Consider the following 72089-nt stretch of genomic DNA (forward strand, 5'->3'; position numbering starts at 1 on the left):
ATTTTAGGTCCTTTTCTTTTTTTAGTGTACATAAATGATTTACCTTATGTAGTACAGAACCAAGCTGACATTGTGCTGTTCGCGGATGACACTTCTCTTATATTTAAAATCGACAGAAAGTTAGAGGAATTTGACGAAGCAAACAGCGCTGTGTCGCAGGTTCTAAGTTGGTTTACAGTAAATAACCTAGTTCTAAATGCTAAGAAAACGAAGTGTATTAAATTTGTTCTACCAAACGTAAAGAAAGTAATTAATAACATTAAAATTAACGACGAGAAACTAGATTTTGTTGAACACACAGTTTTCTTAGGAATTACTGTAGATTCAAAACTTCAATGGGGCCCACATATTGTATCACTAGCGGGCAAGCTAAGTTCAGCAGCATATGCCGTCAGAAGGATCCGACAACTCACAGATGTACCCACTGCTAGACTTGTCTACTTCAGCTACTTCCACAGCATAATGTCTTACGGTATTTTGCTGTGGGGTCGAGCCGCTGATGTAGAAACTATTTTCATCATTCAAAAAAGAGCAGTTCGCGCTATTTATAAGCTGCGTTGTCGGGACTCTTTGAGGGAGCTGTTTAAAGAAATAAATATACTGACGGTCGCAAGTCAATATATATATGAAAACATTATGTATGTACGTAAAAACTTATCTCTCCTTCCGAGAAACTGTGAAAGGCATACTTACAATACAAGAAATAAACATAAAATTGCTATTCAAAATTCTAGATTAAGTAAATTAAATTCATCTTTTTTGGGGTTATGTATACGTTTTTACAATAAAATACCAGATAATATTTTAAATTTGTCAGAAAATAAATTTAAAGCTCACGTGAAGCTTACTTTATGTAAAAAAGCTTATTATAAGATTAATGACTACCTAAATGATAAAAATGTCTGGTATTGAATGTGTTCCTCTAGTTATTAAATAACTTGTAATGTATATCCTCATTGGTTTTTAAAAGATGTGTTGCTGTTGCAGTTTCTTGTCATTTCTTCTCCTCAGCCATAACACCTTGCGAAATGACGTAAATTCAAAAATGTTACATTGACCTTCAACAAGTTTATCCATGATAATTACGTTGAATAAATGATTCTGATTTCTGATTTCTGATTTCATCACTATTCGGAAGAATATCACAGAAGTATTTTCTTGTATCAAACCTTTGAGAGCGTGATTTTCCCATCTTGTCTTCTTATCGTGTGGGTTGTGAGGTGGAATACCAGCCTCATCAACCCCGGTGTCAGGGTTACTATTGAACCGCCAAAGGCCCCTGACATGGTTCATGTAACGACTACTTACTTAAGTACATCAATAAGTAGTAACCGGGACCAACGGCTTAACGTGCCTTCCGAAGCACGGATCGTCTTACTTTTCGGACTATCAGGTGATCAGCCTGTAATGTCCTAACCAAACTAGGGATCACATAGTGATTTTTGTGATATGTACCCACCGGGATTCGAACCCGAGGCCTCCGGATCGTGAGTCCAACTCTCAACCACTGGACCACAGAGGCCGTTATTTTCCCATAGTCGGGTATGTTTGTGCTCAGCGGTACACATGCTTACGTTTTGTATGACTGTGTCTAAAATAATGGACCATACTTAACACCACAGCGACAAATTCGCAATTTCCCACCTGCGGACAATCGAAGGATATTATCCCAATGACATCCAAAGCTTCGTAGCCTCTAAGAGTTTTCGAAGTAAGTGACCTAACCTGTATTGGGCTGGTTTTCCCTTCGCGGGTTAAAAAGTCAGACAGGCAGTGGCTTCTGTAAAAAAACCGGACCTGTCAAATTTTCAAGCTAGGTAAGCGAACCCTGTGAACATAGGATGATGCTAAGGATGTATGATATCCAAGTGCTTAACCCGTCAACTGCTTCGCTGAAACCGTAACGATCTCTGTCTCCAACATCGTTAAATGTTGCACCGGGTGAGAGCCTTCAGCGCTCCCCATTTGTCCGGCCAAGTAGTTAATGCCATCTGCGGCAAATCTACAATAAGTCACGTCAAAAATAATGTCTCCAACATCGCGGATCACTGTCCACTTGAGAAACATCTACTTATTCATCTTAGGGCTAACAGGTTGGCTTACATAGTCAACAACAATACGCAGAATGGACGATTTTACAGCGGCAAACTGTGCCCACTAATATAACATAAGCGTCTAACACAAAACAAAATCATCATCTGCTCAGGTGCAGCAGTCTGCAACCCATAAACCACAAATTTCAACAACTCTGACCGACTGCCTGAAGCATCTTGTGAAAGTATCAATACAAATACATGAAGACAGTATATCAGCTACAAATATTTTACTAAAGCCGGACTAAAGAAGGAAAGAAGAAGGTCTCTTTGTTTAGAGATAAGCTTGCCTGTACTATCTGTTTTCTTTGTATGTTTCTTGTGTCTGTTTCATTGTGTACAAATAAATAAATAAATAAAGAAGTTTGCCATCATGCTTATGACTTTCTCATTGCCTCTCCACAAGTGACTAAGTAATTAATGTTTTTTCTGAATATTTTTTTATTATTATTATTATGTTTCTCATTTCCATATCTCGGGACTATGGAGTCCCGGACTTTTGGAAGGCGTGCGTGGGGCCGAAGCCAACACGTAGAGGTCCCTTAAGACAATTTAATCTAAATGTTGTGGGACACCAACCGGCGATTATCCCTGTATGCACTATGGGAGTGCATCCAAAGACAATCCCCAGTTCGTGTAGGACTATTGCAGATTATGGGAACAAAGGGAACTGGGCTATTGAGTTGGGGGTTAGTGGACCGGAGCTATGGGGGACTATGGCGCCTGCTCTGTCAATGTTAACAACAAAGATACAATAAGCAGGCGGTGACTCGCCACTCACTGGATGGGCCACCTATCTAGCCGACGCGACTGGACGGCAAGGCAGCAACATGGTTGTGAGCAGCTCAGGGTGTCGAGAGGTGTACACCGCTTTCTGCGAGGCGGTTTACCCGCCTCACCAACTCGCGACTTATGCATCTTTCACTTCCACCCTGCGAGCTTATAGCTCTAACGCCCCACTCTGGCCGGCCAATGAAGGCAACCTGGAGACGGAGGGCCTGACCGACTCTCGGGGGATCTCTCGAGCTCCGTGGTGTCGTCACTCACCAACAGCTCGCCACAAGCTGGCTTGCGGAGACTAACTGCACTGTTGAATTCACCAGGTTCGCTGATGAATTCACCAGGGGGCGATGGGGTCGTCACATCCCTACGCCTGTATTATTATTATTATTTGTCGTTTAATGATATACTGGGTGTTAGTTACATCGTAACGAATACTAAGGGGAATGATTCAGACCATGAATCACGGAAAATTCCAACTGATATTAACTCAGAATCATGGCCTGAATTATCCCTCAAAGTTCTCGTTACGATGTCACTAAGACCCTGTATTTAATACAGAAACAGGTATTTTTGGTCACAAAAAATCTTACAGAGTTTCTTAAAAGTCTTTTAGGCTACCATATTGTATATTTATATTTCATATATATTGTGCATATTTCTTTAGTCCATTAACCCACTGCCAGCCAACAGACGTATAATCATTGTCCATATCGCTCAGAAGAAATGATAGGCTAAAAGTGAACTTGAACTTAATACATACAATTTGTTCCATGCATGGACTTAGCTTGAATATTCCACGTCGCTGAACATCCGATATTGTTAAAGAACATTTATTTTAAGTTTGTATGTAGTTCTAATACAAGTATAGAATGATAGACTAGCTAAGAACAGGCTGACAAACTTTGTAGCCTTATAGAGAATAATGGTAGAAATAAGCGAAAGACTCGTCAGCCTCTCGCTTATTGTTGAAATTGTAGTGTTGTCGTTTTTAATATTTCCATAAAAAGCCATTCATTTCTTTACGAATAGTAACATAATAACAATTATGAACTTATAGATGAATCCGATTGAACTTAAAAATGTCCATTAATATTCCAAACTAATTTATTTCAGAAAGTTCCTCAAAAAGGTATAATATTTGAAGCAAGAACAAGCTTTGATTATTCGCTGAGATCCGACGCTGCACCGACAATGGGAGCGGAAAGTAGCCGGGGCAGAGGTGCGCAACAATTATTGTGTGGAGCAAGGCTTAAGAAGTTAGCGATTGAAACTTTAACAGAAAATCAGGAAGTAATGAACAAAATAGAATTGTTATGAGTGAGTATTTACTCATGTCTTGAAACACAGTGTTGTGAAACACTTGTTGATTTAGATCAAACTAGGTCCAATATAAATGACACAAAATTGGTAGATAAATAACCAAAGACACTCACCGATCATAGGCGCTGATTCCAGCAGACATCATATGAATTAAAATAATTAAAGCACATAATAGTGCTTCAGTCATTCAATCAACAAAATTTACAGCTGTCAATCATCCGAACCTTTCCTTTTCGGCGAATAAGATAATGACAGGTCCTTGAACTTAACATAAAAATCAGGAAGTGTCTGCTGAAATCGGCACAGAAGATGCTGTTCAATTCCATTCATTCATTAATTTAAGAATTATTTCCCACTGCTCTAATGTCATTTAGGGCTAAATATTGTAATTAATAATTACATTTATAATCTAAGTATATATTTTTAGTATAGGAAGAGCGGGGTTTCTACTACAAGTACTTTGGTTACTTAAAAGAAACCCCAACACTGGACATTGTAAACTTCTAAAAATAAACGTTGTTTTTTTTTAGGAATAAACTGTTTATTATATGAGTAATATTGGAAAACAAAACTAGGTTATACTTGGTACATAATTTAAGTTCGTTACTTCTTACGGCTCGCACCACAGCCCCAAGTAGCCCCGGAGCCCAAGATAACCATTTAGCAGTTGCAACAAACCTGCCTATTACCGCTGTAGATGCGCCATTGTTCCCGCTAAAATAATAACCAAGTAAAAATGTTGCGCGCGTCTGGCTAGCCCGAAGGCACAAAGGGAAATAAACGCAGAAATTATGAATGCGTTTATACTTGAAAGTAAGGATGTGTTCTTAATTTATTTTATTTCACAGTATAATTTTCTTATTCACCAGCCTTTTGCGTAGTATGATTTTATTACACATTATTTATAATATTAAGATGTTTTCTGTTTTGGAAATGGTATACAAAGAACTTTAAATAATATAATTTATTTTAATTGTTATCACGGTATGATTTCAATATTTTTGTTATTGTTTATTAAACAGCATTTATTCAGTTTAGGTAATTTGCGAATTTAAAATAAATATTTCAAAAGTTTTACCTAGATATACTTGATAAAATTATATACCTAGATAAAATTAATTGAGGAAAGATCGATTATATATAAACTATTATGGCAGAACTACTACGTGGTTCATATATTCTGTCATAAAACACGGGTAATAAAAATTAATGAATACGGATAGTGAAAGTATGTATCCCTCTTTGGTTTTGTTATGGTTCTCGGTATAACCCCATGTTGTGTTATCATTTCCTTTCCTTAGTAGGTCTAGAACTTAATTGGACTAACTTGGGCTGATGAAAATGTTCCTAACTAGGAGCTAAGTTCAGCCCATGCGCTCGACAAAACCGACAACCAAACTACCCCCAAGTTTAAATAACTAAATACATCCCAGTGTAAACTCAGACGCTTTCAAAAGCAGTCAGATCTACTTAGGTCCTGAACTATATCTAAACTTATTTCTACACTAGCTTTGGTCAAAACAGCAACCAAGAACATCAGTCGATGGTGTATTTAGGGTTTAAGGCTGCAGTCTCCGCAAAATTGAGTTGTTGCGAGTTTTTGCAGACAATTATTTTCAATTCCATAAAAGTACCTAAGTACTAATTGTACCTTAGGTAGGTACATTCAATTTCAAACCCTATTCCGTGAGGGTTAAGTTTACTTTTTCTTCTTTCAATTTAGAGTGCTTGGATAAAGTAGAGCAACTTTAGGTATCGTGACGTCAGAGGAGGTGCTCCCCGAAAATATTCAAATTTTGAATTCTGTATTCGGAGACTGGCCTTATAATATGTCATTTTACACTTTACTAAAGATGTTAGATGTAATTTTGTTCGAACCCCGGTACCGAACTTGCGCCAATGAGTTACTAATTTACTTGAAGTGTAGTTTTCACCTGATTGTCCAAAAAGTAAGATGATCCGTGCTTCGGAAGGCACGTTAAACCGTTGGTCCCGGTTACTACTTACTGATGTAAGTGAGTAGTCGTTACATGAGTCATGTCAGGGGCCTTTGGCGGCTGAATAGTAACTCTGACACCAGGGTTAATGAGGTTGGTAATTCACCTCACAACCCACACGATAGAAGAAGGAGTGTAGTTTTCCTGAACACAGTTGACTCGAGCATTATAGACGGCGATACGGTCTTAGGTGGTAAACCACGTTGGTCGAACAGAAAGCTCGGTGAAGTGTGGGTACTTAGTTCCTTATTTTAGATTTACCTCTGTATGCTTACCCCAATAGAGATAATATATACGTAGTCGTGAACTTATGTTGTTCTGTTCTATCTATGAAAGTGAGTATAGTTTATGACCGTTTTGTGGCAAAACTGCTTAACATGGAATATACTTATAATGGCCCCGATTCCTGCAAACACCGCCTAATTTTATTTTAAGTTATATCCGTCATTTTCATATCCGTCGAAAAGGAAAGGGACGGATGATTCACAGCTCTTAATTTTAGGAAGAATGAGTAAATGAATGTGTCGGGTTATTGACTGATGTAAAATTTTTAGACGGTTGGTTTAGATTTGTGCTTAAAATTGTCGTGTGTTCCATAAATTTTATGCTTGTCAATTACCCGTCCCTTTCCTTTTCGGCGGATAAGAAAATGACAGATATAACTTAAAATAAAATTAGATGGTATTTACAGGAATTAGCACCATTGTGCATTTAGACATTTTGGTTTGTCATTCAAAAATCTTTACATTCACTCTAGAGGTAATTTTGATATCATGTTATGGATTGAGACATATACCTAACAATTTATAATAAGATAAAAATAACACACACACACACATAAAAAGTAACAGGTTAAGGTATATATCGTGGCCAGTACTTAAATAATTTTGAACCTTAGAAATTAAACCACCAAAGACCTAATTTCTACGGCATTAATCCTACTTTCATACCCAACATACCGCCCCGGTGGGAAATAGGCGTAAGTTTATGTATGTATGTACAAATTAATCGGTTATAGAGCAACACTATTCGCGGGCACTGCTTATATGATATGGCCAAACGTGGATGGAAATATTATTGAACGTTGATGTTTAAACGATATGAATACCTTAATTTGGCTATTTCAAGAAATAATCGAGCACATCATGAAATGATCAATTCTAAGATCTGGCTACCACACAGGTAGTTAATGACAACGGAAAATTCCACTTGATATCAACTTAAAATCATGGCCTCAATCATCACTCAAACTTTTTGTTACATACATACATAAACTCACGCCCGTAATCCCAAATGGGGTGGGCAGAGCCACAAGTAATCAAAGACAACTTGCAGCCACTGTTGATACGAAGTCCTAAGATGGATATGATGAACCTTATGGTGATAAGGGATCAGCCTATCGCCCATAACATTAGTCCATCATGTTAGAGGATGCAATCCCTCTGTCGGTTTTTACGACATGCCCGGGAAGACAAGCAGCTGAACGTGTTCTATGTTTTTTATTTGCTCCCAGAACAGCATAGAAGCACTTTTTGTTACGATGTCACTAATACCATGTATATAGCATCGGACCCTTAGTTGCCCAGATTAAATAAATTAAAATAAAATCCGGGATTCAACAGGTCCGAGATATGGAAACGACATAAAAATAAAATAATGCCTATTTTGTCTTAAAAACCTGTTTTTATTCTTACAGCACTTGTATTTTTCCTACTCCTGTAACTTAGGGGCGTGTGTTCACATACTTAAGATATAATTATTATGTTATTAGGTGTGGAGATTTTTACTAGACTTAACTTGTTGGTAACTAAGTTAAATGCTTGGCACCACCCCTGTGATTTCAACTTTGCGTTGCTTGAACAATAATTGCGGGTGAAAGGATGTGTGCGATTACTTTAATTAGATATATCAGCTAATTACCTACGTATGTTGGAGTTCTTTGAAATAGATGAAAATAAAGGAAAGAATTGAGCCACTTTGGCTGAGCTGTATGCGCCTTGCCTTTTTTCTTGCCTGCAAACAAATCGCGATTCAGTCACGCTTTGTATGGATCTATCAAACAGCGTGACAGCAGCGCTGCAACAACGCGACGTTTCGCCCATTCTGCTGGATTTGTTTTTAGATATATGTAATGGTATCTATGGTTAGAGCGTTAGGCTCAAGATCTGGAGGTCCGGGTTCGATTCCCGATGGGGACATTGATGAAATCACTTTGTGAGTCCTTTGTTTGGTAAGGACTTTTCAGGCTTGAATCACCTGATTGTCCGAAAAAGTAAGATGATTCCGTGCTTCGGAGGGCACGTTAAACCGTTGGTCCCGGCTATTAGCCGTAAAAACACCTCCACCAACCCGCAGTGGAGCAGCGTGGTGGAGTATGCTCCATACACCCTTCGGTTAATTGAGGGGAGGCCTGTGCCCAGCAGTGGGACGTATATAGGCTGTTTATGTATGTAATGGTATCTATGGGATATAATTGATAAACTCACTTTTTCTTCTCCTTATCGTGTGGGTTGTGAGGAATACCAACCTCATCAATCCTGGTGTCAGGGTTATTACTGAGCCGCCAAAGGCCCCTGACATGGCTCATATAATGACTACTTACTTACATCAGTAAGTAGTAACCGGGACCAACGGCTTACGTGCCTTCCCAAGCACGGATCATCTTATTTTTTGGACAATCATGTGATCAGCCTGTAATGTCCTAACTAAACTAGGGATCACAAAGTTATTTTTGTGATATGCCGCCACCGGGATTCGAACCCGGGACCTCCAGATCGTGACCAACGCTCAACCACTGGACCACAGAGGCCGCTAAACCTCGGCACTAAGACCATGGGTAAGCAATCACGACAATCTGGTCAACCTTGGCTGAGCCGGCGCTCACACTATCATCGCTAATAAATTGTTGTGGAAGTTTCCAGAGCGGCACTTGTAACTGCTGCATTCGATTCCGGACATTGCTGGCTTTGTAAGCAACTTCGGATAGTTCCTAGTCGGGAGTTATCGAGCTGAATTGTTCAGAGCAACGTTTGCGATGCTCCGCCTCTGGAATTACGAGCAACTTTGTCTGTAAATTTGTGGCTTTTAATTGTGGACTTTGTTGAACGACTGGTTGAGACGTATCGGAAGATGGAGAAGGGCGGATATGCTTACGCTATGTTTCGAAATTAGTTCTGTGATGGGGTAATTTGAAAAATAGGCAACTTAGTCTAAGTATGTATCGTATTCCGACTAAACCCCACTTATTCTGAGAAAGTCGCGATAGAATTAAAATAAGACGCTTCGAATGACATATGTCTGAAATCTTTTGGTAGAGGGCGATAATTATTAAAAACTAGCGAGTCGCCCCGGCTTCGCTCGGGTGCAATGCTGAGGAATAAATGAATTTTTTTACGACATCACATTAAAAACCTCAAAAATAGCAGTATTTCTCCACTATTTAATGGATGTTATTATACATGAACCATCCTCTTGAATCACTCTATCTATTAAAAAAACCGCATCAAAATCCGTTGCGTAGTTTTACAAATTTAAGCGTAAGTACATAGGGATATAGGGACAGTTGTTTTATATTATACTATGTAGTGATAACAGAAAAGTCATATTCCATAAATAACACTGCTAAGATTCCATGAACGAATAAAATATAAAAACAATTTACACCTACAGCATACCTATTTTCCCACTCTACACGTGTTACACGGCTGAGTTCCGAAACAGGCGTTAAGATGAGAGATTACCGGGTGCGGTGTCATATTTCATTTGGTCGATTTATCGCTCCTGTTGTCGGCATATCGGATGACGTATCCAGGAGGCGTACAAGATTAGCTATGTCGTAAGATTACGAAAATTTGTGCAAATATTCGTACAAAAATGGTCTCTACAACCACTTGAACAACATCGGAAAGTTTTGCGATAAGTCAAATGGAACTTTTGTGGTTACGATGCACATACATACATAAACTCATACATATTATTCACCGAGGTAAGCAGAGATTAATAGGGAATTCCATATGCTTCGATCCTGACCTGACCTCTCTTGCTTCCTCCACATTCATCATTCGACTCATACACGCACGCCGGTTCTGTTTAGATTAGACAAAACCTTTTTTAAACACATCCCAATACAAAGGAAAACCAATACAAAATAAAATAAGGAACAAAGTGTAATCTAGGAATAAAGCTGAATATTTAAGTTGAACTAAGGAAAACATCCAACTGTCGACGAAGACAAAATTATTTTGTTCAAATAAACTCCTCGAGGGGAAGTTCTATTGGGAGGGCAAACCGAAATTAGCGAGCACAGAACACTGGACTGTTGATTTCGATCAAAATTTGATTTGTTCCCTTCATCGTTGAATAGAGACGATTATTTTTAAAGATAATTTTGTGAAGGTTTTTTTTCTGCACTAAAATGAAGTACTTATGTTATATTAATTTATACCTATCGATTCCCTTTTCCTTCTCCGCGGATATGGAAATGACAAATATAAAATAAAATTAGGAATCGGGGCCATTATGTACTAAGACCTAAATGAACTAAATTGACAGTAAGTACTTATTATTGTTAATTCTACGATTCAATTTGTAAGTACCTACTTAAATGGTTTGGTAATAACTTGTTTTAGTAGGTACCTATATGAATTCTTACAACATTTTAGCCCCAGATACCGCTCATGCCGCGGTGGTCGACGAACATTCAGCCCTTACCGCTGTCGGCTCACTAGGATCCATTAATTCTTTCCAATATTAGCCCCTGAGATGACGCACTGAGCCGAGGATCGCTCAGGCCTGTTGTCTTAAATTTTATACCGGGTGAGAGCCCACAGCACCCAGTAGTAAATGCCATAGGCGGCAAATCTACAATAAGTCACAATAAGCATTTTAAATGCAGATCACTTTTTGTAGGATTTTTAATTTTTTTCAATCTTATTGCGATCGGAAATTCCACTTGATAATATTAACTCAGAATAATAAGCTGAATCATGCCTTTCAGTATTCGTTGCGATGTCATTTACACCCTGTACAAGTACATACTCGTACAAGTAGGTAGGCTGTTAGTGACGTTGTAACAAATACAGAGGGGGATGATTCAGACTATGATTCTGAGTTGATATCAAGTGGATTTTCTTGTCGGAAAATTAATGAAAATTTGTTTTTTAATTATGTTTTTTGAAATTATTTTTCAGTTGCATACTTTTGCGACGGAAAAATTCTGCTTGATATCAACTCAGAATCATGGTCTGAACCATCCCTTAATGTTTTCGTTACGATGTCACTAACACCCTGTATGTTCATGCGTCCACATTCCACCAGCAAAGCCGATCATAATCTACCCCAGGCCTAATCAAAGAATGCCCTTATCTATACGCGTTATGAATTTAATATACTTATTTGATATAATTTAATGCTCTCGCGACGGGAAGAATTAATTATTTTCTTTATTACAACTTAATTAAAATGTAACAAATGGTGCGTCCCGCGATAGGTATCTAGAATTGAATTAATTTGTTTTCGGTTATTTATCTGGCGTTCTATTTACTTGTTGAGATTAGATTGTTTTGTAAGGAGGGAGTGGAAATATATTGATAGGGGTTTTTTGTATAAAACTATGGAGAGTACGGATGTGCGTCAGGATTATTTTTTTTGACGCAACTTTGTGTGGATTTCTGGCACACGGCATCAACTTTTTGCCCGGGCCTAATGGGGACCTAAGGCTTAGTCGGTAAGAGCATAACGTCGTCGCTGCCCCTGGATGTAGTAACCATGAGGATTTCCCCAAGTTACACGAGCAAAAGGGTCCCGATAGCACACCCTGGACACTTCATACAAAACACGTCGTTTTACACAGACACTACACATAGACGTTATCGTACTCGCGTATCTGTGTGTGTGATGTCAGACGCCCATACGGTTGTAGACTAAAGTAATACCGGGGGGGGATGAAGTAATCCTAGCTCAGCCGCTAGTGGGGAGCGGAGAGTTGCCGTTCTATATGTGGTAGTATTATTCCTTGTTCTATGCCGATAGCGTCTACATTTAAGGTCAGTGCACACCCCCGCGAGACGGTAAGGGCCGCACGCGCACGCGTCCAACCGTGCCGCCGGTCAGATGAACGATTACAGCCAACCACGGGTTGTTGCCGCTACGTAACTGACTTACCTATAAAAATATATTTGCGACCCGCCCCGGCTTCGCTCTGGTGCAATGCTGAGGAAAAAATGAAATTATTTACGACGTCACATTAAGAACCAAATAGACAGTATTTCTCCACACAAACAGTATTTATCAAAAATAACAGTATTTCTCCACTATTTAATTGATGTTATTATATACAGGGTGTTAGTGACATCGTAACGAAAACTTTAAAGGGTGGTTCAGGCCATGATTCTGAGTTGATATCAAGTAGAAATTTCCGTCGCAAAAGTATGGATTGGAAAATAATTAAAAAGAAAAGAAAAATTTTCATGAATTTTTTGACACGAAATTCCACTTGATATCAACTCAGAATCATGGTCTGAACCATCCCCCTCAGTATTCGTTACGGTGTCACTAACACCCATACCTACTTATATGGCTACCGTATGTACTTGTACGGGGTGTAAGTGTCATCGTAACGAATACTGAGAGGGATGATTCATCTGATTATTCTGAGTTAATATCAAGTGGAATTTTCCATCGCAAAAGTATAGAATTGAAAATAATTTAAAAAAACTAAAAAAAAACATGAATTTTGCGACGGAAAATTCCACTTGATATCAACTCAGAATCATGGTCTGAATCAACCCCCTCAGTATTCGTTACGATGTCACTAACACCCAGTATATATAAACCTTCCTTTTGAATCACTCTATCTATTAAAAAAACCGCATCAAAATCCGTTGCGTAGTTTCAAAGATTTAAGCGCACATAGGGATATAGGGACATAAAAAGCGACTTTGTTTTATTCTATGTAGTGATACAGTACACGACTCGATGCATCAATAAAAATGGCAACGTGGTTTGTCGGACATAAAGAATTCGTCGCAAGCAAACATCGAGCATTTCAATCCCATTAAGTCCTATGGAATAGTTAATTGTTTTTGTGTAGGTGCAAATATGTTTGTTGTTTGCAACGTAATGGTAGTCTGTAAGTGACAAACGAATTAATAATAATAAAATTGTCTTAAGGGGCCTCTACGTGTTGGCTTCGGCCCCACGCACGCCTTCCAAAAGTCCGGGACTTCACAGGCCCGAGATATGGAAATTACATACATAAATAATAATAAATAACATAGTTCGGGATAACTCGATTCTTATTAGGTACCATTTTTTTTTATTTTAGTCTATTAGCATCTTAGAGCAACAGAGCGTATACGCAGGCGTTACGTAGACAGAACCGAGTTAGTAAATGTACCCGACAATGTCCTAGTGCTCGTCAACCAGAAAAATAACTTTAATTTTATAAGTTACCAACATCCAAGTTGACTAATGAAATTTAATATTATTATAATTATAGCCCATTAGGTATTGATTATAACAACCTTTGCGTTGTTATGATATTTTAATTTTACTTCTCGTATTTATCGATAATTATACTTATTCACCATAAGGTTCATCATATCCATCTTTGGACTTCGTATCAACAGTGGCTGCAAGTTGTCTTTGATTACTTGTGGCTCTGCCCACCCAATTAGGGATTACGGGCGTGAGTTTATGTTTATGTATGTATACTTATTTACATACGTAATTAGGGGTAAGCAGAGACTATGGAATTCAATTTACTCTCGATTCTGGCACACTTCTCTTGTTTCCTCCACATTCATTAATCGTTTCACACACACGCTGGTTCAGAGTGATGTCTGCCTTAAAAATGTTATTGGAGCCATAATTTCCTTTCTCATAAACAATGACGAACTGAGAATGCCCCCCAGAGCCCAGATAAGCCAGTCGGCACGCATGACTGACCACTTCGTTATGCTAATACCCTTGTATCTGCTTTCGCATCTCCCCTTCCAATAAAATCCTGTCGCCTGTTATGATTCATAGGTACACGGTTTTAATTTAACGTTTAGTGTGTTTAGTTTTCTATTAATGTCATGATTTTAAAAAAATAAGTAATTTAACTATTAGTCCAAAATAGGATTTTTATAAAGTCTTCTTGAAAAATGGCAACACAGAACTTTCGACTGTTTCCTGGTGGTGTATTTCTCGACCAATCACAGTCGACCGTTTTATTTTGGATTTGGTGGGGCGAAAGGAGGGGAGCTTCAATCGGTCAGGTAGTCAGTCAGTTGGAGTTAGCGAGCAGGACGATCAAGTCGTTAGCTAAGTGTAATCAGTGCCAAGTGGTGAAATAAAAGATAATACAAAGTGTATTGAGTTTTCTTTATGAAACTATTAAGTATTTGTAATAGCTTGCCTTCTGATAAATGTTTGTCACAATGATAATGTTTGCATATTCTAATGGACTATATCTGCTAGCTTAGTTTTGGTTATGGCAATAGAAGATTCGTTATGCGATGTTTGTAGCCTGGGTGCAAAGGACGTAAATAGTACTTCTAGACTTTTCATGCATCATATTACTATCAACATCATCATCATCAGCCGTACGACGCCCACTGCTGGGCATAGGCCTCCCCCGACGATCGGTCCTGCGCTGCCCGTATCCAGCGGCTTCCCGCGACCTTCACCAGATCGTCGGTCCACCTTGTAGCGGGCCTACCCACTGAGCGTCGTCCGACACGTGGTCGCCATTCTAGAACCTTTCCGCCCCATCGGCCATCATATTACTATACACAACTATAATACGCCATTCAGCACTAATCGCATTCAGAGTCGACGTTATGTTGTGTTGAAAGTGACACTGTTCTTCTTCTTCTATCGTGAGGGTTGTGATGTGCAGTACCAACCTCATCAACCCTTGTTTCAGGGTTATTATTGAGCCGCCAAAGGCCCCTGACATGGCTCTGGCAACGATTACTCACTTACATCAGTAAGTAGTAACCGGAACCAAATTTGTTTTATTTTTAGTTTTGTTTAATAATTTAAGGTTCATTTAATTTTATTTTTGTTTTGTTTCTTTAATCTATTTATAACTGTTTTGTTTACGGTGTAAACATTTTTTTTTATTTACTTAACAACTATGGGTACAGTTATGAAAGTAACTGAATCAACAGATATAAAGCACTGCTAGTACTTAAACACAGAAACACTTTCCCAGTTTTCGTTCTGAAATCAACTACATTTTGCAAAAGTGAAGTCCACGAGAGAGTAGACTAAAACGCTACTTACATTCTCACCACTATATCACACTCTCTGCGCAATAAAAATGAAAAATGTATCTCCGTACGGCGCACTATGGTCTCAGTAACCGGTTTTATAAAATATCCAACATAATAATTATATATTTTTTGTATTTTCAGCCACTAATGAATGTAAACGGAAATAATTATATTTCATGTAAGTAGATACGTCCATACATATATTATAAACATGTGGCTCTCGAATTTTAAAAGTAATTTAAAAAATAAAACGGACTTCACTTCAGTGTAACAAAAAGTAAGAAATATTATTATGTTGATTACAATGGTGCTGATTCCAGTACACACGATCTAATTTTATTTTAAGTTATATCTGTCCTTTTCTTATCCGCCGAAAAGGAAAGCGACGGGTAATCGACAGATATATAACCCGACAGAATTAAGTTTTATATAAGTTTTTATATATGAACCAGTTCACCTCTTTTATTCGCCCGGATTATTCATCATTTTAACATTAAGAGTCAATCATCCGTCCCTTTCCTTTTCGAAGGATAAAAATATGTCAGGTAAAACTTAAAATAAAATTAGGAGGTGTCTGCAGGAATCGGAGCTAATGTTAGAATGAAATTCTGATATCGACGTAAATAGTATGACGGTCGAACTGCATTTTCGCACCCGCTGTTTGGTAAGTTAAGTAACCACGATGGAGCATTTGCAAGGTTTGCAGGAGATAAAGGTTGTTGGTTGCGCCGATTTTAGAATTAAGATTATAACATTGTACTCAACAAAATATTATTGAACAGATTAAACAAATTATTATTGAGTTCATTTTTACAACACACGACACGACGACGACGGCTTTTTTTATATTTTTTTTTTATAATTAATAACATTTTCAACAAATTTGTACGCAATTTGACGTTGTTTTTTTAAATTACGTACTTTTTGGGTGGAACACGCCATTCGGCCTTTTTTAGTATTTTGGTACACTTTCAGATTAAGTGTAAGTAGGTATGTATACTATGACGTAAATACACTTACATAGCATATACACTAAACGAACGTTTACCTTCTTCAACGAAACGCAATGACAAGTTTAGCCCACAGTAAAGGTCAAAGAGAAAATTTTATCGAAAAAGTTCTGACTCGGACGGGACTTGAACCCGCAGCTCTTGTCAAGCCTGTTACACCACCAGGTCTTCCTCCTGTCCATTTGATGTTCTTCGATCTATTTATCGTCATTAATCCGACGCCGCGCTATCTATCTAGAATATTGAGTCATCAACATCAGCCCATTAACGTCCCCACTGCTGGGGCACGGGCCTTCCCTATGGATGGATAAGGAGATCGGGCCTTAAACCATCACGCGGGCCCAGTGCGGATTGATGGTTATTAAGGACTGCTAATGCAGCCGGGACCAACGGCTTAACGTGCCTTCCGCAGCACGGAGGAGCTCGAGATGAAGACTTTTTTTTTTGTGGTCACCCATCCTATGACCGGCCTTTGCGAAAGTTGCTTAACTTCAACAATAGCAGACCGAGCGCGTTTACCGCTGCACCACCGAGCTCCTCGAGAATAATGAGTACTAATATTTTTTAGGCTGATAAATCTACAGTTACTTACACGTACATTTCAACTTATCGTAAAGATGCACGTTAGCTATTTTCCGTCTTATCTATCGTCCCGGCTTTACAAGAGTTGCGGGTTCAAGTCCCTTCCGAGGCAGAACTCTTTAGATTTAATTTTCTCTTTGTGAGTTTCCCTAAGCACGTGTGACTGCAATAAATAACAAAAATCCTTTAAAAAAAAAGACGAAAGAAAACATTAACTGCATACATCACAACAAAATCCTCGTTTACACTAGTGTATAAGCAAGTATAATTCAGTATAAATTCAAGCATTTCTCATAAAGTAGAACAAGTCAGAGCAAGCACTATCAAGACCCAAGAAGCTGGTAACGAGCGAAGTTTTAGTAAAACTTATGAATAAATTATATCGAGTTGAGGCGAGTCATAACACTGAGCTCTAATGAACACCGGGACAATATATTGTGTAATTAAAATGTAATTTAAAAAAGAAACTAAAGCATTATTAAAAACAAGCCTTTATTTATGCTAGATTATGCTCATTATCTCCCGCTATCCTGTTTCCACAGGGTCCGCTTACCTAAGCTGAAGATTTAACAGGTCCGGTTTAGATTTGACAGGTCCGGTTTTTTACAGAGCGTCTGCAATATGTATTCACGTCAATATGTCGTCAATATGTAGTCAGGCATGTATTACCGAAGCTGCTATTTATTTATGCTAGTTGATCCGTTTTAGCCTACATTAAGACGCACCTAAGCATCCTCATATAGATCAAATTGTGACCTAAGCCTACGACTACATCCAATGCAAGATGAACTAAGTGCCCACGCCTGCCCGAGCTTTCTGTTAAACCAACGTGATAGGTGGTAGTCGTATCGCCGTCTATAATGGTCGAGCCAACTATGTTTATGAAAAACTGCACTTAAGATATATTTAAACTACTATAACTACTACTATTATACGTACTATATTTATACATACATACATAAACTCACGCCTATTTCCCACCGGGGTAAGCAGATACTATAGAATTCCATTTGCTTCGATCCTGACACACTTCTTTTGCTTCCTCCACATTCATCAATCGCTTCATACACGCACGCCGGTTCAGAGTAGATCGTATTAAACCTTTTCTAAGGACATCTCCAGTTTGGTCATCGTAAGTCCTTCATTAAGTACTATATTTATATTTATAACTAATGTAAGGGAAACGAATTTCGAGCGCTGGCAATACTGACGGCACCGACTGGAGGTCATAAAGGACAGGCTTAAAAGGCTACTAGGCCAGAGCCGTTAAACCCTTTCAAAAAATAAAACGACTGGAGGTCACGTGGTCTACCATCAAACGTCACTTTCTATTCTACTTAAAGCTTTGGCGCTAAACGGAAGATATTATGTTATATTTACGTGTACTTGGTAAAACATAATTTTATTGCGTTGAATCGGTGTTTTTCTGGGCTGTCTCCTTCACTACTATTACTACACTACTATTATATAGTAACGTATACTGAATCTATATTTGCCACAGCAATATATTATACGAATGCATCTCAGCCATTCCCCAAGCTCTCAGACACCACGGAACGTGAGGCATGTCCTCACAATTCGATAAACATACATTATATACCGCACCAGCTAAACCAGTCAATGTTGAGCCCCAATTTTCCGTATACTAGTGACTTTAAAGAAACTGAGGGATCAAATAAGAATGGAAGGTTTTATATACGATACAATAACGATACATCACAGGGACAGCAGCTGCCGAAAGTGAAGAATGGTGCTATCAACGTTCAGTCTTCAATGGTCCTCAAAGAGCCGATTTTGTAGAGGTGCCAAACATGAACTACGAATTTATTAGTCGTCAATGTTTGGAACGAAAAAAATAAATAAAATATCGAGTTCAGAAAATGTATAAAACAATTCTTCTTCTATCGTGTGGGTTGTGAGGTGGAGTACCAATCTCATCAACTCTGGTGTCAGGGTTACTATTGAGCCGCCAAAGGCCCCTGACATGACTAACATAACGACTACGTACTTACATCAGTAAGTAGTAACCGGGACCAACGGCTTAACGTGCCTTCCGAAGCACGAATCGTCTTACTTTCGGACAATCAAGTGATCAGCCTGTAATGTCCTAATCAAACTAGGGTCCAAAAAAGTTTTTTTTTTTATATGTCCCTACCGGGAATCGAACCCAGGACCTCCGGATCGTGAGCCCAACGCTCAACGTCTGGACCACGGAGGCCGTCTATAACAATAATAGTATCAATGTCTCGTTTCACCCATACATTCATACGTAAGTACAATAAACGCACGCGGCACGCCAATATACGTAGAAAGTGGTGTAGGTAGAAAGAATCACGAGTACTGAAAATACAGAGTTAGTGTACTAAGGTCTCAGTAAAAAAAGGTCATCATCATCAGCCCATCAACGTCCCCACTGCCGGGGCACGGGCCTTCCCTATGGATGGGTAGGGAGATCGGGCCTTAAACCATCACGCGGGCCCAGTGCGGATTGATGGTTATTAACGACTGCTAATGCAGCCGGGACCAACGGCTTAACGTGCCTTCCGAAGCACGGAGGAGCTCGAGATGAAAACATTTTATATTTTTTTTTGTGGTCACCCATCCAATGACCGGCCTTTGCGTAAGTTGCTTTACTTCAACAATCGCAGACCGAGCGCGTTAACCGCTGCGCCACCGAGCTCCTCGAGAATAATGAGTATGATTCATTTAAATATTCAGTTAGACTAATAATATTATCATTTAGTTTCATTAAAAACTGTGAACTTAGAAAGTTATGGCCGTGGTAGCCCAGTTGATGGAACGATTGCCTCTCAGTTTGAGGTCGCAGTACGAATCCAGTACAGACCTAAACCAATGCTTGTCGAATTTGTTTTCGAATTTATGTTTGGATCATAAATGATTATCACGTGCTCAGCGGTAAACGAAAACATCATGAGGAAACCCACATTCCCTAGAAATGCATTTTCGGAGGTAGGTATGTAACCTAACCTGTATTGGGATGAGTTTCCCTTCGCGGGTTGGAAGGTCAGACAGGCAGTCCGCTTCTGTAAAAAAACCTTACACCTAAAACTGCAAATAGAAAATAGGAAATAATAAAGCACATCAGCATATTATTTATTTCATACCAAATTCACATCGAATTTTTAATAAATTAAGAACTTAAACACTAAAATTACCACAAACATGCAACGAACACACTAGTCACGAATATTATATAAAACTTTTATTTACAACTTTGGTTGTTACAATACAATGTAATGAATATGTAATTATGGTTTATGAAGGTGTGCGATACTTACTTTTACATGACTTATCGTAGTACATAGGTAGATAACATACCTGAGGAGCGTCACTTGGTTAGGCCGGGCAAAAATGTGTTTCCCACTGACGTCTACCAGTTACATTTACGGCAATGCGCAAGGGTGTTAAAAAGGCCACATTGAAACAAAAGCAATATTTCTATTTGTCAATTGTTGACCACCATCACCACCATCACCAGCCCATTAACGGCCCCACTGCTGGGGCACGGGCCTTCCCTATGGATGGATAGGGAGATCGGGCCTTAAACCACCACGCGGGCCCAGTGCGGATTGCTGGTTATTAACGACTGCTAATGCAGCCGGGACCAACGGCTTAACGTGCCTTCCGAAGCACGGAGGAGCTCGAGATGAAAACTTTTTTTTGTGGTCACCCATCCTATGACAGGCCTTTGCGAAAGTTGCTTAACTTCAACAATCGCAGACCGAGCGCGTTTACCGCTGCGCCACCGAGCTCCTCAATTGTTGACATTGCGCGCATATTTTCTATGCGCAAATATCGCACTGCGACATTGCTTTTTGGACGAATTGCTTCCATATGTCCTGTTTAGACCATCAGAACAAGACATTCTCTCCACCACTCCCAATACAAGCCGGAGTCCCACAAGGCTCTGACCTCTCCCCTTTACTGTTTTCATAATACACTAGTGACATTCACAAATGCTTAAATACTGAACTTGCTCTATTTGATGACAACACAGCCATTTATTCTTCATGCTACGGTCGAGTATTAAAAGAACAACAACAACAATACAACAACAATACAATTTCACAATACAATATATTATAATAGTCAAATTAAATACCTACACTAATATACGTCGAAATTTATAAAAAAATAAATATATAAATAAACCATATCATGCGTCAAAAAGCCCTCCAGAAAGCGAGGCCTGCCAAACGTATCCAATGCTTGTAACGGTCGAGTTATATTTATTTGCGACAAAAACATCAAAATTGATGATTTGGCACACGGGTGTCCCCTATGGCCTTATCGGTAAGAAAAGCGACATTTATCCGCGGGGGCTTCTTCTATGTGAACCACCTGTCACGTTTTCCTTCTTCCATACTGATATTATATGTGTATATAATTATTTATTTATATTTAATGATCATATATACAGGGTGTTAGTGACATCGTAACGAGTACTAAGGGGGATTATTCAGACCATGATTCTGAGTTGATATAAAGTGGAATTTTCCGTCGCAAAATTAATGTTTTTTTCTTTTAAACAAAAACAATACTTCAACTCAGAGTCATGGTCTCAATCATCCCTCTCAGTATTCGTTACGATGTCACTTACATCTCCTACAAGTACATACAGGTACCCATATAAGTAGGTATGGGTGTTAGTGACACCGAATACTGAGGGGGATGATTAAGACCATGATTCTGAGTTGATATCAAGTGGAATTTTCTGTCGGAAAATGTATGAAAATTATATTAGAAATATGCCAATATTATGTTTTATTATGCACTAACCCAATACTATTATATTTTTATTTAACTTCCTGTATCATTTTTAACAGTAGTTTCATTACCACTCCCATTAGCCGCATCACCTGTTTCATTCCCGGCACCCGCTGATGCTACAGTTGTAGTTACATTTTCGGTCGAATTTGTGGCATTAGTGATGTTTGTGCCATTTGTATCGTTAGTCATATTACTGTCATTTGAATCTACCGTTGTTGTCTCTAGATCGCCATAGGCTTCCGTAAAATCAATTTCATTGAAGTTGTGGTAGTCTTCGGGCATCGCTCGTGATGAGAAAATGCATGTAGATACACATTCATACTCATCTCGAAACATGTTCATGTTGGGAAGACATCCTTTCCAAAGACCAACTTCGCACCGCGACCCTGGTTTCCAGTAGTACATTACTGGAACAGGCGGCTTTCCACAATCCTGCCATTTGAAGGGCGCGTTACACAGTGCTGGCGGCACTGTTGATTAAGACGACAACTTTACAATACTTAGAACTATGAAACAAAAATATCGTTCTGGAACCAGATTGTCGGGGTTGGTGGAATTTATATATTATACTTATGCCATTTGTTCATAAATTATAACCTCAATATTGTATATAATAATAGTAATAACTAAACACTGGCTTTCCACCAGCGAATTCCTCCGCGTGGTCTTTGGTTTACATTTAATATTTAATTTCTTTTAAATATTTCCAGAGATTTACGAACATACTCACAAACTTAACCTGCTTTTAATATTGGCATAGTTAATTATAATTCAAATTATGACATTCATAGTAAACAAACTCAAACACTACACACAGTTAAAAATACTTACATGAATCAATCTTTCTTGACAGACAAAATAATGTGAAGTATACGATGAATGTATAAACCATAATTGAGGTATATTTTTAAACGTTCGTGAACAATAGCGTAAACAATACTTATCGCGAAATGCAAACGATATACCTATATATAACTGAATAACTAATAATAATGCGCACACAACTGTTCAAGTAATAATAATTACCTTGCATAGTATTTCATACTTTTATAACGTAGTGTTATCTTAATTATTTTGCAATTTCCTCAGGATATGAACAATTAAAGTGTTCATTACAAGCATTAATATACCTTACAATATTCACGTGTTATGGCCTATGACAATAAAAGTAGGCACGAGGAAGTGTGTAGGTATCGCTCTGGATAACCCAGTGGTAAAATGCACGATGCGCATGTCCACTTATCATATTACACTACTAAGGTCAGACTGGGCCGAAAGAGCCCGAGCGGCTGACCACAAGCCCGAGACTTCATTTGATGGTAGATGGGATTTATCGGATTTTTCTTTTCATTTGTCCCCAATCGGGAGCAATTTCAATTCAAAAATACAATTTCAATTTCAATAGCTCAAGATACCCTCTTAGAGTCAATAGTACTTATCATTTTACATATGTATTATTTTACAATTATCTTCATTGCATTCAGTCAGGTAGTACAATACGCGGCAATCACGCAATCTGTTTCTACTTAGTTCATAAGTTTAAATATCTATCTTCAGAATTGAGAATACAGAAAACCTTTTCATCCTGGGTAAAGATCGAGTTCTCACCAGCATGATGGATTATGGCGTTTGGAAGACCACCTGGTGGCGCTCACACATCCATCCATATAACGAAGTTGTAACAAAAATAGCTGATAGTTATTTTCTAATTAGACACTTTCCAGGCTACGTTACTTAAAATAAATATACATGGCGCTGTACAAAGATGACTTCGTTTAACCTTCTTATTTCATGGAACAGATACTATATGAATCTTTTATCTTTGTTTTGGGTATAAATTTTGACCCTTGTTATTACACCCAGGCCAACACATCTTCCACCCATGCTTATTCTGAAAAATAAAATTCCTAAATGAAATGAGACAACACTGTAACTAATACCTATGGTATTAAGGGTTTTATTTTGGTGATGGGACAATAAATAACGATTACATAAGCAGATCATAATACTTCCCACTGCTGGGCACAGGCCTCCCCTAAATCATCCGGCAGGGGTATCGAGCATACTAGTTTTAGTTTCAATCTTATTTTTTTGTACGATATGTATGTGTCGTGCGTGGCCAGATCTTAGAATTGGTCATTGCATAATGTGCTCGAACATTTCATGAAATTATCATATTTCATGAAATAGAATATCACTCGTTGGCCACATCATGATGTAGTTTGGCCAGATCAATAAACACAAAATGTTTAACGATATGAGCAACTAAATGCATGATTACTTCATGATATGGCCAAACGTTGGCAATCATATCGTAAAATTAGTAACATTAAAGAAAAAAAAAATAAACATTTATTATTTAGGACACCACAGAGACGGATTACATATACATTTATTAAAACATTATATTTAAAACTTGGTCCCTTGGTCTTGGTTCCATACAAGACCATTAACCCGGCCCCAGGGGGGACAGAGTCATCTTCTCTGCCCTCCACTGGGGCAATTCCTGTTCGGCGCGTCCTTGCCGCGGGGGTGGGCGCCTCTTACTTCAGTAGGCCGGAGTGAGATGGTGGCTGAGTTCGAATAGGGACCCAGACCTACGGGGTATAACGTAGAACCCTTGCCCAGGGATACGGGTGAAGACCTCAACGGCTGCAGAGGCGGAGATGGGAGCCATCGGTACGGCAATGCAGGACGGAAGGGGCATGTCACAGGGACTGTAACCTGGAACCTGACAGAGGGCAGCAGTAACTGTCAGTACTATTCAGAGGCAGAGGACAGGGGTCCTAGTATGGCTTTGTAATAGACTACTCTGGGCGCCATCCCACTCGCGTCAGACAGAGTACTGCGGGGCGGAAGGCAAGAGGGAAACCACTGCCCTATTTTTCCCTAGAAAAGTAGCATGGTGAAATGCTACACCGACAAGAGCATGGCTCTTGAATTGATGATGATGATTTAAAACTTGACTGATATTATAATCGATGAATCAACGTAAGGTGATTCTCACACTGCCCCGCACGATGCATCCACGCACGTTCATGCGGTTGCATTTTCTGTGTGTTAGACTGTGCGTGTTTTCTATACAAACGGAGATACTTACAAGCAACGGAAGAACACGCATCCACGCGCTACGCTGCATCATGCGGGGCAGTGTGAAAATCACCTTATTGTCCAATTTTCCGTATTGATTAGTTAACTATTTTGGACCTAAGAAATTAATCGACTACTTATTCGCATTTTCATTACACCACATTGCATGGACACCGTCTGCATTAACGATTTGGCCAAACATCGATTGAGATATCATTAAACGTTGACGTTTCAACGAAAATATGGTCAACGAAAGTTGGCTATTTCGTTGAAATATGACCATTTCATGAAATGGTCGAACACATCATGAAGTAACCAATTCTAAAATAAAGATTTCTGACATGATTTTGAATTGCATAAGCCTTTCTGTTACAAAAGTATCATAAGTAAATTATTTATTTACAAATTCCAGGTTAACCAAAAGCCACTTGGACAGGTAACGTAATGCCCTATTAACCTTTTGAAAACCTGCTTAAAAAGGGGTCGGTTTTCGCTAACATTTAAACTGAGACAATTTTATGAATTTTATAGATCTGATCTGATTGTGATAGTTACATAACAGTCCAGAATCGACCCAAAGACATAAAGATATTTAAACCGACTTCAAAAAAGAAGAGATTCTCAATTCGACGCCTATATGTTTACATTTAAGTATTTAATTTTTATTTTAAGTTACTTTCTATAATAATAATAGTACTTTCTAGTTGGTCCCTTACTTATAGCAAAATTAGACTAAAGATAATCCAAGGACCTTTTTAACGACGAAAGGAACAGGTTATAATGAATTATATTCTCTTATCGTAATAGTAATATTGACAACTTTTGCCCCAGTATATGCCACTTCTCTTTAACGTAATCTTCTCAGACTTTGCCTTTAGCTGCGATTGGCATCCATCTGAACACCCTCAACTTTTTACCAGGTGAGAGCCTTCCATGTCCTCATTTGTCAAAGTTATTGTAAAAGGTATTGGAGGCAAATTCATAACTAAAACCGGTCAACTTAAAATTTCGTCTCATTTCATTTAGCAACTTGTGAATCCTTATTTAAATTTAGACAAGACGAATGCTCACAGTTTTTCACAGTAAACACTTCACGAATTTTACATATTCACAGTTGAGGCACTCAAAGGAAATCTCTTGCAAACGTTACAATGAAAAATGTCTCCATTTCTCAAGGAGAACTCCGCACATCTGGTGAAAGCAAGTCTTGGTCGAAGGCTTGAATGCACACCTTTTCAAGTCGTAGTAAGTCTTATAATAAAAACAGGCGTGAATTAAGATTATCCCAAACCTATGAAAACAGATGATTCGTATTTATTTAATAACTCTGAACTCACATCAGTTACGCGCAGTTTTCTATAGTTACAAAGAACTCACATCAATAATACATCAACATCAGCTTTTTCTTATTTAAAGTTTAAAATTGATCTTCGGCATTTTAAAGTGTTGTAATTTTTTCTGTATATATCGCCACTGAGTTAGGGTTTGAAAGTAAGTATAATATAAATGGGATTATATTTTTTTTATTTACCAAAAGTCATAATACTATTATGTCATCGTCATCATTAATTTACGAGCCACGCTCTTGTCGGTGTAGCATTCTCCATGCTTCTTTTTTAATGAAAAATAGGGCAGTGGATACCATCTTGCCTTCCATCCCTCACTTCTCTTCTTGCTTACTATATGTACATTTATTTATATCATAATGCCTTGATATGCAAATACCAAGCTTACCCGTACATTATGAGCGTCTATATTCATTTGTCAATCGTGTTCCCGTAGCCAGAAACTATTGAACAAACTCACAGCCTGGCAGTCTCGAATCCCTGGTCTAATGTAGGCATTCTAACATTATATCGATATTTTTTATTATATGTCTTTCCTGATGGAGACATTGTCGAAATCACTTTTTGAAACTGTCCTTTGTTTCGTAAGGACTTTTCAGGCTTGAATCACCTGAGTATCCGAAAAAGTAAGGTGATTCCGTGCTTCGGAGGGCACGTTAAGCCGTTGGTCCCGGCTATTAGCCGTAAAAACACCTCCACCAACCCGCATTGGAGCAGCGTGGTGGAGTATGCTTCATGCCCCCTCCGGTTGATTGAGGGGAGGCCTGTGCCCAGCATTGGGATGTATATAGGCTGTTTATGTATGTCATGTATATGTCTTTAAAACTAAACCTAAAGATAAATGACAATACGGTCTAAGGTCGAATCAGCTGCAGGTGGTATGGAGCATACTCCACAACTACAAGTACAAGTACGTACAGATAGCCGTAGATAGCCGTACGGGTACGTATATGGGTGTTAGAGACACCATAACGAAAACTATGTGGGATGATTCAGACATTCAGATCATGATTCTGAGTTGATATCAAGTAGAATTTCCTGTCGGAAAATTTATAAATAGTTTTTTTTTTATTTTCCATCACTTGATATCAACTCAGAATCAGGGTCTGAATCATCCTTGAAAAGTTTTTGTTACGGTAGGTATCTCTATCGTCCTGTATATAAAATTAGTATAAATCGACACTATCAATGACTCGACATGGACATCCCTATTCCTCAAGGCGAAGTATGCGCTCCGATGCAACGTAATTTGGTTGCTAAACGATCTTAGGGATTTGTTTTCAGTCTATTCCAGAAATTGAGCTCGTGGTCTCTATTCACTTGAGTATTTTTATAAAAGACTAGCTTTACTCCCGCGTCTTCAGCCGTGGACTTCGAAAATACTATCCTTGGCTTTCGAATTCAAATTCAAAAATATCTTTATTCAATAGGTAACATAGTTACACTTTCAAACGTCATTTTTTACATAACGAACGTCTCATCCGCCTAAAACTACTGCAGCTTCTCACAACCTGTATAGCCGGGGAAAATAAGCTACAAGAAAAACCTCGGCACAGGGCCCTAGACGTTCTTTAAAAACGTTCTTTAGTAACTTCGACCTACCTATTGATACATTTTGATTAAAATCACTCTATTTCAGTAGTCGTGAAAAGGTAGCAAAGAATTACTATCGCATTTATAATATTAGTATGAATAAAACTATCCCAAAACTACCTACCAAACCAGAACTGCGTAACTAAGTAACTACTTATAAATTATGATGACAGGTTCAAGCTTGAAACGTTTTGAATAGACATAGTTCAAGAACTGTACCTATTTATTTGTTGGCACATTAGAATCGGTCTACGTAACGAGTGGCTAGACATTCGTGGGCAGCTGACGATTTTGGATTACGGCGACATTACTCAGCAGGCAGGATACGTAAAACTTCTATCGTGTGGGTTGTGAGGTGGATTACTAACCCTATCAACCCTGGTGTCAGGGTTATTATTGAGCCGCCATAGGCCCCTGACATGACTCTTGTAACGACTACGTACTTACATCAGTAAGTAGTAACCGGGACCAACGGCTTAACGTGCCTTCCGAAGCACGGATCATCTTACTTTTGGACAATCAGGTGATCAGCCTCTAATGTCCTAACCAAACTAGGGATCACAAAGTGATTTTTGTGATTTGTCCGCACCGGGATTCGAACCCGGGACCTCCGGATCGTGACAACAACGCTCAACAACTGGACCACGGAGGCCGAATATTACGTAAAACTGAACAATTCTCGTAAGCCTAGTAGTTATACTTCTCTCGGAAATACCACGTGGCGTGATGTGGACTAAGTTAAATTATATTAAAATAAATGGTTTATTCCCATCTGCCCCCTTTACGCTTGCCACCGGGGTGGTGGTTGGCACTAACTAGGTGCCGTTTACCACCCCGGTGGTCGAAGGCACTTAATTATTAAACTGTATATAGTACAAGGTGTAATAAATCCCTTTATTTCAAAAAATATTTTCAATTAATGTATTGTGAACACTCATTCATTCTGCTTTTTATGCGTTAGTAAACCTGTTCAAAGTCTACGACATCATCGCAACCTAACACTTCACAATAATGATTAAATACACGCTCTTTCATCATCACTTATGCCTTAGCGAAAGGCAGGAAGATTGAAATTTCTGTGTACATTGTTTCATAAGGCGGACTAAACATCTGTGCCCTGACGAGGGTACGCTAGGTCAGCGTTCGTTGACGGATTGCGAGGGCCGTGTTTGCCCGGTTATGTAATATCGAGCTGTACATGTTGCCATTATTTATAAAAAAAATATTTTAAAATAACAGGCAACGGCCATTGGCCTCACACCCTAAGGGTTCCATGTTGTTTTTCCATTCCGTTCATGAAGCTAGTCAGTCTTCATGGTTTAGTAGGTGGCGTTGGGCTCACGATCCGGAGGCCCCGGGTTCGAATCCCGGTGGGGACATATCACAAAAATCACTTTGTGATCCCTAGTTTAGTTAGGACATTACAGGCTGGTCACCTGATTGTCCAAAAGTAAGATGATCCGTGCTTCGGAAGGCACGTTAAGCCGTTGGTCCTGGTTACTATTTACTGATGGAAGTGAGTTACATGAGCCATGTCAGGGGCATTTGGCGGCTCAATAATAACTTTGACACCAGGGATGATGAGGCTGGTATTCCACCTCACAACCCACGATAAGAAGAAATAGGTAGGGGACGACATAGTTACATTTCTTCGTAAGAATTGTTCTGTCTCATGTTACATCATGACCGTCCGAATGCAAGTAGCATGCTTCCGTGTTTCGGAAGGCATAACAAGCTATTGGTCTGAGTATCTGGATGCTTCTATCTGGATCACTATCTGGACGTTGACACCAAGCTTGGTGAATCGGTCATTTACTTTACTTCTTATTTCGTTTTGGTACGCAATTAAGGTACTTAGGAGGTGGATCTACACACCCATATAGGTCGTGGAATTTAGCTGACAAGTATTATCGTTGCTATAATTTGCCCAATTTGCCTAAGCCTCAATTTCATTGTCCTGTAAGTATACGAAAACCGGCCAAGTGCAAAACCGTACTCACGTACCGAAGAATCCGTATACACAAAGCATAGCATAAATAGCGGAAGTTGGTAGCGAAGAGTGGGTGTACTGTATTCCTCTGCCATCCTTTAGGGATACTGGTCTATTGCTATGTTATGTTGTTATTTAGTTCTGTAACATTGGTGTGCATACCCCACCCCAGCAGCGGTATCAGTACTGGTTGGAGGCCAAGGAAATGGATTCTGGTAGGCCTCTAGCTAGAACATCACCGATTGAGAAATTGGTCGGTGTACTGCGGAACGGAAGGCGATTGGGGCAACCACCGTTCTACACGCCCTATCTAGAGTAATGAAAATGGAGGCGATTACTCCACAGACAAGAGCGCAGCTCTTAAATAAAGAGAGAGAGAGAACATTGTTATTCACCGACGGCCAAGGTGGCCATAAGATCGATCCTTTTTACCATTTTTGTTCGGAACTCTACTTCCTGTGAAACGTGAACAATTTCAAGAAGTTCTTGTGTCTTGGTATCATTTGTCATTTTAGGGTCCTGACCTCAAAACGGGTCCCATGTTATTCGTTACGCGCACGCCAAACGAATAGTCCACATAATTCCTCCAGTAAATTTTCATTCGGAATTTGTTGAATATCTAAGCAAAATCTAAGTTTCACATAAGATCAAGATTATATTATTCTCAATTGGGCTGATCAGGCATATATAGTGATTTTCCGAAAGTAAAATGATCCGTGCTTCGGAAGGCACATAAAGACGTTGGTCCCGGTTACTATTTACTGAAGTAAGTATGTTGTCGTTACATGAGCCATGTCAGGGGCCTTTGGCGGCTCAATAATAACCCTGACACCAGGGTTGATGAAGTTGGTATTCCACCTCACAACCCATATGATAAGAAGAAGAAGGCATACATTGTAGATTTTCCGCAGATGGCATTAACTACTTGGCCGGCCAAATGGGGAGCGCTGAGGGCTCTCACCCGGTACAAAATTTAACATAGAACGAGTTCAGCTCCTTATCTTCCTGCGCATGTCGCAAAAGCCAACTAAGGAGCCAATCCATTCCAAAATGGCATTAACTACACTTCTCATCAAAAAAATCGAAACACCTTGCAAGTTTACGTTTTGTCAGGAGTATCAGAAAAATGTGTACATTTAGGAATAAATGTTAAATGTCGTTTAATAGTGAGTAATATGAGCTTATCAAATCTTAATGTTAATGTTCTAAATTTAAATGAATTTTTCATAGGTTTCGTATTTTGTTAAATGAGTCATTTTTATTCCGTATGGAGTATAAAGGACATGGATAAAACAACACACGTAAATGAAAAAAAAGCTAAAAAACGTTTATTTAATAACTTGTATTCCCTCCCCGAGCTCTAATTACTGCTTCCATACGGTTCTTCATCGATCGGATGAGAGTCACGATCACATGCTGTGGTATATTGTCCCATTCCTCTTGGATTGCATCTTGCAGCTGGCTAAGTGTTTCTGGGGCAGGATCTCTTGCTCGAATTCGTCTCTTTAATTCATCCCACAGATGTTCAATGGGATTCATGTCCGGGCTTCTTGCTGGCCATTCCATAATAGAGATATCGACTTCGTTAAGATAATCTCGTACGACGCCCGCGGTGTGAGCCCTAGCATTGTCGTGCATGAATATGAAGCCGTTGCCAATAAAATGTGCATAGGGCATCACATGAGGCTCGAGACACTCTTCGACGTACCGATGACAGTTTAGTGCAGGCAGACGTGGCCCAGACACGAAAGCAAGCTCTGTCTTACCGTCGGCGCTGATTCCTCCCCAAACCGTCCACGAACCGCCACCATAGCTGACCTTTTCTTCAATGCAGCATTGTGCATAGCGTTCTCCGTCTCTTCTGTAGACCTTGTTCCTTCCGTCGTTACCATACAGCATAATTTTACACTCATCAGAAAAGAGAACTTTGCTCCACTGTAGGTATGACCAATTTAGGTGCTCACGTGCAAAGTTAAGGCGCGCTCTTCGATGGTCTGCAGTTAATTTCGGCCCATTTGCTGGCTTATGCGGTACCAGTCCACGATCCTTCAACCTTCTTCTAATTGTAGAGTCACTTACAGCCACCCTTCGTACAACACGAAGCCGCTGCTGCAGTTGAAAAGCGTTAAGGCGTCGATTTCTTAAAGAAGTTGTTACAATAAATCGATCATCTCGCTCAGAAGTGACCCGATTCCTGCCAGATCCTGAACGGCGCGTGAACAAACCAGTCTCCCGATAACGTTTATAGACTCTATGAACAGATGACAGGCTTAGATGCAGTCTTGCAGCCACAACACGCTGACTAAGGCCAGAATCCAGCAATGCCACAACTTGGGCGGCTTCTGTGGGCGAAGTATCCATACGTTTTAGAAAAAAAACCTTTTTTCAGACGTCCCAAAGTCACAGTATTGAAATAAAAAACAAAAAGTTTAAGGATAGGCGCCAATTTTTAGTTTTTAAACGCTAAATGTACTCCAACCCTAAACACACATTTGTCTCAAAACAGTGATTCATTTCGTTTATAAGATAAACAAATGAAATTCTAATTTTGAATTTAGAATTTTCGCTTATTACTGTAATGGCCAAACTGCCAGCTATACATTTATGTATTTTTTTTCATCGTATGAATTCTTTTTTGTGTTAAATTCGGACAGAAACAATGAAAACGGAAGTGTTTCGATTTTTTTGATGAGAAGTGTACTTGGGCGGACAAAGTCTAAAATCATAAAAACCTACAGTATTGAGTAGAATTTCAAAATATGAATGGATGATATAAACGGCCGAGCGCACTTCAGATTTGATTTACCAACATTGCTCTTCCAATAGGGAACGACTTAAACCGTTCTGGCTTAATGGTTGGCTGCAATGGCATTGTTGGACACAATACGCATTCAGTGGCGGCTCTATTGGGATGGAAGCGGGGATTAACAGCGGACCGTTTTAGGCAGTCTTAATATGATTTGATCTCCTCCACTAAATATTATCTTCATATTCTTAAAAAACAATGATATTTTCTTGACTGCGTGCTCCTACTTTATTCGAAGAAATTCTAATTCTATGATTTTCTCAATGTCCCTATTTATATTACCGTATTTCCGAATATTATATGAAATGGTTTCGATTTTCGACCCAATTTCATTGTTCCGGAAGTACTGCTTATGTTATGAAGTTATGAATTCTAATTCTGATTCACAATAAATCTAATAATTGGTAAAGATGAAAAATATATTATAGCATTTTATTTTTTCATATATCATGATTGCCGAATTACATAGAAGCACTGTAATTACTCTGTCGGCAATGGGTATGTATTGTCTATTAGTTGCAAGTTTACCATTCTCAGAATTCTACAGTGTAAGTAAATAATTAATTTAAGCATCTGGGTCTGTTTACAAATCATATTCCCTTGATTTTTCCTGTCGGGAAATTCATGAAAATTTTAATGATTTTTAAAATTATTTTCTATTCTATACATTTGCGACGGAAAATTCCACTTGATATCAACTTAGAATCATGGTCTGAATCATTCCTCAAAGTTTTCGTTACGATGTCACTAACACCCTGCATATATTATAAGGGTACATGCATGCTCCTATGTTATGTTATGTGCAATAGTTTATTTCTATTAAATTGCTTATTCCGCCAGCCCTATTATCCAATAAACTTAGGCAAGTGTTCAACCCTATGAAATATTAATAGTCATAATAAAACAGCTGTGCTATTATTATTCCTATGTCATTATTGCACACCTATTACATATGACGTTTTTATTGGTTTTACAAATGCAACTGTATTCTTTCGAGTGTACAAAATCTCTATGGGTGGCACTATTTATTTTATTATTCAGACCTTTAGCAACTGAGTAAAGTGGGGTGCTAAAGTGCTTTTGATTTCTTTGTCTGATTTTACTTTGCATAAAATTATTAGTTTGATGAATCCAATAAAGAAACGTGCACATTCGGCACGCTATTAAGCACACGTGGAAATTAGTAGCGAGTTAATTTGCGTGAACGTTCAATACTTTGATTGCTTTTACATAGTTTATAAGTTGTACTGAGGATTTTAACTCGTTTTTAAACTTAACTTATGTACACATAAACATTGCAGTAAAATGCTTTGATTGTAAAATGGAACTACGTACATACATAAACTCACGCCTATTTTTTATTTTTATTGTAAGATCTTACTGTTTTTTTTCTTCTTTGTTTTTTGCTTGATTTTTGTGTGTGCAGTTTTGCAAAATAAACATTTCTCTCTCTCTCTCTCTCTCCCTATTTCCCACCGGGGTAAGCAGAGAATATGGATTTCCATTTGCTTCGATCATAATTATTTTGCTTCCTCCATATTTATTAATAGTGTCCTACACGCACGCCGGTTCAGAGTAGATCGTACTGAACCTTTTCTAAGATCATCTCCAATTTGGTGAATGTACGTCCTTTTAGGTCGTCCTCTGCCAGCCCTATCACCAACCTTCGCTTTTATACCGCTTTCGTAATCCTATTATCCTTCATCCGCTCTATGTGTCCAAACCAACTTAACATTCTCTTCTCACTTAGACACTATATCGTCTTTTAAACCACATCTGTCTCTTATCACAATGTTTCTGTTTCTATTTGTTTGTGTATTGTGTAAAATGGAACTATAATCAAATAAAGAAAATATTTGTGTGTGTATTTCGTAAACTCCGCCGAAGGTGCTCATAAAATTTTACCATAATTTAAATATATATGACCCTACAAGGCTATCGGCAGTGTAGATCCCGAAAAGACGGACACCAGTGCCTTTCACAGCACATAAGAGGGAAAAAGATCAGCCCAGAAATATAACATAAGCTGGTAAATATATTACGATTGGGGCAGTCAGCGGTACATCGTAAGATCAACCTAGATATGCTTGGATATAAAGGGGGACGTCGTTTGCATATGAGTAACACGCAAAATAGGTTTTTATTTCTTACCTACTTGCTTGTAACTTGCAATAGCTTAACTAGCATCGCTCATTGTTTGATTGTTTGCAATAGATTTTTTGCCGACATCTGCAAGTGATTGGTAGAACGCTTGACTCTCACGGTGAAGTCGCAGTTTCGAATCTCTATAGGCTATATTTTTTTTAGCAGTGAAGAAAAATATCGCGAGGAAGCTCGCATTCGATGGTTGGAAGGCCAGACAAGCAGTCGCTTCTATAAAAAACAGACCTGTCAAATCTTCAGGTTAGGTAAGCGGTTCCGGAACCGGGATCAAATAGATATGTTTTATTGTTGATTTGGCAAACGGCATTGACTACATGGCCGGAGGTTGGGCGATATGACCGATACATAAAATGAAAACATTCCGATTTTTAACGACTGTCCTTTTTTAGTGCTCGCGATATGCTCCATCGAACATCAACTCCCTAGCATTACCCGTTTTCACAGAGTCCGGTTACCTAACGTGAAGATTTGATAGGACCGGTTTTTACAGAAGCGACTGCCTAACTGACCTTCCAACCCGCGAAGGAAAAAGCCAGCCCAATACAATAGCTTCTGTCACATACCTCCTAAAATGCATTTCTCGGGAATGTGGGTTTCCTCACGATGTTTTCCTTCACCGCTAAGCACGTGATAATCATTTATAATCCAAACATGAATTTGAAAACAAATTCGACAATCATTGGTTTAGACCTGTGCTGGATTCGAACCTGCGACCTCAAAGTGAGAGGCAAGCGTTCTACCAACTGGGCTCCATCGAATGAACTTCATAATAAAAACCTCCAAAAATATCCCTCAAAAAGTCCTGTGAACATTGACCAAAAGACTACGCTTTATATGTATAGGTATTGATGTCCTGGAATGGATATTTCCAACTGTGAGTGGCGTTCCATGTAAACAGAGCCCGTTTCTATGCCCCGCGGCGCAAAGATTACCATTGGTCGTTTATGGATCCCCCGAACCTAGCATCTAGTTGCGTAACTTTCATTTGCTTTGTACATCTTTATTGATTCCTCTTTCGAGTTGACATCAAAGTGAGACTAGAAACTTCTACGACTAAAAAATCTCATCAATGGCCCCGATTCCTGCAGACACCTCAAGTTACACCCGTCATTTTCTTATCCACCGAAAAGGAAAGGGACAAATTGCTTGATGAATTGCTCCACATCGTAGCCTTTTTAACCCCTTAGAGTTTTTTTTCCATCTGCAGCAAGAACACGTCATATAAGCTCACGACTATATCCCAATTGGGGTAGTCAGAGGTACATCTATCGCGAGATGAACTAAGTACCCGCACCTTACCGAGCTTTCTGCTAGACCAGCGTGATAGGTGGTGAGCCGTATTGCCGTCTATAATGGTCGAACCAACTGTGTTAGTAAAAACTGGACTTAAGATAAAATAATAGCTACCTAAATAATAGTACTGGGGTTCGAAACGGCGCTCCCCGTTTGAGAATAACCTTAGGACCTTATTACATTCTTCTTTTTTCTTCTATCATATCGCCGTATATAATGGTGCAATAGGATTTTCCCTGAATTCTACTCATTTCAGAGACACTCTTTCATTAAACTTCTCACTAAAACCCATTGTTGCTTGAACTGAAAACTGGCGAACTTATTACGAATGTTTGCGTAAATGCATTTACAATGTTTTGTACTCGGGTGTACACGGGACGACCATTATGTGACTTCTGCTCCTGTTAAATTGACTTATTGCGTACAGAGTTTCATCGCTGTGGCGAAAATGTTTGTTTAGCTGTAATATTTTAAATTGACGCTTAGGTATATATGTTATTTTAAGTTTATTATATTTTTTAATTGACTGCACAAAAGGAGATTCCCAATATAACTCTGTATTCACAATCACGTAAGTAGTTACTTAATATTACTGTTACCGAACTATCGATACTTTAAGTATCAATTATATCTTGTTTGAGGTTTACGCGGTAATCTTCTTCTATGTGGATTGTGAGATGGATTACCAACCTCATCAACCCTGGTGTCAGGGGTATCACTGACCCGCCATAGGCCCCTGATATGCCTTATGTAACGACTACGTATATGTACTCACATCAGTAAGTAATAACCGGGACCAACGGCTTAACGTGCCTTCCGAAGCACGGATCATCTTACTTTCGGACAATCAGGTGATCACCCTGTAATGTCCTAACCTAACACCGGGTTTCGAACCCGGGACCTCCGGATCGTGAGCGAGAGAGCGAGAGTCTGCTATGATAGGTTGCTTATCTAATGAGGCAATGCGACACAATGTAATGCTTCTAAGATCATATTACTTGTCACATAACATTAATTTTAAGACCTCTAAAGATAAAAAATAAATTATTGCTGTCGTATGACAACATACGACTGTTAATCGTTCGACTTGTTGTGTCACAGATCGTATCGTCTATAGAAGACCAAGGAATTTATGCTCGGACCACCCGATAAACCGTTTATGCTAATTCCAGTACATTTTATGTATTACGCATTGGAAATTTATTAGAAGTTCTCAAAAATTGCCATAAAATATTCGCGGACCACGTCTTTTTAAGAAAATAAGAACAGATTCTGTTACGTTCCATGTTCTGTTTTTAAAAGATCGAGAGCAAACATTGGAGTAAAATACTTGGTTCTTAGTCATTGGTGCTAATTCCTGTAAATACCATCTAATTTTATTTTAAGTTATATCTGTCATTTTCTTATCCGCCGAAAAGGAAAGGGACGGGTAATCGACAAGCATAAAATTTATGGAACACACGTCAATTTTAAGCACAAATCTAAACCAACCGTCTAAAAATTTTACATCAGTCAATAACCCGACACAGTTAAGTAGACAGCACGTCAAACGGATTGCATACCAGCGACGTACCGTTTGATTCGCCCGGGTTATTCATTCATTTACTCATTCTTCCTAAAATTAAGAGCTGTGAATCATCCGTCCCTTTCTTTTTCGACGGATATGAAAATGACGGATATAACTTAAAATAAAATTAGGCGGTGTCTGCAGGAATCGGGGCCACTGTTCGTAAGTAATAGCTTCTCATAATTTTATTCAGATACAAATGCCTACCAAAAACGTATGCTGGTTTTTTGGAACACCCAATTATAATCAATGTCAATATAAATTATGGTCGATTTCTGTCATGTTAATTTGAGAAATTCAAATGCTATCTACACTTAAGCGTAAAATAACGGCTTAATTTCCCTTCCTTGTTTTATCATTGTCAAACTTTTCATTAAGTTATATATTAGTAAGATTTATCTACACTATATGAAATGAGAAACAAATCACAGTTCACTTTTGTATTATATTGATAACATCACAGCTACTTCGTCGTTCCTCACGAATGTCAATAACTTTATATCTTATAACTAATTACCATCCATGAGCGCCGAGGGCAAGACCATGTGCTCCATAGGCCACTGCTCCATGTGTGAGACCGGCACCGTAGGCAAGGGGAGAGGCGTGGGCGGCGTAGGCCAGAGGAGCGGCGACGGAAGCTCCATGGGCATAGGCCAAAGGAGCGGCGTGGGCCAGCGAAACTCCATGACCATAGGCCAGGGGAGCGGCGTGCGCGGCGTAACTCAGAGGAGCGGCGTGCGCGGCGTAGGCGAGGGGAGCAGCGTGGGCCAGGGGAGCGGCATGAGCGACCACGGGAGCGGCGTGGGCGAGGACGGGGGCGTGCACGAGGGCGGGGTCCTTGCGCACGACGGCGTTGAAGCCGGAGTGAGCATCAGCGGCGTAGTCGACGGTGCGCTTCGTGCCGTCGGAGTCGAGGAGCGAGTACTGGCCCACTACGGAGTCTCCGACGCGGGTCTCGTGCTGGCTCTTGACGTCGCCGGTGTGGGGGTCAGACACGCCATACGAGAAGCTGGTGTAGTCCCCGCCAGCGTGCGCGCACGCCACCAACATAGCGACAACGACGAACTATAGAAACAATAAAGGTGATCAAATTTTAATGTACTTTAAGTAAGTAGGTTCAATTACTTATAATATTCATAAGTACTAAATGTAAGTAATGTTTCAAGCTTATTTTAATTTAATCACGTAATAGTATTAAAAAAAAACTCTTTTCACTTAAATATTGCAGAAACAACACTACACAATTAAACATATAAATCACAATGTTCCATTTACCTTAGCTGCCATTTTGATACGTTTATTTTAGTCACACAGTGAACTGCGAATGATAAATCCTGATTATGCTTGGCTTTTATATGGGTCCTGTACTGTCATACCGCACTAAAAATAGGAAGTAAAATGGCTCTAGGTCACCGAGAGAGAGGTTTCGATACAATTTTGTCAATGAACGAGTAACACGGAACAGCTGACCACACTAAGGAAGTTTTGATAATGATATGTTAATATTATTATGAAACAACAACAGCCTCCGTGGTCTAGTGGTTAGCGCGTTAGGCTCACTATCTGAAGGTCCGGGTTCGATTCCCGATCGGGACATTGTCGAAACCACTTTGTGAGACTGACCTTTGTTTGGTAAGGATTTTTCAGGCTTGAATCACCTGATTGTCTTCGGAGGGTACGTTAAGTCATTGGCCCCGGCTATTAGCAGTGAAAATAGCTCCGCTAACCCGCAGTGGAGCAGCATGGTGGAGCAAGCTCTATACCCCCTCCGTGATTGAAGGGAGGCCTGTGGCCAGCAGTGGTGCGTATATAGGCTGTTTATGTGTGTATATATTATCATTATGGACCATTTACTTGTGTAATTACATAGTTTCGATTTATGGATTTGAATAAAGGTAATTTAAATATACAAGATTGTTGATATAATTCGTGTATGTACATTTGAATTCTTGTTTGGATCATAATTCGCTTCTTATTACATGGGACCTAAACAAAGCTGGCGAGGAGTCGTTGTATGTACTATACACCTGCTTACCCCTTCGGGGATACAGGCGTGATGCTCAGTTATGTCGATACAATGTGTTCAGAAGGCTGGTATGTTTACCGACTTTCTACTTTGCATAGTAGCGACCTTGCTTAAAGGGATCGAATGCAGTTATCAATATTCAGTGTCATTGCACGCATAATGAGCCGACTTTCAATGTCGAATTATATAATAATAATATACCTACTTATTAATTCACGTTTTGCAGCGGCATCAGACTTGAATCGTGCGATCGATTGTTACCGTAATTCTCTCTCTCTATTTGCTGCGCTCTTGACGGTGGAGTAACCGCCATTCCTCTCTTCTTCCCGCCAAAACCTTCACCTCCCGATACGACACGACCTGCACCTTCTCTTTTATTTGTTTCATAAATGTTATCCTAGGTCTACCCCTTCCTCTCTTCCCTTCAATTTTTCCTTCTATAATGTTTGTTATATTTCCCCACCGGGATTCGAACCCGGGACCTCCGGATCGTGAGCCCAACGCTTCCCTATTGCAACTATTCCTTTAACACCACGAACATGTCTTATAACAGTTAATCACCATCTGCAGGCGATAACCTCGCCCCAATTAACCTACTGAGCTGGAGCTAATCAAATTCGGATGCATATGCGAGAGGCTTGTCTTGATCATGTGTGCACATTTATGGAACTAACACTAATGTCTCTAGTCTCGTGTGTGTGTCTAATGTTGCCTTTGGTGGCTCAATAATAACCCTGACACCAGGGTTGATGGGGATGGTAATCCACCTCACAACCCACACGATAGAAAGAAAGAACATTGAGATCCTAATCTACTTTTATTAATCGACTTCATTCGCATAGCGATTTGATGTCTTATAATCGTTAAAATCTTAGCTAGCAGATTTATTTTGTGGTGCGTTTGATGTATTGAGGTCAATATCACTTCAAATATCAGTAATGACATCACCTGAGTAGTAAAAAATTATGTAGCATGTGTGATTCGCTTATAAGTATTTCCAAAAATAAACACACTCATCTGTTAATAAACATAACATAAGCTCACGACTATATCCCAATTGGGGTAGTCAGAGGTACACCCAACGCAAGAAGACATGAGTACCCAATGCTTCACTTAGCTTTCTGTTTGACCAACGTGATAGGTGGTGAGTCTATAATGGTCGAGCCAGCTGTGTAAGTGAATAAGTGCACTTAATATTAAATAGAATCATTTATCAACGTAATTTTATTTTGTATTCTTCGGTAAACCAACACGAAAAGAAATAATAGAATATGTTATAACTAAACAGAAAGCAAATTAAAGGTTTTTACAAATAGTAACTTAATATCTATTTGAGTTGTTTGTTTGTTTCAGTTTGTTTGAATTGTTTAGGTTGTTGAGGCTGGTATTCCACCTCACAACCCACACGATCAGAAGAAGTTGAAAACAGCAAACGCGCCAAAAAATTTCACGCCCCACTACTTGGAAACTACTTAGACTATTTAAAAATCCACGTATATTAACATAGATAAACTTGTTGAAGGTCAGTTTAACATTATGGAATCTACGTCATTTTGCAATATGGGTGAGGAAAAGAAATTACAAGAGACTGCAACGCAACAACAACACATCCTTTAAATTAATGTAGGTATATATTACAAGTTATTTTAATGACTGGCGGAACATAAGTATACAATAATATCAGGCATTTTTATAATTTGGGTAATCATTAATCTTACAATAAGCTTTATTACATAAAGTAAGCTTCACGTGGGCTTATTTTTTTTCTGAAATTGTCTGGTATTTTATTGTAAAAACGTATACCCCAAAAAGGTAAATTTAATTTACTTAATGTTAAATTTTGGATAGCAATTTTATTTTTGTTCCTTGTATTGTAAATTACTTACATACACACATAAACTCACGCCTATTTCGCACCGGGGTAAACAGTGACTAAGGAATTCCATTTGCTTCGATTCTGACATACTTCTCTTGCTTCCTCCACATTCATCAATCGTTTTATAAACGCACGCCGGTTCAGAGTAGAGTATTGTAAATGAATAACTCATTAGTGCAAGTTCGAACCGGCTCATTCGGCAACACTATTCCATAAAGTTCAACCGACGAAACGTTGTAAATTATAATGTAAATCCTACTATAAACTTGACTGTGTCAATTAGTGTTGTAAAAGTTATAACATATAAATAATTTTGAAAACAAACGAACACGTGTTTTGAAACAGGGGTGGGTGTTCACGTAACCCGGTTTCTATAGTATAGACAGAAGCCCAAATTTCAACAATTTGACATTTTCAACCCTTCAAAAAACAAGATTTTGATTGTGATAAAGTTAAACGATTAGGCCTCTGGTTTACAAATACAAATACACTTTATTGCACCAAAATAAAAAGAAATAATTACAAAAAGACTCTACTCTCTCTGGTTTTACTTTTTTTATTTGAAATATTACTTAAAGGAAATAACATACTAGTTGTCTCGTAACAAAATTCAAAGACATGAAAAGGGAATAATTTAACTACACTACTTTGCAAAAGAAATGGGAAATTATAGTTGGCAGACGGCATGAGTTAATTAATAATGCTGTCAGATAGCAACACTGTTTCATGATTAACACAATGACGTTTAAAGTGTTCCGCATAATACTTATTGATTATCTTTGATATTTATGTTTTAAGTTACGTTATAACATTAATAAAATATTATACGGTCTGCTGCTGGATAGAGATTAGAAATAGGTTATTTTTTTCACATTTGATCAGAGGATTAATTTTTGGCTCATAAATGATTATCACGTGCTCTGTGGTGAAGGAAAACATCGTGAGGAAACCCACATTTCCGAGAAATGCATTGGGCTGCTTTTCTCTTCACGGGTTAGAAGGTCAGACAGGCAGTCGCTTCTGTAAAAAACCGGACCTGTCAAATCTTCAGGTTAGGTTAGTACCCAGTGAAAAACGGTATAATGCTAGGGAGATGATAATATTTGATCAGAGGAACAATGTCATAATGCTCCATTTAAGTTTGTTATTTACTTTTATGTGGCCTGAATATTTCATCGAAAGAACCTAGAGACGAATAGGTAGGTACTTATCGCAATGTACTTTAACTGAACCCTAATAAAATCTATAGCAACCTCGATAGAACAGTAGCAAAATGTCAGAACCTACTTGAAGAATTCCATCTATACCCCCGTATTACTAACATTAAATTTTCACACCGACATCACTTGCAGGTGCGCCAACACTGTGTTTAATTCCAATTTTTATTTCTACTTCTTTACGAACAAAAACGTGGCTTTTGTAGAATTAAGGATTAACAAAGTTGGAAAGTGTAAGGTCCGTATTGCAACAATTTGCATATTTTTTGAAAATAGCAACAGTGTGAAAGTTTAGCTTTTAGCAGGCAATTCGGAGATTCGGGTTAATGTATATGTGCTGCAAATGCTGCAATAGAAGAAGTTGTTACGAAAATTGTTATTGTAACTAAGCGTTGCACCTAAAACATATTATTATTCTTACTGTTGTGTATTCGGTGCTGAAACTTTAAATATTACTGACTTCTTTTAAATACTAACCCCTAAATTACAAAAATAATTTTGTTGGCATTTTTTTTCGAAAAACTTGAACGACAACTTTTAATATTGTAAACCAACCATACGATGTCTTACAGCGTACCTATGTGTATAATAAAAATCTAAACATTACAAGCTTGAAGGCTAATATAACAAATTGTAATAAGAACTTAGTAAACGACAAGCAAAACATACACCTAATGACTGACTGTTAATATTAAATTGAATGAAACCCGAGCGAATCAAATAGGCATTTCGCTGATAGGCAAACCCTTTGACGTGTGCACTCGCAATTTAATTATTTCGGGTTATTGGTCAATGTAATTTATGAGACTTGTTTTTATTTGTGTCTAAATTTGACGTGTGTTCCATAAATGTTATGCCTATTGATTCCGATCCGTCCCTTTCCTTTTCGGCGGATAAGAAAGTGACAGGTAAATCTTAAATAAAATTAGGCGTGTATCAGAAACAGGAACAAAAAAATTCTGTCTAAGATTGTAAGTCATTTTTTTGACGTGACTTATTGTATAATATTGTATATTTACTTATTGTATATATTGAGGAGCTCGGTGGCGCAGCGGTAAACGCGCTCGGTCTGCGATTGTTGAAGTTAAGCAACTTTCGCAAAGGCCGGTCATAGGATGGGTGACCACAAAAAAAAAGTTTTCATCTCGAGCTCCCCCGTGGCGCGTTAAGCCGTTGGTCCCGGCTGCATTAGCAGTCGTTAATAACCATCAATCCGCACTGGGCCCGCGTGATGGTTTAAGGCCCGATCTCCCTATCTATCCATAGGGAAGGCCCGTGCCTCAGCAATGGGGACGTTAATGGGCTGATGATGATGATGATGATTGTGTATATGTAGATTTGCCGCAGATATAGATGCCCGGAGTTGTAAATGTCCCTAAACCATAATTTCCTTCGGTTTTCATACAATTTTACTCAGAATGTCGGATAAAAATGCAACTCTCTAGTCTTCGGAAACTGTAGAACTTTGCGACACTCCTGTGATTTCCTCTTAAGCAAAACTACAGTTTGTACATGGATCGGTTTCGCTAGCTTTGTCTCGCAAAATGTTTGTTATTTTATTTGAAACAAAGCTCGCTTCTAAGAGTTAGCATTTTGTATTTGAATGCGAATTTCTAGGACCGCAAGGGAGGCATGTGGCGAATTGTATTGGGAGTTTGAAGTTATAAAAATTGGGCTACAGAATGCGGCGTATTTGCTGTAAGCGAAAAGTAAACAAGGCCTGTTTTTTTAAGTTATTGTAAGGTTTTTAAGTTTCGAAGAATTTTTAATTATAATTTCATTATTGGAAACTTAACTTTCATTTCAATTTGATCTCTAAAAGTATTTGGATACGACACAAATTAATAAATATTTATGTGGACATTTTATTATTTGTCGAAAACGTATATAGGCAAAATGACTTAAGCGCAAAAAGTTAATTTCAAGAAAAAGCCATTTAAAGTATTTTTTTCGTATTTTTATCATAACTTTTTACACATTTGTCCATTTAGATGACGTCCACGTAAGATTAGGGCTATTTATTAGACAATACATATTATTTATTATAACATGATCTGTTAGTTTAAGATATCTTGGAGCTTAAGAAATTTTGCCTTTCCAGTGACGATTATGCATTTTTGATTCATACGTCTTATCTACCATATACTTGCAGTAAGGTTTTTCCTTTTCTACTTTTTAAATATTTTGATATAACATAGCATCATGCTGGTATACCCAAAGGCAGAGGTCATATTTTCAGTTGATCGACACTAATAGACCCCTCCTGCTCATTAAAATAAACTCATTTAAATAATTCAATTTCAAAATTGAATTATTTAAATTGTACTGTATACAATACCAGTGTACTTAAATAAAATTAAGGTCCTAAACATCATTTTTTAAGTAAGTACACTCTTCAAAAACTTTTAGCCGCGTTCTTATTTATTAGTGGAAATGGAAGGATTTATTTCATTTAAATAGGAGAATATATAGAGGATATTTTGAGACACGCAAAAAAAAAATGTTTCGAAATATAAATTTCAAAACCGAGTTAAACTATAAACCATTACCACTCAGCTTAACCGACTTCGGAAATTCAAGACGGAAAAGCAACTAACAAAACAGTCTACAGAGCGTTTAAAAAAGCAAAGCAAAATTAACAGTGGCATTAAAGAGGCATAAAAAATTGCGCAAACTTTTCCCTTAGAGATTCCAGTAATTGTCATTTAATTACCAACAGTGGGGAAAAAATAAAGCTTTGGGCTCCTTAATGGCGACCAATTTTCCGCTCGTGTGGTCTAGGGTTTTGGGACATTTTAGTGGACGTTCATCCTTATTAATTTATGTACAGATTTTGCATCACAATAACTTTATGTGTTTCAGTAGGTACTTTAAATTCCGTTTGAAGTTTATTTAAAGGAAGACTTACGCCCACAGACGTATCCTAAAATAATTAGCAAACATTAACTAAAGACTATTTACAAGTCTCCACATAATAGGGGCTAAGTTACCTACCTTTTTACAGCAATAAAAAACAAACATTTGACATTCTTAATTTGAATTTCTTGGGCAATAAATCACGTGTGTCACAAAGATAGTATTCGCAAATTTTTTGTCGCATCATGAAACTTTTAGAACAAAACAGGGGGGTTAAAAAAACCACATCGAAGCAATTCATCTAAAAAAGCAATATTGCAATTTGACACTTGCGCATATAAAAGTAAGTCGCAATGCAAACTTTAGATGAATTGCTTCGATGTAGCCCTTTTAACCCCCCAGGTCTAAATCGTACTCAGGTGGTAAACTGTTAAAACTCTCAATAGATCATATCAAGTTGGTTAACGGTGTAAAACTTTGATCTACACTTGATAATGCGGCCTACTGTGTAAAAATAATTAAAGTTTAGAGAAACAACGTACATAAGCTCACGACTAAATACCAATGGGGTAGTCAGAGGTACATCTATCGCAAGAGGAACTAAGTACCCACCTCACCGAGCTTTCTGTTAGACCGACGTGATAGGAGTGAGCCGTATCACCATTAATGTTCGAGCCATCTTTGGTAGTGAAAACTGCTCTTAAATAAATTAAATAATTGTTGATATTTTTATTTATTATATTATATTTAAAATAGGTATTATTATTTATCAAGGACAGAATAAGCAAGATGGTTGGTCGCTTTACAAGACACGATGAATTTATTAAAATCTTCATGGTAGCGAAGATAGAAGGAAAGATACATTGTTTTAAGTTTACGCGGTTATTATCATAATTAAAGCACATAATGAATTATGATAATAACCGCGTAAACTAAATGAGACTCCCAGAGAGTCTCATATCCCCATTTAAACGCGGTAAGAACCCGTTATTATGTGCTTTAATTTAGAAGGAAAGATATACGAAAATACTCAATACTCCTATCGGTTATGTTACTTGTATTCTAAAATTCGTTTATAAAATACAAAACATCAAATAACAAGCAGTTCCGAACAAAAAACATCGCCGAGTTTACTGTCCAAAATAAAAACGGAATTGAACAAAATGAAAATGGCAAAATAATACGGGAACAGATGTCTGCGGCAGTTTTGCGGCTCATTTTGTACCTTTTTAATACGGGGTTAATTTGCCTGTGTTGTATGTTCCGATGTTTTTTGTATGAACATTACAGAAGTGTGATTGTAATACTCAAATGAACAATTCCATGCGTGATCTGGAATGAGAGGAAACACATTCAATAACATCCCGGGAGTATTGTAAATGTTGAATTGCCTACATTTTCACGGACCTTTAAGTACATACAGAGTGTTAGTGACATCCTAACGAATTCTGAGGGTGATGTTGGGGATGATTTAGACCACGATTCTGAGTTAATATCAAGTTGAAATTTCCGTCGCAAAATTCATGTATGTTTTATTGTTTTCTAAATTATTTTCAATTCTATTCTTTTGAGATGGAAAATTCCTCTTGATGATTACTCAGAATACTGAGCTAAATCATCCCCCTGAGTATTTGTTACGATGTCATTTCACCCTGTACAAGTACATACAAGTAGCCATACTTATACAAGAAGATAGGGTGTTAGTGACATCGTAACATATACTAAAGGGGACGATGCAGACCATGATTCTGAGTCGATTTTTTTTTCTTTTTTTTTTTCTTGGTCTGAAGTGGATTTTTATCATGGCCTGAATCATCCTTCAAAGTTTTCGTTACAATGTCACTAACAACCTGTATACCTAGAGCAAGACGTTAAAACCGGCTGACGGATAATATCTTTCTTTGGGCTGATTACCTTGCGTTGTACGGTTCATCAGAATTATGATATCCATCCAAAAAAATAACAGTTAGCTCTTTTCGATTCTACATTCAAATTCAAAATAAAGCTTTCTCTTTTAAAACGTTAATATGTCACACGTCTAGGTATGTATTTACAAATGCATGCCTTTTTACAACAGCAATGCAAACTAAACGCTCCCCTTGCGTCTTCAACAATTTTTCCGCGTTCCCGTCGCCGTGTTTCAATGTTTTATAAGCTTTAAAAAGCAGGAACACACTTCCCTTGGTAGTAAAACTCAGTACAATGCCTCGCCAGCCTGTCTCGCTTCAGCTAATGAACGTACAACATACGTTTGTATACAAGTATATGCCACAGAGGTTATTTGTTGTGATGCGGAAAAGACAGAGGTTTCTCTATAATTAAATTCAAATTCTAATATCGTATTTAGATATGAAAATCGATTATGTATGATTCTGAGTACTGTATGGTTGGAGCAGGCAACTATTTCACTATTTTTGAGAGTATAAACCAAGTTATGTATGCCTCCAATAACTTAAATTCATTGCTGGTCAAACCAGTATTGTTTTAACAGCTTCACGCTTCTGCGCGGGTCGGTTGTGAATATGACTTTTAAATCTGATAACAGTATAATATGGAAGCGCGATCGAGGATATGACGGCAATGTACAGTGTATGGGCACACCCCGGACACTTCATACAAACAACGTCGTTTTACACAGATACTACACATTGACATTATCGTACACGCGCAACTGTGTGTGTGACTTAGGGCTGCCAATTACAATACCTAATTTAACCGTCGTTACTTACTTAGGTAGGTAGTACTACTTACGAAAGATGCTTTTTTAATCTTTACTTAATATTTATCTATTTATTTACCACATAAATCAGAAAAAATGAACAATGAATTTGCACAATATAAATAAATAGGCTTTGCTGAACGAATTAAATGCATTACATTATTTTTACATTAGGAGCTTCTCTCTCTCTCTATTTAAGAGCTGCGCTCTTGTCGGTGGAGTAACCGCCATTCCTCTCTTCTTCCCGCCAAAACCTTCACCTCCCGATACGACACGACCTGCACCTTCTCTTTTATTTGTTTCATAAATGTTATCCTAGGTCTACCCCTTCCTCTCTTCCCTTCAATTTTTCCTTCTATAATGTTTGTTATAAATGAATCGTGTCGTGTCGTACATTAGGAGCTTAGCCTAGGTTTAATTTTATTACAAATTATAAGCATGTTTTGATGAACAATCACTATGACAAATAAATATTTATAAATATTCGAATAAAACGAAATAACGTATAATATTTACTTATTTTGTATAATATTTGCTATTTATATCACAAATTACTACTTATGTTTTTTTCATCTACCGAAAGTAGCTACATGCATTTTATATTTGTTATGTATTCGTGTATGTAATTACCTACCTAGAAATTGTGGTTTTTTTTTTAATATTCCAATGTGAGGTAGTTTTCTCCTAAAAGATGTCTGTCAAATTAGCTGCCGTCCAACCGAATATTCTACGAATTCTATTATATTCGAATCATTATACTGAAATAATATTTTACGAATTCAATAGTCCGCTAAGTGATTTTCGGCGAACAGAGAACTATGTGATGGGACAATAATAACTGGCTATAAAACCTGATTTTAATTTATTTAGTCAATCTACTGTCATTACAGGTTATACCTGCGACAGTGCTATTTTATCTTTATCTATTGGTTCGCTACAGATGCGAATCATGAAGCAACTAACTGAAAAATTATGTATGTAGATACAAGTACTTTTAACATGATACAGGAATTCCCATCTCAACTAATAGCGAAAATTGTACCATCTTGCTCACAGATACTAGGAAAAAGTTGCAAAATGGTAAAAATAGAAAAATAGAAGTTTCTTTAACGTCCCGCGACACAGACGGTTGCAAACAGCGTGGAATAAGGAAACTCAAGGAAAAATGTAGAAAATACAAGGAAGGTATTCTACTGGCGTACTTAGCTATTTTTTTATCAAAATGCTCTAGTCTGTGATGGAAATAAAGAAGGTATAATTTTTTTATCCGCATTCTATATATATTTCTTTTTTTGCTGAAAGTGGTACCAATTTCATCAATATTATACAATTTACTACAGTAAATTATGTCTATGACCTACGCCGCGTTGCAGTTCCGGATATGTTAAATTTATAATTTCTAAAAAATATGTAAGTAAATAAATATTTTTTTGTAATCATAAATGTTGTGTATATTTAATGTTTTTAAAGCATAATTAGCACCTTTCATTATCAATGATAATAAAAAACCATTCTGACCCACGTAACAAAGAAGTATGAGACGCTAAAGTCTAACTACTTATAGTAAAATATTCCATACTTACCTTTTTCTCGTAGCAAGCTTACTAATCTTACCATGTATTTTTAAATGAATTACCTATGTTTTATTTCGCAGTCACACTACTTTCGCGCACAACTACAGAACAACATAACATAACCTCACAACTCTAACCCAATAGGGGTAGTCAGAGGTATCATCGCAAGATGAACTTAGTACCCGCACCTCACCGAGCTTTCTGTTAGACCAACATTGGCTATAGGTGATGAGCAGTATCGCCGTCTACAATGGTCGAGCCAACTGTGTTAGTGACACAACGTCAAAGCACTGCATTAAAAAACAAAATCCAGCTTTACGATACCACACACTAGCCAGCGACATTATTCATCTTTATTTTTAATCGCCCTAGGATTTATCTGCGCAAACCATTGCCTGCTAGCCACAGATAATAAATCGGCGCAATCTAGAGGAAATGAAGATGGCCCCCGTATCCTGCGTTTTAGTTCATTTATTTTTGTGATTCAGTGAAATATATGCATGTGTGAGTAATTAAATATCTTAAAGTAAATATTATCAGTGTTGTTATAAAATGAAGACTAAAACGATAAACTTAGTTTTAAAATACTGTAGCAGATTCTGTATTTATAAAATTATTTTAAGTAATTAGTTTTATTTATTTCTTTCTTGATGCGGATTATTATTTTTAACGTAGTTTAACTTTAGTCTGGGATCGTTTGGTAATAAAACTGGCTCCGATTCCTGCAGACACCTCCTAAATTTACTTTAAATTATACCTGTCATTTTCTTATCCGCCGAAGACGAAAGGGATGGATGATTGACAGCTCTTAATTTTAGTAAGAATGATTAAATGAATAACCCGGGTGAATCAACAAGGTATCTCGCTAGTATGCAAACCGTTTGACGTGTGCTGTCAACTTAATTGTGTCGGGTTATTAACCAATGCAAAATTTTTATAGGGTTGTTTTAGATTGTTGCTTAAAATTGACGTGTGTTTCATAAATTTTATGCTTGTAGATTACCCGTCCCTTTTCTTTTCGGCGGATAAGAAAACGACAGATGTAACTTAAAATAAAATTAGATAGTATTTACAGGAATTAGCACCACTGTTAATATACTTAATTTTATTTTAAGTAATACCTGTCATTTTCTTATCCGCCTTAAAACTTTAAATAAATTTAGGTGGTGTGTACTGGAATCAGCACCAATTTGTTATAAGAATATGGAATTTTTGAATGAAAAGTTTTTCGTATGAAACTTGGATTTTCTTGTTTTGGTACCAAATTATTTATGGCCTTTAGGAATTTATAATTTAGACTGCTGAATGAAAAAACTACAAAAGATTAATAGAGATAGATTGAAATTAACTCCAATCGTATCGCTGATGTTTATTGAAAAGGGTTAAGCTTATTATAACGTTCTTGGGTCGTATGTCTAATGCAGAGTTCATAACAATAGTAAACATAGACCCATCATAATCTTTAAGTACAAGTCCCTGTCATATCCAGACTCTAGCTCTCTTCAACATACAACAATGCATTGGGTAGTTTATTACTTTTCAATACAACATTATTATGTAGTAATACTTATCGTTTCGAGTCGTCATTATAAAAACGGCCTCCGTAGTCCAGTGGTTGAGCGTTCGGCTCACGATCCGCAGGCCCCGGGTTCAAATCCCGGTGGGGACATATCACAAAAATCACTTTGTGATCCCTAGTTTGGTTAGGACATTACAGGCTGATCACCTGATTGTCCGAAAGTAAGATTATCCGTGCCTCGGAAGGCATGTTAAGCCGTTGGTCCCGGTGGCTATTTACTAATGTAAGTAAGTGAGTAATCGTTACATGAGCCATGTCAGAGGCCTTTGGCGGCTCAATCATAACCCTGACACCAGGGTTGATGAGGCTGGTATTCCATCTCACAACCCACACGATAAGAAGAAGTCATAATAAAAATACACTATCTCCAATGAGGGATTTTCCAAGCTACGTTCCTCAAAAGCAATATAGATGGCGCTGTACAGATCTTTCCTCATTTAATCCTTCTAATTTCATAGATAACGGACATATGCATCTTTTTTCTTTGTTTTTGGGTATAAATTATGACTTTGTACCCTAGTAATGAGCTCGGTGGCGCAGCGGTTAATGCGCTCGGTCTGCGATTGTTGAAGTTAAGCAACTTCGGCAAAGGCCGGTCATAGGATGGGTGACCACAAAAAAAAGTTTTCATCTCGAGCTCCTCCGTGCTTCGGAAGGCACGTTAAGCCGTTGGTCCCGGCTGCATTAGCAGTCGTTAATAACCATCAATCCGCACTGGGCCCGCGTGATGGTTTAAGGCCCGATCTCCCTATCCATCCATAGGGAAGGCCCGTGCCCCAGCAGTGGGGACGTTAATGGGCTGGTGATGATAACCCTAGTAATGACAAAATAGGTAATGATGTAGCTGTACAACGCCATCTATATTGATTTTCGTGAACGTAGTCTGGATAGTCCCTCATCGACATTAGGATAACCTCCCAATGTAGACAAGCTAGATTCTACATTGTTTTATATCGGGAGTCTCATATCCCCATTTAAACGCGGTAAGAACCCGTTATTATGTGCTTTAATTATTAAGCTAGATTCTTCAATTCAGGTACTTATAACAAAATCTCGAATTCGTTCAATTAATTTTATTCCGTGTATAAATTGAGACAATAATGATATGAAATGAAATATTTTATTTCGGATATTTATCCATATTTTTATACACGAAATGAAATTAATTGAATGAAATCGAATTTGTTGAAGAAAATCACAAAAAGGCGCTTATGTGGTTTTCGTCATAATAATATCGTCAATTACGCATCTTGTTAGACAAGGGTGGACGTCAAGGGAGGACGTTATATTTTGTTTTATTGCCACACACAACATTTTACATATTATTTACAATTACATTGACAGTTTATATCATTTTCATGGTGGCTATTTAAAAGCTTTTTTTTGACGTGACTTATTGTAGATTTGCCGCAGATGGCATTAACTACTTGGCCGGACAAATGGGGAGCGCTGAAGGCTCTCACCCGGTACAACGTTTAAGACAACAGGCCTGAGGGTGCCCAGTTGGGCGCGAACCTCGGCTCAAGGCGTCGTCTGAAAGGAAAAATATTTGAAAGAATTAATTGACCCTAGCGGGTCGATAGCGATAAGCGCTGAATGAGGGAAATCGTCGACCACGCCGGCGGGGTCGGTATCGGGGTCCTGCAGTGTTTGGTGTCGCGAGCTGATTGGCTGCCTCTATGGCTAGAGTAATCGGGTCGTCGGGAACTATTTAAAAGCAGAAGGTAAGGGTTACCTCCTCAAACTAGGGGAACTGTATCTTGAGAGACAGTTTTAACATAAATAAAAGTATTGTAAATTAGTACTTACGTATAGTTATTAAACGAGATTGAAATTAACTCAAAGATACTTAGACAAAAAAGTGCAGTTGATTAAAGTAGTTGTGAAAGAATTGGGCGCCATCTGTTGCTGCGGTTTGGCACTACCGGTGCACTTTGTAATGGTGTTCGAGTGAAAATTTTATACATCGCGATTTTTGGCCAGTGCTACAGCACTGTGGTGTGGGTACTTAGTTCATCTCGCGATGGATGCACCTCTTGACTACCCCAATTAGGATATAGTTGTGAGCTTACGTTAAGTTATAACGTGAGTTCGTCTGTCACTTTCGTCTATTCTAAAGTCTATTCTGTGCTTTAGGTGAGAACTTATATTATACTTATATTATATAAACACTCGTAGTTTATAAGTAATTCAAGATTATACCGCTAGCATTTATAAGGATCTCCATTTTTATAGTTTAATAGTATTTTTATAAGCTTTTTAAATTAACCTAGTTATTTTATATTTTATCATATTAGGTATTATATAACTTAAATTATACCTACAATAGCAACTGATTTGCGTTAAGACAATGTGGTACCATCTTTCCTTACATTACTGGTTATATTATAGTCGGTAGTAAGTAGCAAAAAAGAGGTTGCCTGGGAGAAATTGCTACCTTAGCAACAAGGCCTTTTGCGCCAATTTTTTGTCTGTAATTGTTTATGTAATGTGTTTCTTTTGTGTGCAATATAACAATTGTATAGCATGGAATGTTCTGTCTATAATACCATAAGAATGGAGGGTGTCCTCATTTTCCAAATAGGTACGTATCTATCAATTTTATTTAAAGGGAACCATATGCAACCAGAGCATGATGAGCACGCATGTTAAGCAATGTTTGATGAGGGCAGTCACTGGATAGGCGTCCGCTTGATAAAGCACACAAACGTACGCACAGCAAATCATTTAAAACTCACCAGATTTTTTAAAAATCTTTATGATACAAACATAATACTTACAAGTATAAAGGCTCCCTGGACCAGTGGTTAAGCGTTGGGCTCACAATTCGGAGGTCCTTCATTCGATTCCCGGTGGGGACATGTTTAAGAATAATTCACTTTGTGAGAGTATCTCAGGTTTGATCAGGATATTGCAGCCGGAAATTGTCTGATGGTCTGAAAAATAAGATGATACTGTTCATCGTAGTGCACATTCAGCAGTTGGTGCCGGTAAGTATGCAATCGTTACATGAGCAATGTCAGGGCCTTTGGCGGCTCAATAATAACCCTAACACTAGAGTTGATGAGATTGGTCATTGATATCGCAACTCACACCAACACCAACAAGCGGTGTTACAGACGGAAGGTTCTGTATTTTTCCAAATGTATAGGTAAAGAAAGAAAAAATATATATATTTTAGTTAAGGACGCCACAATACAAATTAAGTACATACATACATAAACTCACTCCTATTTCCCACCGGGGTAAGAAGAGACTATGGAATTCCATTTGCTACCATTCTCACATACTTCTCTTGCTTCTTCCACATTAATCTATCGTTTTATACACGCACACCGATTCAGAGTAGATCTTACTGAACCTTTTCTAAGGAAATCTCCAATTTGGTCAATTAGGACAAAATTAAATTAGGTTATGTCATTATTATTAAAATTAAAAAAAAATCAGAACTACGAAGTGTACTCCGAACTTTTTACCTTTACACCCAGACCCTAATCCCGTAGATTTACGGCATGTGACCAGAATACTCGAGCAGCCATTAAGTCCGGCAAGCCATTCACCAGCGAGCCTAGACCACTATGCTATGCCCAGTCATTAAACAGTAAATTCCTCACTAGCTACGGTGACCATACAGCTGTGATAAATGGAGCAGATATATGAATTTTCCACGTTCCTTCAGTGTTAGTTTCTACGTAAGATTCACAACATTAAAAAAAATTAAAAAACCCCCGACCCTAAAAGGAATCCTCAATTATTATGACAAAAGGTTAAAAATGAAGCAAACTGAGCGTGTAACATTCCTATCACACTTAACAAACGACCTGATGACCTTGAAGATCTGAACCGGTTTCCACCAAACATAGCTAAGAACACTCTCGACTGATTTACCTTTCAAACAAAAGAAAATCCGCATTAAAATCGGATCATCCGTTTGGGAGCTACGATTCCACAGACAGACACATACACATTTACACAGACACGTCAAACTTATAACACCCCATCTTTTTTGCTTCGAGGGTTAAAAATAGTGTAACTGTCTCTAATGTAAAGATTATGAACTTGATGTGTTCACCGTAGATGCTTGTTAAAAGAATTGTTGCGAAGCAGAACTATGGCGAATTGCTTATTAAAAAGATAAAGAAAAAACTGACTGGCTTAAAACCAACCAGAACCGCTTAGACACTTATCCTACAAATCCAGCAAATCTTGCAGCTCCTAATAGAGACTGCCACTGCCTCCCCGGATCCTTTGAGCAGACCGCACGAATGCACTGAATACCTGCTCCTAGACTCCTTAAAATACTTCCATTTCGAACTTCTAAGTAATAAACTTTAAGTGAAGCGGATTTTTGAAATTGCAACGTTAAGGAATTGCTTGCAAAGCGTACTTTGAAAAAATAACAGGCCAACTAAAAGTTACTTGAATGACGTAACTTAAGTGAGCGTAAAGTAACTTAGTAAGCGAATACACGACAAAGTATGCTGTGTTCTTGAGGAATTCTCTTTGTTAAATGTAATTTTAGTACGGTGGGCTTTAATGCTCGGTTGTAGGATAATTTTAGTGCCCTGGTTTATGGTGAGGTTAAAAATGGTTTCAGCACAAAAACGTTTCGCTACACCTGTTTATAAACCTTCAAACAAAAGTATCGGAAGAGTTGCAAGAACAGTGTTTACAGTGACCTGTTCAACACGATTATTGTAAATAACTATCAGCAGGTTGATAACATAAATACATACATACTACTCTGAACGATTGTATATAGTGTATGAAACGATTGATGATTGTAGAGGAAGCACGAGAAGTGTGTCAGGATCAAAGTAAATGGAATTCCATAGTCTCTACTTACCCCGGTGGGAAATAGACTTGAGTTTATGTATGTAGAATTCAAACGAGGGGTGCCGCAACTATTTGCTCATAATTTGGTGTGCCCACCGTAAGGTTTGGTAGTTGTGTATAACAAATATTACTGAAAATAGACGTCACTTTAACGAAAACACTTTATAGATTAAACAGACAAAGTGCATTTCTTCAAAGTAAGTGAAGAAAGCAAGTTATCCATTGTGAGACAAGCGACAATCCGCGGCTTGGTGACAATGACTGATAGTCGGATTACAGTAATAGGGTTCTACTTTTGAAGATACCTACCTATACTTATAGAAAAATGTTACAAGCTTTACAAATGCAATCTGTGACTGGTCAAAAGTTCGCAATAAAACAGTATTGAAAGTTCATATTATTTCGTAAAAAAATAAAGTTGGTAATCCACCTCACAACCCACACGATACTAGAAGAAAAGAGTTCGTAAGAAAAAACTGAATGACTAAATTCTTTACACTATAATTACGATAGATATTAGAATAAGAGTGAAAAAATAGTCGTAATAGTTGTAACAGGATAGTAAATAAAAACATACAAGTACATTATGTTTTTGGAACTAAATCTTAAAAGGTATTTACACAGACACTGTTAGGCACCTATACAAATAAGTATAAAGAAGGTGTGTTTAAAACTTACGCAAGTTGAATACGAGATTTATACAATAGACGATCATGTCACAATGCGGTGACATATTGGCCTATTCAATCCATTGACAAATGCTTTTTAACTGCCAGATAACCGTATAAAGCTTACTATTGTTTATTTCAACAAGTATTTTTTAATCTTATTTTATAAAGTAAGTACTTGGTATATGATCGAAGACTCGGTACTAGATCATGTCATCCTACAGTGGTAGTAACTATGTTATATATAGAAACTTATTAATATAACAATATTTTGAATTTTGACAAAGTGCATAGCAAGCATTCGTGAACATCAGGATCGCCTATAAAAAAAAATAAAATAAAATAAAATATACTTTATTTCGGACAAATTTACATCCATATGTACTAACCTAAAATACAAGAAAAAAAAAACCTATGCAGTATCGCATGACGTATTTTGCATACCGAAAATGCGTACTAAATATTCGCATAGGTATCAGAACTCCGGCGGTTCTGACGACAGGATGGCCGGTGTATGAGACATACCATTTACCGCTCAAAGCTTTTAAGTACATATTTTCTTTGTCTTAGTACATTTTAGCACAAGATCCGTACTATTTTCTGCATATATTAAGTTGTGTGATGCTACATAGGCGGTCTTGACGTTCACCAAGAATTCTATATTATCCAAACCTTTAACGAATTATAAACTGATCCGTAAAGAACATTTCAGAATTTTAAATACTACATTGTTTTAAGTTTACGCGGTTATTGTCATAATTAAAACACATAATAACGGGTTCTTACCGCGTTTAAAGTAGGGATATGAGACTCCCGATATTTCGACACTGTTGCAAGTGCCATGATCACGGGATGACTGATGAGATTGGAGTGGAGTAGGTAGATCCTTAATTTTGTATGTCTCTGAGTCACATATCCCTACTTTAATCGCGGTAAGAACCCGTTATTATGTGTTTTAATTATTTTAAATTCTAGTTTTTTTCTTGTCATTGCTTTTTTTAATGTACTTAATGTTCTCTTTAAGTACCAAATGTTCTTTTGTTATTAAAAGTATCTAGTAATGTTTATAAATTAAAAGAATTCGTAATGCGTCTGACATAATATAAGACTTGGATAATAATAAAAGAGATACAATAAACAAACAGATAAGATCAAAATTAAGATGCAGACGTTTGAAACGTCCCATAGTCATTAATATACGTTTACTCGTATCTGAATTCCTCAACAAACTTTTACAACCCAACAGTAACTTATTATCAGAAAGGTAATTGAGACATTTATACAAATGCTACAAAGATAAGGCGACCCCGTTATTTTGAAAAACAGTCATAAATATCTTGAAGTGCGCTTCGAAACTTTTTGCGAAATGCAAACAGTACAACCCCTTAACAAAGACGGACAAACTTGTTAATTTATGGTCGAGACAACTTTATAAAAAACTTGGACAAAAGGTGACATAATACCGTAAGTACCTACTTGATACAGTTGAAAATACAGTTGCTTTTTGTTTTATTTTCCAGAATTCCCCTTGTCGATTGGGGGGGGGGGGGGGGAAGAGAGAGAAAGTACTTAATACATACTAGTAGATTATTCAATCACTTAAATTTCAGCGGTGAAGGAAAACATCGTGCGGTAACCCACATACCCGAGAAATGCGTTTCGAAAGTATGTGACCTAACCTGTATTGAGCTGGTTTTCCCATCGCGGGTTGAAAGGTCAGATAAGCAGTCGCTTCTGTAAAAACCGGACCTGTCAAATATTCAGATTAGGTATACCGACCCTGTAAAGGGGTTAACGCTAGGGAGATCATAATAATGACTCACCTAAGTTGATAATTATGATGATAAACAGCTTACAAAATTGAAAATAAACAAAATAATATCCAATTAATAACTTTAACAAACCATTACCTACCTATTAACATTTTTAGCAAAACCGCTCCTCTTGCTGATGTAACCTGACAATATTAATTTAGACAAAAAAGGGGTTCTTTTTTATCGGTCCCTACCTGGAAAGGTAAAGGACGATTTATAATTTAACCGATAATTTGTTTAGCTGGGATTTAGGGGAGTGTCTTTTCGGGAGGGCGAGGGGGGTGGAAGGTGTTTATCAGTTAATGAGTCTTTTGAGCTTCACGCTTGTTAATTTTGGTTCTGTTTTTTTTTCCGTATTCTTGTTTTTGACTCTATTAATGTTGTTTTAGAATATGAAACATTAATTGGCGCTAAATTGACTACTGAATATATATATATATATATATATATATATATATATATAACGGCCTATATACGTCCCACTGCTGGGCACAGGCCTCCCCTCAATCAACCGGAGGGGGTACGGAGCATACTCCACCACGCTGCTCCAATGCGGGTTGGTGGAGGTGTTTTTACGGCTAATAGCCGGGACCAACGGCTTAACGTGCCCTCCGAAGCACGGAATCATCTTACTTTTTCGGACAATCAGGTGATTCAAGCCTGAAAAGTCCTTACCAAACAAAGGACAGTCTCACAAAGTGATTTCGACAATGTCCCCATCGGGAATCGAACCCGGACCTCCAGATCGTGAGCCTAACGCTCTAACCAATAGACCACCGAGGCTGTTAGGACTACTGACTACTGAATACACGATAGAATATAAAAATATAAGATTAAGTTTAAAACCAAAACCTCAATTCTCAATTATTTATTGCATTCCATGTAGTATAATGGGGTGTTACATAGGCATATGAACTATAACATGGACCCTGTAGGGCACAGTAACGTTGAAGGGAAGAGAGGAAGTGTGTATTAAAATTAAAACTTATCATTTAAAAATTCGTCTACAGTATAATAACTCTTTTTAATTAGCATTGTTTTTAGATTTTTTATAAATAAATTAGTTTTACTTTCATCTCTTAAGTACTTAGGGACCTTATTATATATTTTAATGGACATTGCTAATGGGCTCGTGGCGTGTAATTTTAGCCTAGAATTTAGCAACATTAATCTGCCTTGTAGTCGAAGCTTGTTGCCCAATAGTTGTCCGGCCAAGTAGTTAATGCCATCTGCGGCAAATCTGCAATAAGTCACGTCAAAGAAATAATAAAAAAGCCCAATAGTGATGTTTAGTAGATAGCAGTGAAAAGCGAACTCTAAAGACAATAGTTACTGCAAGTTGTTTTGTGTTGATTAGTTGTGGCTCTGCCCACCCTATTAGAAAAGACGGGCGTGAGTTTATATGTATTTAATAAACAAGAAAGTATTGTTATTATTTTCTTACCGATACCTACTAAGATCTGCGAATTTCATAGTACTTAATTTTAACTTTTTGAAGTTTTTATGTGTTCAAAATATTATGACAAGACAATTCCAAAACATTAAAACACATTATTGTTTCATTCTTATTCTATCTTGTGGGTTGTGAGGTGAATAACACACATTGCATACTTACCGAGACCAACTGCTTAACGTGCCTTCCAAAGCACAGATCATCTTTTCGGACAATCAGGTGATCAGCCTGTAATGTCCTAACCAAACTAGGAATCACAAAGTGTTTTTTGTAATATGTATTCAACGGGATTCGAACCCGGGACCTCCGGATCGTGAGCCCAATGCTCAACCACTGGACCATAGCCGTTATTGTTTCATTGATAACCCTATATTTATACTACTCAACTGTATAAAAAAGGTGTTACAAGTTAGTACACTGTTACTGCTAATAAGTCCAGAAAGTGCCTGAAAAACTTGAGTAATGTACAACACCTGAGGCCCTAAGTAAATTTGTTACAAAACATCCTCCGACAGGCTCAGTGCGGTATCGTGGAAACTATTTGTACCTGTCACTTTTGGCAAATGGTGGAGGCTTGAACAGATTACTATTATTTGTTTAGAAAACTGAAATTTGACGTCAAAAACATTTAAAACCGGCTGTGTTTAGAAATTTCTCTTCTTTAAAAGCAAAGCCTAGCAAAGTTCCGATAGACACTTTTTAGTGTGAAATTATAATTTTTAAACAATTCTTAGATGTTTAAAATAATTAAAGTGAGTAACAAAAGTTTACAATTCTAGGTTATTTCCCTCGAATGAGGTACAAAACTTTGCCAGCTGTTCAGATTATCAATTTATTTAATTTTTTTTTTTTTAATTAGGAACAATATTGAAAAACAAAAACAGAATTAACGAAAAGAATCATTATTTCGTCACTATTTTGCTTTTTTCGTAACGGCATCTCTGATTTTCATCGACCAATCAAAACCTCATCGTTAAAAACCGAACGCGACAGGAGATTACGCTAACAGCTCAAATTTACAAGTTTAATGACGTCATTTTTCGTCACCCAAGAGCCTGGTTTATCTCCTTATTAAAGCGGAGCGTCGCCATTAAATAAATATCGCGCCATCTCAACTGAGCCCGTAACGGCGCGGTGTGATAGTGGTCCAGGTCCTTGTCCAAATATAAGCGAAGAGCGATTAGGGAGGTTTCTTATCATACCCGGTATCTACTTGGTAATTTGTATTTCAGAAAGAATAGTGAACTGATAGATACATCCCTTCGTTAAATGGTCTTGTTTTCATATGGGTTTGTAGGTGAATTACCGCACCAACCCTGCAGTCAGGGCTAGTTTTGAGCATCCAAAGGCATAATATGGCTCATGTAACGACTACGGACTTACTTCAACTTCAGTAAGTAATAACCGGGACAAGTGCCTTATGAAGCACGGAATCTTCTTATTTGTCAATTGATGCATAAACTTCACTTAAGATCTTTCTACGTAGTTTTGGAATTCCATATTACGTTAAGTACATTAAGTACATAAATAGTTTCGACGAATATTTTATCATTGTCATAGAAATATAAATAAGTTTTGATTGCCATAAAATAGAGTAGCCTAGAAACTGGTGCTAGCGAAATGTCATCCCCGAATTGTTCATCTACAACGCTCTCACGTCCTCAAAGGTCAAGGCTACAATACTCTCTCTCGGGGGTGATTACACGGAAATTACCTATAAATCATCCCGTTTCGTTCCCCCGTCTCCTGCTCTACGTCTTCGCGACAGCCGTCACTTCCGTGCGTATCCGAGACCTGTCTACGTGGTGGCTCTTGTATTTATTGTGTGATGCTTAACTGTAATGCGGACCCTTATTCCGATTCTCCAGTAAAAACAACAGGCTCCTGCATGTGATCGAGGACCTGATGAGCGCCGCAGATAGCGCTATACGTGTTGCCAAGTTTTGGGCCGATACTATTTAGTTTGCCATCGACACGATAATAAGAGACAACAGGCTTGTACCTGCGGAATCAGAATAAGGATCCGTCCTATACATACACGTAACACATAAACTCACGTCCGTAATCCCTATTGGGATGGGAAGAGCAACCAAGTATTCAAAAACAATTTGCAGCCACTGTTAATACTAAGTTCTAAGATGAACGTTATAGTGACAAGGGATCACCAAGATAAAGGTAATAACAAGTAAGAAAACAGAGGGTCTAAAGAGGCCATATCAAAGCAATTCATGTAAAAAGCAATATTGCGTACTTATATAAAAGTTCCATGGAACAGATTAAAGAAAAGGTTAACGTCGTGTCTTATAGGGAAGTCAAGGAATTGGCCTTTGATAGACTGGAATGGAAAATGCTACACCGACAAGAGCGTGGCTCTTAAATTGTTGATGATATAAAAGTTAGAGCGCAATGTTAACAAATATCAAATAGCAATTCTTTTATGTGTATTAATTACTTCAGTGTGATATTTCTATTTTTTAAATAATTAAATTCTGCACGAGTAGTTATATCATGTAAGACGATATCTTACAACTTGATAGGTTAACGAACAAACATAAAAAAAAATACGGTCGCATTGAGAACCTCCTCCTTTTTTGAAGTCGGTAAAAAAGCAAAATATTAATATAACGAAAACCCATATTAGTTCATACACATTTATATTGACATCCAACATTCATTATGCACTTACATTTGTTTCAATTATTTACCAATTATCAGTATTTTTTCAATACGACTAATATATAGTTCAACCATGACCAATCCTTCCTCGACAATCGATCTCTTTTCTTGTTTCCATAGAGTTTTGGCCAAAGGAGTATTTACTCCGTTCGGCGACAACATTAAATTGCGTTAAACTAAATAGTCGATTTAAACATACATACAATAAGTTCACGCCAATTTCGTATTAACGATTTAAAGACTTCAATAAAAGTCAACCCTTTCAAGAATCTACGAATAAGCATAATAAGCATCATCTTTACGACCCTATTAAGTATTAAAACAATGAGAATAACCCAACATTAACAGCGATGGTTATAGAAGAGAATTATTCAGGTCAACGGGTTAAAAGCATCGTGCGGCCTTACGACAGAGCCCTAATAATCCAACCCCTTTATTATAATGCATAATTATTTATACTTAGTATCATCGTTTGTTGAACCTTTTGCTAACAAAGGATAGGTTTAGAGTGGAGTACAAAAATAAAATTTAAAATACAGTTTCGTTTTGTTCCTTTATCCATTATTGGTACAAAATTATGTTACTTATTTTATAATGTTTACTTTCTTAATGCCTGTAAGATAATAATAAATATTACATTGGCCTTTAGACATTTGTCAGTTAGAAAATCAAAAGGTAAGTAAGTACAGTCTCCATGGTTCAGTGGTCAGAGCGTTGATCTCACGATCGCGAGGTCCGTTGTGAGACTGTTCTTTGTTTCGTAAGGATTGCCTGAATCACCTGATTGGCCGAAAAAGTAAGACGATTGCGTGCAATTGAACAGCGTGGCAGATTTGCTCTATACCCCCTCCGGTTTATTTAGGGGAGACCTGTGCCCAGGAGTGGGACGAAGTCATTTATCTTATGTTTTGTAATCTATTTATTATTACCAGAGAGCTTTGAATTGAACACAGAAATGTGTCCATTTTCGCCGAGAACAAAGCTCCTTTTTTGCTATTTCCAAATAGAACTTCCAGAACACCCCCAAATAAAACTGTCGACATCCATGTAAGGTTCATTTCTGTGAACACACACAGTTCCACCCGACCCGACCCGGCGTAACAGTTACAAGCTTAATGACGGGTGTAAAATGTCCACAGACGTATAAAACATTTAACTAATCTAAGGCCGTATTGTCTTTCAAGCAAAAGTAGAGTAGCAATGAACTGGATTTTTGGGACACCGGATTTATTATTTGTCTAAGGACAATATATACCTGTAGGAAAGTGGGTAGAAAGTAAGAGAGGATACTATGGAAGGTTATAGAATGAGGATTTGGTTGTTTATGGTATGAATTTAGGATGGTTAATGAATGGGGATGAAAGGAAGTTTTTTTTTTAATTTAAAATAGTTGTCTATTATTAGATTAGGGTCATAATGTACACTTTATCTCATTAGCATACTACAACTATTTTATAGTTTTAGTACTCTATTATACAGGGTGTTAACTGACATCGTAACGAATACAGAGAGGAATTATTCAGACCATGATTCTGTGGTTACATCGAGTGGAATTTTCCGTCGCGAAATTCATGTTATTTTATTTGTTTTATAAATTATTTTCAATTCTATACTTTTACAGTGGCAAATTGATATTAACTCAGAATAATGAGCGGAATTATCTTCCTCAATATTTGTTACGATATCACCACATACACCCCGTACAAGTACGTACAAGTAGCCATACAAGTACGTATGGGTGTTAGTGACACCGTAACGAACACTGAGGGGGATTATTCAGACCATGATTCTGAGTTGATATCAAGTGTAATTTCCTGTCGGAAAATTCATGAAAATTTTAGGTTTTTTTTTTCCTTCTACACAATTTTGCGTCGGAAAATACCACTTGTTATCAACTCAGAATCATGGTCTCAATCATCCCTCAAAGTTTTCGTTACGGTGTCACTGACACCCTGTGTTGATGCTTCACAGTCGATTTCGACTACAGCGACAGCAGCTGGTGGATTCATTGACGGTTGCCATTCAAGAGCTTGGTAAGTCTGCTCTCTGGTGTGCTCTGTGATGGCTCGTATAGCCAATGACACCCTGTATAGGATCTAAAAAATAACAGTCCCTTGTGGGCCCGACCCTAAAAGAATGCCGGAACTCCCATATAAAGTGGACCTTGCTTTTCCGGGTCTGTTAGTCCGTAATACATCATTCGGGGGGTCTGAGAATGGACACGCGCACGACATGTCACCCAACCATTTCCTTTTTTTGAGTTTTTGGTCAACATTCGTACAGCAATTACTGTGGTTATATGTATATAGAAATCTTTATATCGTAGTTCTGAGACGGTATCTTAGTTCTCCCACGTACGTACGCCGGTTCGTACCCCGGTAGCCGTCTTGCACCAAAGAGTTATTAATTTATCATAAGTGCAGTTTTCACTAAGACAGTTCGTTATTCATCTTAAATTATGTACTTTTGTATTTATTGGTACATTGATAAAATTCGCTTAAAAAGGAAAAGGTATTATTACTAGAGATGGGCCGACTATGACTTTGGCCGACTAGCCGATTAGTCGGTTGTAAAATTGCCGACTAGTCGGTCGACTAGTAAACGTTAAATATGTCAAAGAAAAAGTTACGTGTAACATGGGCATTTTTTGACGAATCAGACGATTCCAGCAAAGTGAAATGTAATCAGTGCCAAGCTGTTATTTCTCGTGGAGGGACCGGAAAAAAGCTAACACTACAAGTATGACGAATAATATCAATTACAAACATCCACAGCTGGTACCTCAATTAGGTTTTGTGGTTAAAAGTGTATCAGATACAATATAAAAATAATATGGGCCGACTATAAATGTGGCCGGATAGTCGGCTTTCCCGACTAGTCGGTACATCTCTAATTATTACCATGACCGACACAATTAAATTCTTGTACCTCTGATTACCCCAATTAGGGTATAGTCGTGAGATTATGTGTTATCCCTCTAGCCATAGAGGATATATAAAAAATAAGGTATGTTGGCTCAACTATGCCTGATGGTAAACATAGAGAAGCCCTAATTGCAGTAGCAACTGATTGTTTAGCTGCTTTGCAGAAAAGCCATAACTTAGCGTTCATCGTTAGTGTTAGTTTCTACTAGACATAAAAAGTGTTTTAACATAATGACGCAATGCCTATAATATACCTACCAATTTACACATCTATTCACCTAAGTAATCGATACTAAACTAACATTATTCTTCCTTTCAAAACTCACCAAGGATGTACCTACCTATTCAGATAATCTGAAACAATATAGCAATCCGTAACTACGTGACTTGCCCTCCCTAAATAAGCGGGATTCAGGATTTACCGGCGAATAAGCGAAAATAATTCGTTTATCCCGCCGAAATTACCTATTGGCCCGGCAAATTAGCTTGCCATACAAGTTGGAACATGACCCTGTCTAGGAAGGGGATACATGTTTCTATTAAGCCCAGGTTTTTAGAGGTGTAAATAAAAAAAATAGATAATATCGCCCCCTATTACAAGGTACAGCATGAGCAATATAATGTACCCCACTTTAGGACTCTGTCGCACTAACATATTTGACATTTAGTGAGACTTACAGTTCAATTTGTTAATGTGACATGGTACCAAAGTGTATATTAATGCTCGTAACCGTACTTAAACATAGCTGGCAATGGTAAGTATACAGGGTGTTAGGGACATCGTAACGAAAAAAAAAATGGAACGCCTATTTGATTGTACTAAAAACGATGGTGGGTGTTTTTCTTGTCGCAAATGTTTAATTAAGATTTTGAATTTTTACTGTGCCGCAATGTAAGTCGAACAACGCGGCACACAGACGTTAAACCTACGCACGGCTACGTTACGCGTGCGTGCGTGATACGATGTTGTATCTAGATAGGAGTTTTCATTCTCTTGTATTTAGATGCTTAGTGGTGCAACGTTTAAAAATGTTGAGTTTGTTGAAGTAGAACACCTACTGCCACGATTTTTCACGCACGGTACCTACCTACCAGTTATTAAAACGTTCCTAACTTATTAACAATAAAAACCCTACTCTTGCCTTACCTTAATTGTTATTCCTTCGGATGAAGTACCTAGGTAGGTACCCTAGAACATGTCACGTCACGTAGGTATGCAACATCGCGTTTCCTCCGCGGTAGGTAGGTATCACACGCACTCACAAACACAACACCTTGCTCTTTAATAAACATCAACAATCTTCCATACTTTTGTGCAGTAAATGGTCTATGATCTATCATCATAGTCGACACTACTCATTTACAGAATAAAACAAACACAAAACACTCACAAACACGAAAAAAATATCCTCGAAAAACATCACGCGATTCGGGTCAAGCTTAGTATTAGACTGAGCGGAAGCGCGCGGCGGCGTTAGCGCAAAGCATCAAAGGCGCGCCGACGACGCGCCGGCCGCGGCCGAGTCGAGCCGACGACTAGACAGAGAGAGAGAGGTATGTTTATGGTGCAAGTGACAGAGAAAGAAATAGTATCTGTTCGTATGCCTACTTTATTGGCGAACGTTGCCCTTGACCCGTGCGCCGGCTATTCACCTGCGCATAGCTGAAGTTGTAGATACGTTATTATTATTATTGATGACATTGATAAAATTTAATAATTAGTAATTTTTATTTGTTTATTTTAAATGTGCGTTCTATGCAGCTTAAAACACAATATGGGACTGAAAAAAATCTATTTTTTTTATGAATTTGGCGACAGGAAACTTCACTTGATACCTATCAACTCAAAGAAATACCTAGTATCTGTTCGTAATGCCTACTTTATTGGCGCGCGTTGCCCTTGATCCGTGAGGCTATTCACGTCCGAGTATCCATCAAGACAGATCAAACAAGCCCTAACTCGGAGGTCTTGCGTCCCAGGATCCTTTAATTATGTCTTAGAACCTTCTTGGCCTATGTGGTCCAGTGGTTGAGCGATGGGATGCGGAGGGTCCGGGTTCGTATTCCGATGGGGACATATCACAAAAATCTGTTTATAAGGCCTTTGGTTGGGACGTTACAGGCTGATCACCTGATTGTCCGAAAGTAAAATGATCCGTGCTTCGGAAGGTACGTTAAGTCGTTGCTCCCGTCTACTAGGTACTTATGTAAGCACGTAGCCATTACATGAATATTGTACACAGAACAGGATAGGTTTAATTAGTTCTTTATTGATGATTTAACAATGAGATTTAAAACACGAATAACTTAGTATGTACTTAGTACCTCGGTACCAACATGTAACAAGAAAAATAAGATCACTCCTCTCGGACAATTTTTTTCTTTGAACATGCCGACATTGCCTACGCGGCGGAGTTGCCGAACTATCGATAGGTAGATTATCAATTGTTGAACTTGAAAATTGTCTAAACTATCGAAAGTAGTGATAGTACATTTAGATCGATACTAGCGATAGTACCGATAGGTCTTGCTTTGTAACAATAATGGGTATTGATCTAAAAGATCTATCGATAGGTACCTACTATTGGTTTTTTTTAACTAGGTATCGATAGAATATCGATAGGCAACACTCTGGCGGAGTGTCCGCCCAATTCTAGACGCGATCTCGCTCGATTTTTGTGTAGCGAGGTTTTGCGTAGGTACTTACATACTAAGTTGGTGGATGGTTGACATAGTAGGTAACTAATGACCTAATCTGTGGTGGTTGTGTTAGTTAGTTGTTAGTTATTCTAATGACAACAAAGAATACAATTATTTACTGTTTCAACTGTTTTAGGTAGATAATGGCCCCGATTCCTATGAGTAAATGAATGAATAACCCGGTCGAATCAAAAAGGTATCTCGCTGGTATGCAAACCGTTTGACGTGTGCTGTCAACTTAATTCTGTCGGTTGTTTTAGATTTCTGCTTAAAATTGACGTGTATTCCATAAATTTTATGCCTGTTGATTATCCGTCCATTTAAGAATAAGAATAAAATAAATTTATAATCTACGATAGACAGAGAAAGAAATAGGATCGGTTCGTAGTGCCTACTTTGTAGGCCGCGCCGCCGCCGCGCCGCCGCCGGCGTGGGGCGCGGGGCGCGCGGAGCGGGGCGTATGGAGCGGGGCGCGCGGCGCGCGGTGCGTGTGGCCGTTGACCCGTTCGAGCAGCTGTTGTCTCCATTACATCGAAAATTTTCGATAATTTGTCATTATTGTTTTTTTTATTGAAATTTGGGTTCTATGCAGCTAAAAGCACAATATGGAATTGAAAATAATTAAAAACAAAACTCAAAATTTCATGAATTTTGCGACGGAAAATTCCACTAGATATTAACTCAGAATCATGGTCTGAATCATCCCTCTCAGTATTCGTTACGATGTCACTAACACCCAGTATAGGTACATATACTATACACCTCTGCTTACCTCTTCGGGGATACAGGCGTGATGCTTGTTATATTTACAAAGAGTATATATTTCTACTTATAAAAAAATCATAAATTAACTAGGATTTTAAAAGGACTTAGGGACTTCAGACCTTAAGCAAACTTATTGAATATACAAACATCAAAACGAAAGTTTTCTTTTTCTATTTAAGAAGTTGAATGTGGATGCCTAACATAAGTAGGTAATATGAAGAAGTCTCATAAAAGGAAGAAGGAGTATTTTACTTCAATGACTCTTAGCTCAGTCATTATGTGTTCTTGCCTTTACCGTATGTTTTAACTCGGAGAATTAGTTTTTCTGAAACAACAATGAAGCATGCTCAATATTTATTTGCCCTACTTCGTGACGGAATTCTGTAACGAAACTTTTCAATAAAGTTTTTAGCCCCTGAATGAACTCATGCAAAACAAGAAGAACTATTTGTGCTGTAAAGGTGATAATGATAAGTATCTTCGTATTCGCAACACATGATAACAAAAGTGGTTCGACAAGACTTATAAAACTTTTTAGTTTTTGCCTTTGATATTTTTAGCCATCTTCATAAATATAGTTCAAAAGAAAGTAATATCAACAGCGCTGATTACTTCGTAGGCAGTTAAAAGAACAATAAAGTATTTTTAATTAAGTATCCTTCTCTGGGAATTGTATTGTAAACTGATTTAAATATTTTTATTTTTCTATTCCTAAAGCTACTTTGTTGTCTATTTTTAAGTACCAGGGTCGCATAAGCTTCTATTGGGTTTACGGACATCGGGAGAGTTCGATTTTTCAGTAAAATTCAAAGTTGCTTAAAGTGTCTGGGGACTGGTGCACTATCAAAACGGAACGTGCGCCATGGCGGCTAAGTTTTGTAACGAATTGCGTGTATGTGCCGACAGCGGCGATGGAATGTAAAGAATGGAGTCAGACACCTAAGAAACTGGTGTGTACCTCTACTGCTTACTGTTTGTACAAAGTGTGCGTTCAATCCTCGATGGTTGGTATATTAGGTAAACTTAATAAAAAGCAAGAGATCCGAGCTTTGTACCAAAACAAAAAGCCCAGAAAACAATCACTGAATAAAGCTGAGTTTTATTCATACGATAGGAGCAGTAATTCTCGTCATTTTCCTTCACTGAAGGATATAAGCTGATAAAAGCAGAAATCAACTATGTATCGACATTTTATTATTTATGCGATGCAAGCACTTTGGGCGGAAGGCAAGAGGGAAACCACTGCCCTATTTTTCCCTAAAAAGCAGCATGGAGAATGCTACACTGACAAGAACGTGGCACTTAGTGATGTAGCACGTTATAGTTATGGATAATTTTATAGAAATGACTTGTGATGCCTAGTTAAAGAAAGTATTAAATATTTCTAAACGAAGCATAATCTACTCCTGACCGTTCATCATCATGCTAAACCATCACAAACCAAACATGACAAACCATGTGTGATTTGTAAAAAAATGCAAAACCAGCTTAACTAAACTTGTTTTACGTTTTTTAAGTGTAGGAACCTACACACAAATACAACATTTGGTGTAAACTTCAAGAAGGCAGAACCCAATCACAGTATGAAATATCCTGACACAAGAGAGGGAATGAAAGCACAAAATAAATCCATCTCATGTCTTGTGATCAAATTCCAGAATATACGACTTTCAATCAACGTCTCACCCTAACGTCACTAGGCTGAAGTTTTAAAATTTTGAAATATTGGAATTGAGTAAACTATTGAGGTTAAAGCAGAAGCGATTGGCGGAAAAAACATGGATACTTGAGTACGTACCGCAAGTGGGGAACCAGCAAAATAAAAGTTTTGAATGTATATGCAAACTCAGCAAACAACAAAAATAAACGAACTTTTTTTTCAAACATCAGAATGCTATGAGTCGGTGTTAATATTCTATTTCAGTTCAATTAATTTATTAAAATAATAATCTGAGGAGAAGAAGCAGAGCGAGAGACTCCTAAACAATATGAATTTACCCATTTGTAGTGTTGTTAAATGTTTGTATGTTTTGTTTTTGTGAAATAAAAAGGATATTTGATTTGATTTGATGAATTAGCACAAACTGTAAACAAAAACAAAACATAATAAACTACACAGCTCATACAACGAGTACAAAGGATATACTTATTGCCCTAAAGCATTTTCTTCCCGACAACCAGTAACAGGAAACATAGAACTATATTCACTATCACATCAGTATTATTATCCTGTCATACATACTCGTAGGTACAACTAGAGGTCTAAAAGTCCGCTAAACGGTTCCGCTGCCTTTTATTCTTTACTCCGCGTAAAACCTAAAGCCGGAATCTCTCATATCGTGTGAAGCATCGATGGCCCAGGATCATCCCAGTTTTTACGAGCGCCCGGAGTGGAATATCCAACGAAAACCCCCGAAAAATATCCCGAAATAATATCCAAAAATACGGCCATAACCAATGAATTAAACCTTCTAAGGACATTATGGATGCGGTGCGGATGATTAGTTATGTTTTAACGTTTTTATAAACGCTGTAATGTTGTGACCCTTTCACCTAAAAACTTCTACACAGATTTTGATGAAAGGCAGTAAATATAGCTTATACATCCGCATAACACATACATCATAATTTATAAAGATATTGTGTAAATTGACCGTAACATAACAATAAGTGTCTAGTAACACGGAAAAATCTACCATCTGCGAGCTATTACGCGTGC

General features: G+C 37.8%; 2 protein-coding genes across 2 annotated transcripts; both read right to left on the reverse strand.

Moving 5' to 3' along the window:
* Nucleotides 1–21130: 21130 nt before the first annotated feature.
* LOC126375722 (uncharacterized) lies at nt 21131–22831 on the reverse strand. Its single transcript, XM_050022852.1, has 2 exons — nt 22671–22831; nt 21131–22309 (listed from the first exon to the last, which is right to left on the reverse strand). Exons 1-2 carry the CDS (start codon nt 22729–22731, stop codon nt 21870–21872), a joined length of 501 nt encoding a protein of 166 aa, XP_049878809.1. The 5' UTR covers nt 22732–22831; the 3' UTR covers nt 21131–21869.
* A 15316-nt stretch (nt 22832–38147) lies between these two features.
* On the reverse strand, nt 38148–39000 carry LOC126375654 (larval/pupal rigid cuticle protein 66-like). The gene is made up of 2 exons (XM_050022741.1): nt 38963–39000; nt 38148–38752 (listed from the first exon to the last, which is right to left on the reverse strand). The coding sequence occupies exons 1-2, from the start codon at nt 38972–38974 to the stop codon at nt 38201–38203; spliced, it is 564 nt and encodes a 187-aa protein (XP_049878698.1). The 5' UTR covers nt 38975–39000; the 3' UTR covers nt 38148–38200.
* Between the last annotated feature and the right edge of the window lie 33089 nt (nt 39001–72089).

This window comes from Pectinophora gossypiella, chromosome 1 (genome assembly GCF_024362695.1).
Source record: "Pectinophora gossypiella chromosome 1, ilPecGoss1.1, whole genome shotgun sequence".
NCBI lineage: Eukaryota > Metazoa > Arthropoda > Insecta > Lepidoptera > Gelechiidae > Pectinophora > Pectinophora gossypiella.

What these genes read in the sequence shown, in the direction of transcription:
- LOC126375722 (XM_050022852.1), bottom strand. Translation starts at nt 22,731, where the DNA reads ATGGTTTATACATTCATCGTATACTTCACATTATTTTGTCTGTCAAGA. An exon ending in GTCAAGAAAGATTGATTCAT is followed by an intron (nt 22,310 to 22,670) that starts GTAAGTATTTTT and finishes CTTAATCAACAG; the next exon opens with TGCCGCCAGCACTGTGTAAC.